General features: G+C 50.0%; 5 protein-coding genes across 11 annotated transcripts; 3 read left to right on the top strand and 2 right to left on the bottom strand.

The window, feature by feature from the left end:
* The first annotated feature begins 3185 nt into the window (after positions 1 to 3185).
* Positions 3186 to 21045, top strand: ano5a (anoctamin 5a). 5 transcript variants are annotated; one of them, XM_086162852.1, is made up of 22 exons: positions 3186 to 3371; positions 5626 to 5690; positions 6155 to 6292; positions 6540 to 6581; positions 9155 to 9262; positions 10220 to 10288; positions 10389 to 10673; positions 10769 to 10888; positions 11019 to 11134; positions 11874 to 12008; positions 13136 to 13241; positions 13322 to 13379; positions 13944 to 14095; positions 15871 to 15945; positions 16115 to 16343; positions 16429 to 16607; positions 16677 to 16774; positions 18347 to 18477; positions 18574 to 18779; positions 18910 to 19103; positions 19809 to 19914; positions 20009 to 21045. In XM_086162852.1, exons 1-22 carry the CDS (start codon positions 3302 to 3304, stop codon positions 20234 to 20236), a joined length of 2910 nt encoding a protein of 969 aa, XP_086018978.1. In that variant the 5' UTR covers positions 3186 to 3301; the 3' UTR covers positions 20237 to 21045. The 5 variants fall into 5 exon arrangements, with proteins under 5 accessions (XP_086018978.1, XP_086018977.1, XP_086018980.1 ...); XM_086162851.1 differs by lacking the exon at positions 15871 to 15945 and adding an exon at positions 14303 to 14383; XM_086162854.1 differs by lacking the exons at positions 6155 to 6292; positions 6540 to 6581 and having other exon boundaries at positions 3187 to 3371.
* A 676-nt stretch (positions 21046 to 21721) lies between these two features.
* Positions 21722 to 29808, top strand: slc17a6a (solute carrier family 17 member 6a). Its single transcript, XM_086162867.1, has 12 exons — positions 21722 to 22468; positions 23630 to 23885; positions 24016 to 24134; positions 25907 to 26021; positions 27162 to 27249; positions 27331 to 27417; positions 27556 to 27698; positions 27788 to 27937; positions 28471 to 28603; positions 28688 to 28798; positions 28888 to 29015; positions 29286 to 29808. The coding sequence occupies exons 1-12, from the start codon at positions 22383 to 22385 to the stop codon at positions 29613 to 29615; spliced, it is 1746 nt and encodes a 581-aa protein (XP_086018993.1). The 5' UTR covers positions 21722 to 22382; the 3' UTR covers positions 29616 to 29808.
* Positions 29809 to 37318: 7510 nt separating this feature from the next.
* Positions 37319 to 38556, bottom strand: fancf (FA complementation group F). The gene has a single exon (XM_086162891.1). The coding sequence runs from the start codon at positions 38524 to 38526 to the stop codon at positions 37543 to 37545; it is 984 nt and encodes a 327-aa protein (XP_086019017.1). The 5' UTR covers positions 38527 to 38556; the 3' UTR covers positions 37319 to 37542.
* Positions 38557 to 41929: 3373 nt separating this feature from the next.
* On the top strand, positions 41930 to 49536 carry gas2a (growth arrest-specific 2a). 2 transcript variants are annotated; one of them, XM_086162887.1, is made up of 8 exons: positions 41930 to 42086; positions 43214 to 43363; positions 44339 to 44496; positions 45875 to 46016; positions 46771 to 46834; positions 46918 to 47107; positions 47221 to 47328; positions 48691 to 49536. In XM_086162887.1, exons 2-8 carry the CDS (start codon positions 43231 to 43233, stop codon positions 48913 to 48915), a joined length of 1020 nt encoding a protein of 339 aa, XP_086019013.1. In that variant the 5' UTR covers positions 41930 to 42086; positions 43214 to 43230; the 3' UTR covers positions 48916 to 49536. The 2 variants fall into 2 exon arrangements, with proteins under 2 accessions (XP_086019013.1, XP_086019014.1); XM_086162888.1 differs by having other exon boundaries at positions 46918 to 47130; positions 48691 to 48850.
* Positions 49537 to 49601: 65 nt separating this feature from the next.
* Positions 49602 to 52954, bottom strand: svip (small VCP interacting protein). 2 transcript variants are annotated; one of them, XM_086162902.1, is made up of 5 exons: positions 52252 to 52954; positions 51300 to 51350; positions 50622 to 50668; positions 50193 to 50306; positions 49984 to 50008 (listed from the first exon to the last, which is right to left on the bottom strand). In XM_086162902.1, exons 1-4 carry the CDS (start codon positions 52312 to 52314, stop codon positions 50225 to 50227), a joined length of 243 nt encoding a protein of 80 aa, XP_086019028.1. In that variant the 5' UTR covers positions 52315 to 52954; the 3' UTR covers positions 49984 to 50008; positions 50193 to 50224. The 2 variants fall into 2 exon arrangements, with proteins under 2 accessions (XP_086019027.1, XP_086019028.1); XM_086162901.1 differs by lacking the exon at positions 50622 to 50668 and having other exon boundaries at positions 49602 to 50008; positions 52252 to 52931.
* Positions 52955 to 55683: the final 2729 nt, after the last annotated feature.

Here is a 55683-nt window from a genome sequence, read left to right as displayed (position 1 = left end):
GCTTGATAATGCTAATTCTATTATTCTGTAGCCGAGTAGTAAGAAGGATCCCTGGGATCAGCGGTGCCCCCTACCATGGGGCACCGTCACTGCGTGCCTCACTTAATGTCCCTTCGCAGTCATTTTATGATTATGAGAAACACGAGAAACACGTTACAGTTGTTGACGAAAAACATTAGACACATCAGCTTAACTATGGAAATTTAGTTCATATATTAAAAGTGTTATTTTAATAGTGACATCCACAGAAACAGCAATACAGTCTCAGTGCATAGCATGCTAGCACAGTTAGCAGAATCATTTGGCAATCCATAGTGGGCTCAGCTGGTTGCCACATCACCCCACGTCTCTTCTTCATTTACAAACAATAATGTGAATTGTTTTCAGCAATTTTGAAAAAAAATAGCTAAAATTGTGAAGCTACATGGAAATTAGCTTTATGGTACAAAAATCACTGAATAAATATAACCATTTAGTTTATTTTTTCATTTGACATTTTTTTCTTTCCGTGATGACAGGTGAGGCCTGGCCTCTCCTGCCTCTACTGACTGCACTTCACTGGATTTAAACCATAAAACACACACACACACATACACACACACACACACATACACACACACACACACACACACACACACACATACACACAAACTCTTCTTGGCACAACTTGTAGAAATGCACATTGATTTATAGGAGAACTGAATATCTTAAGTATTTCCCAAAGAAGGGAGCTTATCATCGACTTATTGGTATATCTCTGTTCCCACCATTCATCAACCTGCGTATTTCAAGAAGCTCCAGCAGGATGTCCACAAATCCCACAACCGGTAAGCGCTTCAGGTTCTGCTCCATGTGTTTTCTCTGTGACTGTTTAAGAACCACGGTGGTCCTGCCTGACTTGTCATTAGCAGTAGCTCTGGTCATTAGCGTCGGAGCCTGAGTGGTCGGTGTAAATAAGCGGCTGTATTTCTGTGCACGGCCGCCACACCCCGCAGAGGAGGATCGTGTAATTACACCAGCAGAGGCCACATGAAAGACCACGGGGAGGCCCGGCACTAAATTTACACAGAGTGAAAATACAGGGGGGCGGATGGGAGGAGCGGGAGAAAGAGTGTGAATGGAAGCAAACCCGAGCAAAAACCTCAAATTAAACAACGGGCACACTGGAGGGGTCGGGGAAACATACTCCAATTTTTTTTTCTCAGAGATTTGAAATGTGAGTCAAGAGGTTTTACCTTGTTGCGTGAAACATTTCAGGCGTAACTTTCATTGCATTTCATGCGCTGGTTAGGTTTGATGACCATCAATGAGAAAGCAAAGCTGATCAGCATCACATCTTGAACACGATGTTAAAAAACCCTATTAAGTAGGTGATTTCTAACCACAATAGTCAGTTTATTGTCACTTTCAGTCATACGTAGAGCATAACATCGATCAAATTCGACCACTGCATTTAAACTACTGTGGATGAAGGAGGCATCTCCTGAGCAGTGTTAGGGGAGCGATAGGGGTTGCTCAGCAACGCTTGGAACACACTTCAGAAATATGTTTGTTTGGTGCATTTTCTACTATTTAATTTGGTAATTTTTAAGGCTAAAATTTGACAAACAACAACGATCACATTTTGACAAAGAACAGCACTTAGTACCGTTTCCACCCTGTGTGGAAACAAACAAACAAACAAAAAAAACCCTCACTAACCCAAGCTTGTGTAACCCAACAGCCCGCTACTGTTCTGTATATTTCCTGTGCATGGTGTATTTGCAGTCCCTATGTCCTCTATTGTAAGTCGCTTTGGATAAAAGCGTCTGCCAAATGCAATGTAATGTAATGTAATGTGTGTATGTAGGTACATATGAGGGGGTCATTTGCTTCAATTTACTCCTCAATGTTGAATCATTGAAATATGAATTTAATGTTACCTGCAGAATTTAAGGGGGTGGCAAAATAGTTTATTGATGGAGTTAGAGTATTGTGTCACGTTATAATTGATAATGACTTGGTGACTGATAGCCATCGGACACCGGCGGACAGCTAGCTCACTGCGTAGCTACCTAGATAGCTAGCTTGTCATTTAGCAACTAACTGTGATAGCATGTCGCATTTTACCTCCCTAAAAGGCTAGCTTGAAACTAGCTACCTCGATAGCTAGCTGTATAGCCAGCTGACGGATGGATGGATGAATAGAAAAATAAATATTTTTAATGAGAACTTCTCTCGATATTATAGTTTCGTTGATATCATTTTTGCTACTTGTTTGGGCACTCCAAATAAAACGGGACTGGATCATTCAAATAAACAATTATGTACCTCCAGTTTTAAGGGGTTGGCAAAATAGTTTATTGATTGGAGTCAGAATATTGATTAATTAGCTTACTTCACAGCATCTCATCCCGTCGTAAGGAAACACTCGAGCATAGACAAGGAGTGAATAATTCAACAACTTTCACTTATATTTCACTCGTCCTGCTTGAATAGCGTATTTTTATTGTTTTTTCATGGAGGTTGTCTATATATGTGCGTATGCGTATAGCTAGTTGATAAGCTAGGTAGATATTTAGGTAGCTGGCTTGGTATATCGCCCGATAGCTAATCGTAAAATCTTATCGTAGCAACTGAACTCAATTTTTCTACTTGAAGACACTTCTCGGATGAGAGGTGAAACTCTTCAATAAGAACTTTAAGAATTTGGGTGGCTGAGAGCCATCAGACACAGGCAGACAGCTAGCTCGCTGTGTAGCAACCTAGCTAGCTAGCTCGCTGTGTATTTAGCTACTAACCGTGATAGCATGTCGCGTTTTAGCTACCTAGAAGGCTAGCTCGAAACTTGCTACCTGGATAGCTAGCTTGAATTTTGCTACTTTTTGGCTAGCTGTATTGCCAGCTCATTAGATGGATCAATGAATAGAAAAATACATATTTAAATGAGAACTTCTCTGATATTATATTTTCGTTGATATGATTTTTGCTACTTGTTTAGTCACTCTACCTAAAAGGGGACCAGCGAAGTATAACTTGGAGGAGAGCTATCCGCCGGGTTCACTCTGAGAGTGACCGGGAGGAATCTCAGCACCGCGGGCTCCGGCTATTGGGCCCCGGAGCGGCGCCACTCCCACCCGACACGGCACCTCCCTGTGGGCAGGAGGGATGTGCCGCCCAGAGCCGGGCAGCGGTCACCGGGGGAGGGGGCGGAGGGTATCGCGGCACCGAGAAAGTCTTGGAGGAGCCGTCGCAGTCAGAGGGAGCGCAGCGGAAGAGTTCGGTCGCCGGGGGAGGACGACGCGACTCTTAGCGGCTCAGCATGCACCGGATAACGGGGAGAACGGGAGCGGACAGCCTGATCGAGATGAGTCCGTCCGACTCTTATAATGGTGAGTAACTACTTCGGCCTCTGTTTGTGTGTGTGTGTGTGTGTGTGTGTGTGTGTGTGTGTGTGTGTGTGTGTGTGTGTGTGTGTGTGTGTGTGTGTGTGTGTGACTCAGCTCCTGCCCTGCATCCATGGCCGTTCACCTGAAGTCAAACGCACCAGATTTTTCAACAAAACAACAAAGTCGGATGAATTATTCCTTGCCCGAGAAGCTCTGAGCTCATCCAGGTCCTCATCCCAGGAGCACAGGGATGTGAGATGTTTAATAAGTGTTTAGTCTTTGTGGAGATGACTGTTCCTACAGGCTTGGTCCATGGAAACTGTGAGTTTACAGTCAGATCCTGACAGCTGGCCTACTCACTGGAAACCACACACTCTCTCTCTCACACACACACACACACACACACACACACACACACACACACACACACTCCGTCCAGCAGCCGTAGACCTTTAGTCCTGCTTTGCTTCTGCCTGAATTTACCTCACCTAGGAGACAGACGACTGCCCTTTGTCCATTTATGGACAGAAACCCTTCTCTGTAGAAACCAGAGAAAAGGTCTGGTTTTATCTGATGCCATTTAAAGTGTTAGAATTAAAGTCAAAGTCCTCACACTGCTCTGTGCGTCTAAGTGCTGGAGAAGAACTACTCAGTAGTTAGTCTTATCTCAGTGCTCCACATTTCACACTCACAGGCTCCTCTTCACTTCCACTCCTGATACCAACAGATCAGCCTGTAGAAATAACATCTTGAAGTTCCCCATCCTGGGAAAAACAACACGCTGGGAGCTTGGAAACACAAAAAAGCCAGGGACTTGGGACATCCCTTGGATGTCTTGTGGATGCTCGCATCGCACCCCTCTAGATTTTAGTTTTAGTATAGAATTGCAAATAGAAAAAAAGCATCAGATCTACAGCTTCCTGCTACAGGAAGGCAGAAAAAACCTACATTCTGTCAGAATGAAAACTGTAGCTGTTTGGTTTCAGATGTACCGGTCGGGAGACTGTTCTTGTCATTTGACCACAAAGAAAAAACGATCGGTGTGTCACTGACAAAGAGGAAATGTGCCCTCGCTGTCTCTGCGTGGGGCGGCTTGCGATGAGACAGAGACAAATGCGGCCTTGTGGCGCCCGTGCTGCGATCAGCTGCTCGCCCTCTCCAACAAAGCCTCCAACTGTGGAGGCGACCCTCCCCGGCCAAGGAGCCGAGGAGCCGAGGCTCGGCGCTCCAGCAGAAACAGGCGCTTTTGCGAGTCGCGGGTGGAATTTAGTGTGGAATACAATGCAGCAGATTGGCTCAAAGTCAGCGCCCTGAGTTTGCTAACCGACATTTAAGGGAGGTTAGGAATCCAAGGCTGATGTATCGTTACCCTGACATAATAAGAGCTATAAAGAGTGCCTCTGTGTTTTCTGAGAATCTACATTTGATTATACTGCTCTACATTTGCAGTGACGGATGAAATCTCTCCACCCTCGCCTTCAATGCGCTGGCAGCGACACGATTTTCCTGGAAATGAAATCGGCCTTTATGCAGAACAGTGCTTTACATTATTACTGCGTGGCTCTGTTTGCCTGGCGCAGCGGAGGCTTCTTGAGAAAAGCCGGGATTGAATCTGAGAAAATGCGGCGGAGCGCCACAGACCTGGGTTCCAGAGCTGGGTGGATTTCAGATCCTTAAGACTCGTTCTTGTAATAATAGACAGGGTTTACGTTTCATAAGGTTCCACTGCTTGTTTCAGGTCAGCGTGAGCACGCTTTCTGGGTTCAGCCTGGTCTAAATATAACCCCAGACCGTCAATTAGACTGGTTCTATTTAAAAACATGGCCCAGAGAAGCTGAAACAGCTTTTGACTTGTTTTTCACCCGGAAGACACAGACAATACTCAGCGATTTTCTTGTCGGGACATTTGCCTGTGTAAATCCACCGTGCCGACCCTTCCTGTGGTGGAGGAGCCCTGGCAGCACCCTCACCGAAATCCCGTTAAGTCATGCTCTCTGGCTCATGGGAGGGGAGGGGGTGTCCAAGTGGTGCACAAATATAGACCACAACAGCAGCCGGCGTAGCACGTCTCTTCTCTTTTGGCAGCTGTTCTCACAACACAAAAGTAAATTGCACCGCCAACAAACTCCCCCCCCCGACCGAAAAACCTCTCCAGGGTATCTCTTTGTTCTCTCACTATATTGCAACCGTTGCAACCTAAGGTTCATTTTTTTTATTCTTCAAACCCTCTTTGTTGTCCTGTGCTTCTCCCTGCCAGATGATATCAATGGGTACCACCAGCACACGTCGGCAAGCGCAGGAACCCTCCACGGCCAATCGGAGGTAAGGAGCAACAGCACAATATCAGCAGGGCTGGAAAAAAAGTGGATTATACACGTTGCCGTACATCTACCTCGCCTTCCAGATACATGTCGGTGTGTTTTATCATCTTCGGTAGAAGGAACAGCATTTCCATAATCAAGTAAAGTTTAGTGACGGTGCTGAGGACATTAGCAAAGTTAGCTGATCTCTGGATGCAGACAGAAAGGAAATGTCGCCTTTTTGCATAAAGAGCACAAAGAGCCTTGCTTTGCTTTTGTGACGAACTTTCAGGAATAATAATTTCACAGCAGTCATTGGTTGTTTATGGTTTTGTGGGTTTGTATCACTGGTAATTTGAATTTATCCAAGACAGAAATGAAGCTTGAAGTCTGAGCAACGTTCTCCAACGGAACCCTGCTCCTTCTTGTCAGTTTGTTCACAGTTAACCCCGATCCCTCTTGTCCCCCTCCCTCGCTGAATTCAAGTCTGTCCTCCGGCCCAAAGTGTGTGTTGACTCTTGTGAGTCTCTCAATGCCAGCCAGGCTTCGCTGGCCACGTCTGACCACAGTGACAGTCCTCAGTTTGAGACTCAACCTTTGGAGCGAATCGGTGCTCTGACGGGGGTAAGACACCGGTCCAGGGCTCGCTGTGTATGTGTGTGTGTGTGTGTGTGTGTGCGCGTGAACCCCACCTGAACCCCCCCAGCTCAGTTTAACCTGGGCAAGATCTGCGTCTCGCACACGTGACGCTTGTCATGCAGTGCTTTTTTTTTTTTTTTTTTTTTTTTTGAAGCATGGATCTATATAGTATGGAGCGCTGTGATACTCGAGGCTCCCCGTGACCTCACTCTCTACCCCGGTTTTTCCACAGTTCTCGAGAAAGCGGGGGCTATTCCTGAAGTTTCGTGCGAGGGTATGGCATGGTAAAACAGGCTTTTGTGATGTGATGCAACTCCCCGCGGAGTATGTCTGCCGCCTGATTGCCTTTCTGTTTTCTGACATGGGGGATGTGTGCCCAGGGCCGGACAGTGAGAGGATGCAGCTTTGTGCATTATGTTGAAAATCAATACACTCCTCTTAGCGCTGAACTAAGGATAGGTATTGCGGCTCGTTCTTTGCGCAAGGGCTAATGGGAACACGCCGGCATGAACTTCCAGCTGATGCATCGTAAGAGTCCATTAGAAATGGAAAAAGCTCTTTCCCTTTTCTCACCTGTGATGACCGTTCGCTCGGCTGACGAGCAGGAACAAACAAGCTGGTGTCAGGGCGTGATTAGAGAAAGGGCTCACCTGCGTGTGCACACATACACACCTGCTGGCGGTTTGCATGTGTGTTTGCACACACACGTTTGGGAATCAGGATAGTTTAATTACCCACAGTTTAACCTGCTCTGCCTGTCTTTTGCCATTCCCCATGTCTCATTCAACATCTAGTTTAGGTTAACTTTGCATGGTTTAAGAAATCCACACAAACCCCACACATGATAATAACAGAGCGCAGGGGAGGGGCAGAAAGTATTTGAGTCTGTCCTGTATTTTAGGTAAAGTGACAGCAAACGTTCTGTAGAACACGAGGGGAGGGCAAGGGGGAGGAAAAAAAAGCAAAGCCATGGGAATACAAAATGAAGCCTGGTGGACCTGTCAGATGGGCCGCGAACGTAAAAACCTCACTTGACATTATAGTTTATTTGCGACGTCACGGGACGTCAACATCTGAAGAGCGGGCGTGGAGATGTGGACAGCTGCCGAACGTGTAGCATGAAACGCAGTTTTCAAGGTTCTCTTCAGAAATAGAAAGGCTTTGAAAGTAATATTCGCGCCAAACCCCTCCTTCATTAAGATGAGAGACATCGCCCGGTGGTTAGGGCTTAGCGGTATACGTATACAGCCGTCGCAGCTCCGCTGAGCGAAGGCGGGCCAGGCGCGTCCAGTGAGCGCTCCATATGGACCATCTGTAATTACAGCAAATTAGAGAGTTTCTGCACAGAGACAGCAGCCACCGTGGCCATGGTCAGCCCGGGCTGATGTCTGAGGGGGGGGTTCATACGGGAACGTACATAATTTGCGGATAAGAAAACACGAGAAGGTTAAACCCGGGCACACGTGATGGTTTGCGAGAGAACCGTGTTTGTTTTAAGCTTGGCCTCCTGGCTCTGCTCCACACAGGAGCGCTCCGAACGCCCTCGGGCTGTGTGACGGAGGTTGATTTCCCGGGCCTCTCCTCCACCGGCTCGTCAGACGCGTTCGCCGTGTCGAGTCGAGTGGCTTTTTAATCCGAGCCTGTCTTCCTGAGGAGAGGACCGTGATGCCCACCCAGCCCGCCTCTCTGTGGGTTTTTGCTGTGCTCTTATTAGTTTGGCGAGCTCGCCGCCAACGGCTGCACAACCTCCTCTGCTGATGTCATCTTTCAGCAGACTCCTGGTTCCGCTCCCGCCTCCTTCCTCTGCCGGCTGGCTGTCTGAGCGAGTGAGGGCTTGTCCTGCGTGGTGCCGGTGGGACAGGCGGAGGGGAAGGGGGGTCTGCATGGAGCTGCTCGGGGCTGCAACAGCGTAGGACAAGAAGCTGTGAACTCAGGGTGAGGCGGTGCTCCCCGGACACAGGCAGATTTCATCAGACGGCCGGCCTTCCTGATGATGAGGGAGTGGGCCATGGAGGTAAATTGCTCTCCGCCCAGCGCGGTGGCTGAGACGGGTCGCCGTGCAGGACGCTCGAGTTCTCTGCAGTCCTGACCTGCAGTGGTGGCGGCGGCGGCGGCGGCGGTGGGGATGTGCGGCGTTGACATCGGGACGGAGCCCGGGGTTATTTTTAGCTCCCAGAACAGCTGAAGTCGGCACACGGCTCCGTCTCTCATTGAAGCCCGTGCATCCCCGGTGCAGCCCGTACACAAGGCCTGCAGCACCGGTCCTTAAAGAAGGAGCCGCTGTGTCGATATTTACTATTTATTATTGAACTCTAACTGTGTTTATTACCTAGGTAACGCTATGGGAACATTAACATGTAAGTCATGGTCTTGTGATAATGTGGTAGCGTGGACTCCTGTATCTTCTCACTGCAAAACACACTCCTGGCCTGAAATACCAGCAGGAAACTACTCAAAACAATGACAAGACTGGGATTTCTTTGATCATTTCTGATGAGAGGAAATACATTATTTGCATGACGAGTCAGTATTCTTACCCGCTTACGTGTGAGTTTGGACTAACCGGGTTTTCAATAGTCCAGGGTTTTTTTTTTCTCCCTTCTAAAAGGCCCAGGCCTGGACGCAGCTTAGATTAGATTTTGCCGCTATACTGCCCATCCTGTGTGAAACCTGAGCAGCATGTAATAGCTCTAGGGCTGGGTTTGTGTTTGGAGTGGAAACAAGACCTGACAACTGATGTGATGTGATGTGCTCGCTGCGGCCCATCTGCTGTTTTTCAAAGCGTCCAAGCGCCGATCCCTCACGCAGGCCCGTTCCTAACGTCGCCGCCGCTCTGTCTCCCGCCAGATCGACAAAAAGCAGCAGAGCAAAGACTCCGTGTTCTTCCGTGACGGGGTGCGGCGGATCGACTTTGTCCTGTCTTACACCGACGACAAAGATGGCGAGAAGAAGCAGGTAAGGTGTTTGAATCGCAGAGTCGGACCGAATGTCTTGAAATCTGAAAATACCACACTGGAGGAAAGAAAGGGCGACTGTTCTTGGATTATGTAGTGAAAAATGGCTCTTACAGGAAAGCCATTCTCCCCCCGAGGTCAGTGGGAATGGCTGCATTCCCTAAATACCACAGATCTGTTCTGAGGTTTGACCTGCAGGTGACTGTTGTTCATAGACTGCACAGATAATCCTCTTTTGGATTTTTCTGAGAAGGTCACTTCTCGCCAACGTCCGCCCACAACTCCAGCGGGTTCATTCAGCTTCTGCAGTATGAGGGCTCGACCCCGGTCGCCCGCCCACTCTAGTGGGCCGTCAGTCTTCACACCCGGCCGTTATAAACGCAAGGGTATGTGGCAGGTGGCCGCGGCTGTTCTTCCACAATGGAGTGTGTGTGAGTTTGTTAACATGTGTGTGTCACTCAGGAAGCGCAGATTTTCCCGGATGTTACTCACGTCTGGTGAGATACAGTGATGAGTCATGACAAAAGAGACCCTGGAGGAAATACAATCTCATCAGTGGAATATGAAAAAGGTTCAAATGTAACATTTTATAAAGTGCATTCATCAATTATTAAAAGTGCTTTTATTGTTACTTTAATAAAATATTTCATTGATCATAAACGGATTATTTTTTCAATGTAAATTCATTTAAAATATTTATGCCAGTCTGTGGCCACAAGAGGGCCGCAGAGAACCCATTCAGGCGACTTCCTGTGGTATTCAATCCGTCCATGACCTTCTCATTTTGGTACGTAAATCCCCCCGACTCACCTGACGTCCCTCTGGATACTTAAGGATCTTTCACGCTGCTCAGGTGGCAGGAGTGAATGTTGTCATTGTTTCACAGCGGCGGCACAGGGGGAGGGAACCGGCGTGACACAGAAGATGCACATTGGTTTTTTTTTTTCTTCCTCTGAAGGAGAGGAGGAAGGTATATGAGGCCAATCTGGAGAGCGTGGGTCTGGAGCTGGAGACAGAAGATAAAGCAGTAAGACCTCCTCCCCTTCAATCACAGATTTGATTGTCGCACAGTGAGGTGTTGGTGTTTCTTTTTTCTAAAAATGCTTCTTCCGCCTCTGGACCGCCAGGAGTCGGATGATGGGAAAACTTATTTCGTGAAGATCCACGCGCCGTGGGAAGTGCTGGCCACGTACGCGGACGTGCTGAAGATCAAGGTCCCGTTCAAAGCCAACGACATCCCCGAGCACAGCGAGATGCCCATGAACTGGCTCTCCACCCCGTTCCGGCTGCCGGACCACGTCATGCACCCGGAGCCGGACTACTTCACCGCCCCCTTCAGCAAGAGCAAATCCGACTTCTTCCTCATCGACGACAGGGACACCTTCTTCCCCCCGTCCACACGCAACAGGATCGTAAGGACGGCGCCTGTTTTACGTCCGTTGCGAAACGGTTGGACTGTGGTGCTCTAGCGAGCAGAGTAACCCCTGTGTGTGTCTTCTTGCCAAAGGTCTTCTACATCCTCTCCCGTTGTTCCTATATCGGCGACTCGTGCGGGGACAAAGACAAGAAGGGCATCAAAAGGCTCCTCAACAACGGCACCTACTCCGCTGCCTTCCCGCTGCACGACGTAAGCTTCGTTTGATGCCGTCTCTGCCAGATAGATATCGATACTGAAGGGAACTCTAGTATCCAGTAGCAGAAAACGAAGCAGCGCACTAAAAATATTTAAAAAAAGATGTGTTTTTGTGCGCACGCAGTGTAGGTATTGGACAAGATCGAGGGATGCCAACTGCGAAAGCGAGCGCTACAATCTGTACAAGTACTGGGCCGGATTCTTGTGTTTCTTCAAGGAGCAGCCCCTCAACCTGATAAGGTAATCCCTGGGAGGGGGAGTCCCTCACCTCTGGACAAGAAGCTTCCTGGTTCTGAACTTATGGGGAAATTCTTTCTCTTCTGATTCTTCACATTTTCTTTCCGTAGCTCCAAAAACAGCCAGCAGGTTTATTGAGGACTCTGAATTGACTACTGTAATTTCCGGACTATTGAGCGCTCCTGAATATAAGCCGCCCCGGCTACAAATAGCTAAATAAGTCTATGTCTATAAGCCGCACGTGTCCACGTTGTAGCATGATAAATTTACATTTTTTTTAACCTTTAATTAAATACATAGGGGTAACATCCACAAATACGTACTGGAAATGCTTTTTTCCGAACAGGGCCAGTCACACGGCTGATGAAAAAGATTGATAATAAATAGCAAGGAAAAGTGCATGCGTTTTCTATCCCAGCTTTTTCCTGCTCCAGCTATCGCTATCTCGGGCGTCCTCTTGTGCACGAAAACCGTTGAAGTCGTCTTCTTCGGTGTCAGAATTGAACGTCCTCAGAATTTCTCGCTCATTTCATCGGTCCGATGTGACGAGGCTAAATGTTTTGGGGGCATGAAGCTTGTTAGCCCAGAAAATACATAAAGTAGCAGCGTTGTTGTTTAAGCCGCAGTGTTCTAAGTGTGGAAAAAAAAAAAAGTAGTAGCTTATAGTCTGGAAATGACGGTAGTTGGATGTCGGTCTAGATTATGAATGGATGAATAATAATCGTGTCATCCCCTTCAACAGGAAGTACTACGGGGAGAAGATAGGTATTTATTTTGCATGGCTGGGGTTCTACACTGAGATGCTGCTGTTTGCCGCAGTCGTCGGGACACTTTGTTTCATCTACGGATTCCTGACCTACGACAACAACGAGTGGAGGTGAGATTCAGAGAGTCCTCAACTGTAATCACCTCAGTGACCACAGTAAGATGGGAGTTCAGAGTCCTTATGTCTGATTCAAAAGTCATTAAATTACACCACAACAGCCCCAAAGCACTCCGGTGTACATGTGGTGCCCATTTATCTGCAGGATGTAATGATTCTAAAGCAAATACTGAGCTAGCATGATCAGGGTCTAAATCTGTCCATGCACACAACCGCTGTCAAAGTCCTGCTGGCTTTGTGGACAATTTACTCAACTGTCCACTTTACCCAACAAGTCGCCATGGACAACATAGAGGTGGAAGCCGCCACAGCGTTCCAAGAATAATGAACATGGACAATCAGATGGGTTGAAGCAAAATATCTTCTTCCTACACTGTTTTGCCGTGTGAAAAATGTTCCTATGCGAGCCCTTGATACCCCTCTGGTGTAGCAGGCCAGAAGACCTTGGACCTCTTCGTCACTCCATTTCTTGCTGCTTCTCTCCATTTTGTCGCAAATAAAATGGCGCTCTGCATTCAGCGTGAAGTAAAGTGTACCCTCACTTTTTGCGGCTCACGTTGAGTCGTGTTGGAGAAGCCATCTCCTCCGAGAATGCGTGCCAGCAAAGGAGATATCGTATCATACTTATTTTATGAAATGAATTTTAGTTTAATTTTGCTATTTTTTTACCGTATTTTTTTTTTCTTAGGCTGGAATATGGGTATTTCATCACAAAAAAATGTTTCAGATACTGCAAAAAAAGCGCTAAAGAACGATAAATCACAAAAACCAAAAAAAAAAAAAAAAAAAAGATCCGCAAAGTAGCGATGGCGTGAAAGCCGGACCGTGAAGTAGCGAGGTTCCACTGTATCTGGTAATGGGCTTATGAGTTCCACCAATTACCTTTGAGTTCCTATGGAACCTTGATTCAGATTCGGCACTAAAATCATTCTATTAGCCGGAGGTCCACGGCCCTTGGTTCCTCTGCTATCCCAATGCACCAATGAACTTGTCTTGCTGCTGAGAAGTTTCCGGGATCTACAGAAAGTTCCTAGACTGTGAAAGCGGCTTTAGTTTGCTGTGGTAGGAGCCGCTGCAGCTTGGTCCATCCCGTCACGATGTTCATCTCTTTGTTGTTCCAGTAAGGAAATCTGCAACGAGGAAATCGGCGGCAAAATCGTCATGTGTCCGCTCTGCGACAAGAAGTGCGGCTACTGGAAGCTCAGCACGACGTGCAACTTTTCTTGGGTGAGCGTCCTTTCTGCGGGTCAAGAGTTGTTATTTTTAGAATCCCGCTTATTTTCCCGTATTTCTCTTTCTGTGAGCAGTCCCATCTGTTCGACAACGTGGGGACGGTGTTTTTCGCCATATTCATGGGGATCTGGGGTGAGTCACATCCTCCCTCTGCTGCCACCCGGCCGGGTTTCATCCACCTCGTACTTGCGGGTTTTCAGGGAAAACGTCTTGGTTCTCAGCGTAACGAGAAAACACTGTAAAATTGGTTGCTTTGAGAACGATAAGGAATGACCTGGAAATACCTGAGAGTAGACATTCAAACAACGTCAATGTGCAGGTAATGACTTGAACATTGGCTCAGAATTACAAAAAGAGCGCACAGTGGAACCTGAACTTCCGAGTGCATCAACTTAGGAGTTTTCGGAGATCCGAGGATCTAATTAGGAGCAAGGGGGACAAGCGTTTGGCACCGCCATATTATTGTTTTATACATCATTTATTTATAAAGTGCATTTTTATTAGCGGCACATTTTATTGATACACGAGCACTGCATATTTACAAATATCAGGAAACCAAACGTTGAAGATGTCAAGTTGGAAGTGCTTATCTGAGCGTGGTGCATCAGCAGGTGGACAGCAGAAGGCTAAATGTCCACCTCTTAAAGCAAAGCCGCCAAGCCAACTCGTCTCATAGATGTTGTCGCTTTCGTGCAGTGACGCTGTTCCTGGAGCTGTGGAAACGGCGGCAGGCCCGTCTGGAGTACGAGTGGGACCTGGTGGACTTCGAGGAGGAGCAGCAGCAGCTGCAGCTCCGCCCGGAGTACGAGACCAAGTGCACCAACCGCAGGATGAACCGTGTCACTCAGGTGACTGCGCGCTCGCGGAGAACGTTTTAACGACCCAGATGGTTCTGCTCTGCCGCACATGTAGTGGGATCGGGGAGGATTGTGGATCACCGAGGGGAAGTTCTCCTCTTTGATGATTTTAAAGATCTGGGCTTGGGGTAATGACAGGGCCGCACTGGACCCACGCAAACCCGACCGGCTGCTGTAACACGTCCCACCCATCCGTAGGAGCCGGAGTGGGTTCTTAACAGGACAGCCACAGATCTCTTGGGGAAAGTGTTGTTGTGCTGGGCCACGGTCATCCTCTGGGTAAGAGCTGGTCCGGCGTGGGGCCGTCTGCGTGAATAACACCCTCCCTGCAGAGACTCTTGAGGCGGGCAGTTTCCTCTCGGACTGCTCGGTCTTCTTTTTGCAGGCGCGTGGTCTCGATCCATGCTCTCCTGACGCCGTCTGCTCAGTGAAAGATACAGTGGTCCCTCGTTGATCGCGGGGGTCAGGTTCCAGAATCAGCCATCAACAAAAATCCACCGCCGTATTTTTATTCTATCATCTATGCATAATATTATGCATTTAAATTGATGAAAAGACAGGAGGCGGCGCTGGAGGTGGCAGAGATGAAGATGTTGAGGTTTTCTTTGGAAGGATCAGGAAAGAGTCCATCAGAGGGACAGCACATGTTAGATGTTTTGGAGAGAAGGTCAGAGAAGCCAGACTGAGATGGTTGGATCATGGACAAAGGAGGGATAGTGAATATATTGTTAAACACATGCTGGAATTGGACCAAAGAGAAGACTTATGGACATAGCGAGAAAGGTTATGAAGTTAGTCGGTGTGAGCGAGCAGGATCCAGAGAATAGGGTTAGACGGAGAGGGTTGATTTGCTGTGGCGACCCATGAAGGGAAAAGCTGAAAGGAAAAGAAGAATTTGTCACAGGGGTGCCGGACATGTATGACCCAGACAACGTGATGACTGAGAGGGTTTGGACATGAACGTTCCTGTGTTCATGGCTAAAAGGTTGGGTCGAAGGTTGCTGAAGGTGAAGCTGCCCGGCAAGAGGTCTAGAGAAAGACCAATGAGGAAAATTTATGGACGTAATGAAAGAGGATATGAAGTTGGTTGGTGTGAGAGAGGAGGATAGAAAGAATAGGGTTAGCTAGAGACGGTTAATTCACTGAAGGGGAAAGCCCAAAGGAGCAGAAGAAGTTATATACATATTTTAAAACTTCATGACCCTCCACACAATTGTAAACACTTCCTACCCTCTTAAACATACTTCATTTTAACAACATATAAAACTCAAATGAAGCTACAACAACTAGCTGTGCAGTATCGATGACGATGTCGAATGTACTGCACGGCTAGGAAGAGTGTTCCAGCACCTCTGAAGGTGGTGTAGCATCTTCTCCCTAGGCATAACTTTTACAACCCGTCAGGCCTCGCTCGATCGTATTTGCAAACGAAGCGTGTTGGGGTCGCATTCTTCGGCAAGCCGCTAAAGGTCTTTGGTGGCTCACAGGAGATGCAGAGCGACGGTCGCTGACGAATCAGAGGTTCAGGTCGCTTGCCACCTTAGAAAATGCTTATTTTACCACAAACATAAGGGAAATGCTAAACATATAAAAATATATGGCGAGCGAGCGCTGTATATCACATTACAGGTCAGGTGATGGCGGCAGCCTGCAGAACGGAGGCCGGCGGTGGCAAGAGGAAACCGAAAGCCCCGTGGAGCTTCTTCTCGGGGTGTAACAAACGTTTACTGACTCCTTTGTCCCTGCTTTGCTTGCTTACAACATAGGAAATGGAGCCTTACTTACCCATAACCAGCAAGTGTGCACGTACGTGTCTGTCCGGAGCCACTGTCCTGTTTTCGGTGAGCATAGACTTTTATTTCGAAGGGCACGCCTGTCTTTACGCTTCCGCCGCTTCGTCATCCCCGCCACCCCCGCCGCCGCTCGCGTGGTGTCGAGTTTTTGTGAGCGGCGATAGGGTTTTATTCTGCAGGTGTCTCTCACCTCGCTGTCCTCTCTCGGCTCTGAAAGATCTCCCTCATCATCGCCTGCATCATCGGCGTGATCGTGTACCGCCTGGCGGTGTACGCGGCCTTCGCCAGCATCATGAAGGACAGCCCCACCGCCCAGCTGGAGGTGGTGGGCCCGTACATCACGCCGCAGCTGGCCACCTCCGTCACCGCCTCCTGCATCAACTTCATCATCATCATGATCCTCAACCTCATGTACGAGCGGGTGGCCGTCTGGATCACCGACATGGGTGAGGCCGCGTTCGCCCGCCTTCCATCGCCGAGGCCGTTTTCTAACTAACCTCTCATCCGAACGCCGCCCGTTCCTCTCGGCAGAGATCCCGAAGACCCACCTGGAGTACGAGAACAAGCTGACGGTGAAGATGTTCCTCTTCCAGTTCGTCAACTACTACTCCTCCTGCTTCTACGTGGCCTTCTTCAAGGGCAAATTCGTCGGCCGCCCAGGGCAATACACCTACATGTTCGGGGAAGGGAGCAAACTGAGGAACGAAGAGGTACCAGAGCCGGAGATGTGACTCTGTTGACGGTGACGGTCCGAGCCTGACCTTCCCTCTGCCCGGCAGTGTGACCCCGGGGGCTGCCTGATCGAGCTCACCACCCAGCTGGTGATCGTGATGACCGGCAAACAGGTGTGGGGAAACATCCAGGAGGCGCTGGTGCCGTGAGTATCTCAACGCCGCGCCGTTTGGTGGAGGTTTTAACCTCGGATGACTTCCTGCACAGGCTGGTCTTCTCTAAGAGGCTCGGTGAGCCCCATTCTCTCTCTATCCCCACCAAGCTCCATGTTCTCCTTCGCTACATCCATATATCTTCTCACCGATCTTCCTCTAGACCTCCTGTCTGGCCGGTCCAACCTCAGCGTGCTTCTACCCGTATGTTCACCATCGCTCCTCTGTCCATGACTGATCCAAAACATCTACCTCGTGCTGTCCCTCTGGTGGACTCATTCCTGATCCTCTCCATCCTGAATGCCACTGTCTCCGACCCCTACAGCACCTCCGGTCTCACCACCACCTTCCGCACCTTTCATTCTGGTTGATTCCCCCCCCGACACTTTTCTCCACCCATTCCCAACCTTCTTGAACCCATTTCTCCACCTCTTTTCCAAATTCTCCATGGCTCTGGACTGTAGATCCCAAGCGCTTAACATCCTCCGCCTCCTTTATCTCCGAATAGAAAGCAGAATTTATCGGTCGCAAAAAGAAACGAATAGAGACGTGGCCGGTTCCTCCCCTGCAACTGACCATCTCTGGCCTTCTCACACTGATGTTTCTCTTTCCCTTCCCATGTAGATATACATGAATTCTCTCCAGAATGCTCCACATATGGAGTTGTTTGTTCAGACGAAAGGAGCGAAGACTAAACATGCGCCTCTCACGTGGTTCTCGTGGCCTCCTTCAGGGTCGGCTCCAGGCGCGTGCAAAACGCTGGATAAGCTATCAGAATTGTCTCACCATCGGGACACGCTGTCCGACGAGTGTAACACGGTCGGGGCAGAGGAACCAGCGTGACAGAGAAAACCCACACACTGACCCCAGATCTGATTAGAAGCAGGATGAGCGTTTGACACCATTATGGCCGCCTCTGTCCTTGAGGTGACGTTTAAAGACCGTTAGACTTGCCGCCGCCACTAGCTCGTCCAGAGATAATCATCAGAGCGTCGTCTGTGACAAGGCGGGAGATGTTTACGGGGATTTGGAGGAGGCGTCGTGAGTGTCATCAAAGCATTTAGCATAGCATTGTAGAGTGGAGCCTGTAAGTTAAGGATAAAGCAGCAGATGAATGAGAGCCCGTCTCCTTTTCATCCCATCTTCGAAACACGTAACAAAACCGGGGCTGTGACAGATTGAAAGCGTTTCCGTTCATTGCAATGGAGAAATTTAACGTGCTATATAAGCAAATTGATTTACGAGCTCAGCTCCTAAGTCAGGTTTATCCTGCACACGCGGCCTCTGAAGGCTGCAGCCTGTCCTCCAGCAGAGCGCCTCTCACCACGTTACATCGAGCTTCTGGAAACATCAGTTTCTCGCTGAGGATCGGCGCCGTCCGACACGGAGGAACTGACCTGGGTTCCATCTCCTGTTTAGGTTTGCTTAGAAAAACAAAACCCGTCCAGGCGCGGAGCTTTAAATCGCCGGCGCTGAAAGCATTCGACAAAATCCACGTTTCTGTCGTCGCTTCATAAAATCACCGCGCTTGAAAATAAAAAGTCCTCCTTTACTGCGTCTCCCAGGTGGCTGATGAACTGGTGGGGGAGCCGGAGAGCACGGAGCCACCCGGAGAGCCTGTACAGCCGCTGGGAGCAGGACCACGACCTGCAGGCCTTCGGACCGCTGGGCCTCTTCTACGAGTACCTGGAAATGGGTAAGAAAAATGTGAAACATGGAGATGACCGCTCCTGATCGAGGAGGTAGGTAGATCCTCCAGGCGGCCCACCGTCCCCTTCTACTCGCCCCCCAGTGATCCAGTTTGGATTCATCACGCTGTTCGTCGCCTCCTTCCCGCTGGCGCCGCTGCTGGCGCTCATCAACAACATCATCGAGGTGAGGGTGGACGCCTGGAAGCTCACCACGCAGTTCAGGCGGCCCGTGGCGGCCAAGGCCCACAGCATCGGAGCCTGGGAGGAGATCCTCAGCGGCATCGCCATCCTCTCCGTGGTTACCAACGTGAGTGGCGACGGCCGGCGGGGCGCGACCCAAAAGCAGTGTGACCCGACTCTTCGCTGGACCTGCTCCGAAAATCCACCGGTAAAGCTCCCGCTCGAGGGTTTATCTCCGATACTTCTCTCGCTCACAGGCCTTCATCGTGGCCTTCACCTCCGACATGATCCCTCGCCTGGTCTACATGTACGGCTACCAGCCCAACATGACCATGGAGGGCTACATCAACAACAGCCTGTCCGTCTTCAACATCTCCGAGTTCCCCCTGGCCAACCAGCCCGAGGACGGCGAGAACCCCTCCTGGTTCAACAGCTCCATCACAACCTGCAGGTGTGTGTATGTGTGTGTGTGTGTGTGTTCAGAAGATAAGATAAACCTTATTGTTCCCCATAGGGGAAATTCTTTTGTCAGAGCAGCGTAACGTTATAATATCAATAAATAGAGAAAAGACATCCACAATTGATAGACAGCAGAGTGAACAACAACAACATCAAGGATAAGAATGGACAACGAAATGGAAATAAAAACAGCAAGGCTGGAAATAGAAGACCGCAATGACAGCAACAAGGATAGGAACATGAACGGAGTGACAGTAGCGATGACAAAAATAAACAAAAAAAAAACATGATGCGAATGGATTGAGACCAACGAGGATAAAATAGACAATCGAGTGATCGTGCAAAATTAGTGGTAAACACGTCAAATAACAGTCTAGCTGACATGCCAGGACTCTGAATGGACCACAGGACACCTGCTGGAAGCAAAATCCACATCTCTGGTTGTTCAAAACTCACATTTCCTACAAAAGCAGCTTCCAAACAGGGATTCGACCGGCTGCAGTTCCCGTTTCGGCCACTAGATGTCGCCCTAACCCACCAGTCAGAAAGTACCGAGCTGATCTCCACATGCACTTCACTCAGTTATTCATGCGTTTTCAAACATTACGTGCGAAAACATCAATTTATAAACCCATTGGTGGTTTTATTTGTATCGGGTAGCTCCTTTCTGAGCTCCAATCCCGTGTGTTGTTCCCAGGTATCGTGATTACCGCTACCCTCCGGGCCACGAGAGGCAGTACATGCACACCATGCAGTTCTGGCACATCCTGGCCGCCAAGCTGGCCTTCGTCATCGTCATGGAGGTAACGGGACAGGCTTCCTAGCCTCGCATCTTCTCTCCGTCTGTCGTTTTAGAAGAACTGAGCATGTTCTCCCATGTTCTCCGACCTCCCAAAGCACGTGGTGTTTCTGGTCAAGTTCTTCATGGCGTGGATGATTCCGGACGTCCCCTCCGAAGTCAGAGCCCGGGTGAAGAGGGAGCGCTACCTGGTCCAGGAGTACCTGCACAACTACGAGGTGGAGAAGCTCAAAGTCCAGCTGTCCCACCTCAACGACGAGTGCACGTGCACGCCCACCATCTACCCGTCGCTGCCTACGCGCGAGGTGCTGTCCGAGTGCCTCTAGCCCCGCCCCCCGCCCGTGGACGACGACGGCGGCGGTCGCCCGGAGCTCCTCTCGGAGCTCTTCCCGGTCCTCAGTTCTCACCCCGCCGCCGCTCCACGCTCAAAAACGCGAACACTTGAATTCCCGTTTCCCGCTTCTCATTGCATCCCCGTGCAAGCGACCCAAGTCGTGGGGAAAATCGAATTTTACTGTCGGGGTTTGTGGGGGAGACTATTAGGCAGCTCCTCCTCCTCACATCCCCTCTGTTTTAAGTGCCAGTAGAAGAAAACCAAAGATCGATGGTTCAGTAATGATTAATCTGAAAAGTGTAAGGTCGTCCCGTGAGGAGGTTCTCTGAAGGTCATATGAAGGTTCTGGTTTTAATTCACTGCTGTTCCTGTTACCGTCAATGTGAGCTACGATGCCTTCTCGACGTGCCTCTGTTTACCAACGCCCCGGAGCCGTTCTTCTTCTTTTACCGTCTATTTTGCACACAGCACTTAACGGAGCGGCCTCCTGGCGGTCCGATCCGGGTCCGCTCCTCCGGTTCCGCCGTTTCTCCTCATGCCAACCTCAGTAAAAGTCAGACCTGTAGCGACAATCTCGGGTTAGTTCTGCTCGGCAGACGCCCAGGTAGTCCCATTACTTTAATTTAAAACAAAAATACGCGAAAAAGAAGCCGAAGATGAAGTTCCCTCCTGTGTTTTACGTTGTACTGTCTCCTCGGATTTGTCTTTTTTTTTTTTTTTTATGACTTCTTCTCACCTGCGTGTTGTTTTTTAACTCCATGTATCCGATCGCTAAGAATAAAGAACAGCAGAAGTCCTGCAGATGTTGGACCTCTTTTTTCGGATTTCAAACAAAAATAAAATCCTGTGGAGGTGGAGGTGTTGATGGTCCCTCGAGTGGCTTTGCTTGTTGGCACCGCGAAGAGGCGTGGACCTCCAGGGAACTCCAGGTTGGTAGGAGAAGATCTCCAGAAGTGTGAAACCTAGGCATATAAACAGAACCAGCTCCACCTCAAGATAAAGCCTCCTTCTGCCTGGACATCCAGGAGGGTCTCCTGGAGCTACAGCTCATGGGTGGACGTCCTTCCACGCTCCTCGACCTTCTCGCCCTGTGGTTCCACCTGCAGCTCCGGACCCCACTCCTCTCCCCAGAGCGCATGCGCGAACTCCTCTGCTTTTTCGGAATGTGGGGGGTGGGGGTGGGGGGACGCCGCCGTGCGCGGGAAACACGGGTTGTGCACGCCGCCGTGCGTTCGCGGTGTTTTCGGCCATAACAAAAATGTTCATCCCGTGGTTTTCCCACCTCCTTTATCTCCCACATCTCTCCACGGAAGATGGAGGGAGATGTGCACACGCAACACCGCGTGCACGCCGTCCCTCCACGCCCCCTCCCGTCCCTCCGCCGCCATTTTTTTTATCACACATAAATATCATGCATGTCGGATCCCCCCCCCCTCCCACCTGCAAAGTTTCAGCTCTGCGCAAGTGCGGATGGGAGGGGCGCGGCGTGCGTGTGCGTGTGCATGCAGTGGTGTGTGTGTGTGTGTGTGTGTGTGTGAGGGGTCGCTTTGTCCCTGTTGCATGAAGTATCTCCAAGTGGTCGGAGCTCATCTTGGAACCCTTGTCTTATCTAGAAGTGTGTGTGTGGAGTGTGTGTGTGTGTGTGTGTGTGTGTGTGTGCGGGGGTGGAGTGTGTGTGTGGAGAGGCTGACAGGTGGACTCGCTGTCCACGGTGCTGAAAGCTCCTCGGGTTCCTCCACGGAGCTTCTCACCTCAGCCGGCTGGAGCTCCACCTTCTCCATTCAGAATTCCCTTTTTGTGTGTGTGTGTGTGTGTGTGTGTGTGTGTGTGTCCCTCCTCCTCCTCCCCAAAAAAATGGCTCAGCGTGGATTTCCATCGCGCACGGATTTATCCACGGCTGCTCATTCACGCTGACGCCCACCCACCCACCCACCCACCCCATCTCTCCTTCTCCAGCTCATCTTTTTTTTTCTCCAGGACATCGAGACGTGTTCCGGCTCCGGAGCGGAGCGACCGTTCGGATGAATCCGGGACAAGATGCACTTTAACGCCGCCGCCGACCCCCTGCCGTAGACCCCCTCCTCCACACCTGGATATAGCTTTTTTCTGATAATTTTATCAATAATCGTAATCGAGACATGGAGTCCGGGCAGGAGAAGCCCCCCCTCCCTGCAAAGGAGGGACTGAAGCAGATGGCAGGAAAGGCCCTCGGTACTCTGTACAGGTAAGACCCCCTTTATTATTATTATTATTAATAATAATAATAATATTATATGAATAATACCCAGCTATTCGTGGAGTGGTTGGCCGCACATCACGCAGGGAGTGGGGATTGTGAAACGGACACCGGATGAAGAGTCGAATATTTAAGGATCACATATTTCCCGTGAGGACGGACAACCCTCACACACACACACACACACACACGCACACACACACACACACGCACGCACACACTGGCAGCTGTGGGCGTTTTTAATAATTAATGAAACAGAACGAGTCGTGACACAAGGTCGGTGTGTGTGTGTGTGTGTGTGTGTGTGTGTGTGTGTGTGTGTGTGTGTGTGTGTGTGTGTGTGTGTGGTGGGGGGTGTCACTGCGGGTATCCCGTGTATCGGCGCTCCTCCAGGATCGATACATTGAGAATCAATCGATTTCCGATGTATTTATATTTTTAACGGCGTCACGACGGGATCGGATTGATCCGGGAGCTGATTGTAAATTAAAAATAAAATAATAATCATTTGATTTTCCTTTCCGATGTTTGATATTTTCGATCAAGCGGAATCGATTATCCATCCGGGGTTTGGAATAAAATCTTATTTAAAACAAAAGAAAATAAATACACGGCGAAAACGTCGCGTGTTTTTTTTTTTTTTAATAATTCTCGCGATGTTTTTCACGGACATTCGTTCGGGATCGTCGAGATTCCGTGGGCATTGAGGGATAATCCGTGGGAACGGGGAATTATCCGTGGGAATGAGAAGCGCGGGAGGCCTGCGGACCCGGGCCTCCGGTGTGAGGAACCCACATCCGGGTTCACCTCCACGCGTTTCCCGCGGATTCGATCGACTGAGTCTATAATTCGAAATAAAACGAAATAATAACAATAATGCTGATAATCGGGATGGACTGGAGCGGTGCGGGGTCCGGTGCGGGGGACGGCGCCGCAATGCGGTATGAAGGTCACACTCGTGCGTGGGGGGGAGGGGGGGGAGAAAAAAAATGGAGGATGACATTAAAAATAAATTAAAAATTAAAAAAGATAAAGGTGGTGCGTTCACGGACAGGTGAGTCTCTCAGGTGAGAACACACACCTTTTTTTTTTTCCTTCTCCTCCCGTGCGTGTGTGATCTTCTCCAACCTTCTCCATGTCCTCCTCCAGGCGTCTGGAGCGGCGGCAGCAGACCGGGGAGGCCATCGAGCTGACGGAAGACGGCCGTCCACGCACGGAGCGTGACCGCACCGCGCCGCTGTGTGACTGTGCGTGTCTGGGCCTCCCACGCCGTTACGTCATCGCCGTGCTCAGCGGCCTCGGTTTCTGCATCAGTTTCGGCATCCGGTGCAACCTGGGCGTGGCCATCGTGAGCATGGTCAATAACAGCACCGTGCACCAGGACGGCAAGATCATCATCAAGGAGGTGTGTCCCCACGCGTGGAAAAAACACGCACATTTAAAAAAAAAAAAAAAAAAAAAGATCTTGTGACGCCACTTCCCACCACGCCCCTCCCCTTCCTCTTCTTCTTCCGGTTTCCCGTGGGGGGGGATAGAAAGCAAAGTTCAACTGGGACCCCGAGACCGTGGGGATGATCCACGGATCCTTCTTCTGGGGTTACATCGTCACGCAGATTCCCGGTGGCTACATCTCGTCACGGCTGGCGGCAAACAGGTAAACGGAAGTGGTTTATTTTTAATTGAAAATATAATTACAATTTTAAGGATTTTAATTTGGAATAATGGATTGAAATAAGCTGTGGAAATTTCTTTGGTTTGTTTGTTTTGGAGTGGGTTTGGGGTGTGTGGAGTGGGATTTGGCTGAGGCCCACGGGCGTGCCTCCTCATGTTAATGAGCTCCCACGGGAGGCCCGTGTCTAATCCTGTCTGTTCGGACCCCCCCCAGGCCCCCCCCCCACTCCATGTGTGAAACACGGCCGTGGATAATGAATGTAACGTGATTTCGAAATAAAAAAAAAAGCTGTAACGCGTTTTGTTCCACACGATTGTCTCAGACGCGCGGGAATAATTCAGAAGTAAATCCACGCAGCTACTTCCGGTCTTCGAGTGAGGAGGTTTTTTTTTTTTTTTTTTAGGGGGGGGGGAATAAATAAGAATAAATTGAGATTAAAAACAGGAGACAAAAGGTTTTCTTTTGTGGTGCTCCGGACACACACACACACACACACCTCCTCTTTCAAACACACACCTCCTCCTCCTCCTCCCTGGCGACTGACCGACCGCCTGGTGTGCGAGTGTGTTTGCACACACACACACATACACACACATCATCCAATTAGGACTGATTTATGTGCACATTACTCCTGAGCTCGGTGAGGAATTTCTCCCATCGCGGGGAAGAAATTGTGTTTGGTAGATCTGGATGCAATTATACCTGTGTAATAACAACCTGGAAGCGTTAATACCTGTGTAATAACAACCCGGTAGCGTAAATACCTGTGTAATAACAACCTGAAAGCATTTATACTTGTGTAATAACAACCCGGAAGCGTTAATACATGTGTAATAATGAACATGATGCCTTTATACTTGTGTAATAACAAGCTGGAATTGTTAGTGCCTGTGTTTTAAGGATCCATATGCATCGTGGCATGTGTTATAGCATTCAATATTCAGGATTTTATTCTCACAATGCAAGGAAATTCAATCGTGGTGCGCTCCCTGCACTCCAGACAGATGGCAATAGAGACAATAACTGACAGCAACGTTAGATAATACCACAACACACAACGGGATTCATTGAAGTAAGTCGTAAATACGAAGTAATAATGAAAAATAAATTGTCACTATTATAAATAAAGCGAGGGTTGTGCAGTGTGTGCGATCAGTGGGGTTTGTAGTGAGTCTGAAAAAAAGCCTGTTTGTGAGTCTCTGTTCGGTTCCAGCTGCATTCATACCTGTGTTATTACAACACGGATGAGTTAATACCCGTGTTATTACAACATAGGTGATTTATACCTGTGTTATTACAACCCTGATGCATTATGCCTGTGTAATAACAAACAGGTGAATTAACATCCATTTAATCGCAATTCCGTTGCACCGATACCTGTTTTATTCTGAAGCCGTTGCATTAATCAATGTGTAATAACAATCTAGATGCATTAATGACTGCGTAATAACAATCCAAGTGGATTAATAATTGTGTTATAACAATGTGGGATGCATTAATGACTCTGTAATAACAATCTGGGTGCGTTAATAACTTTGTAATAACTATCCAGATTATTTCTTTATCCCTGTGTAATAACACTCTGGGTGTGTTAATATCTGAGTAATAACAATATAAATGCATTAATACCTGTGTAATAACCATCCGGGTGCATTAATAACTGTGTAATAACAATCCAGATGCATTAATAACCGTGTAATAACATCACCGTGCGTTAATAGCTGTGCAATAATGCAGTTCTGCTCTCCATCCAGGGTGTTTGGTGCCGCCATCGTGCTGACGTCCACACTGAACATGTTCATCCCGTCGGCGGCCCGCGTGCACTACGGCTGCGTCATCTTTGTGAGGATCCTGCAGGGGCTGGTGGAGGTACTGACGCACAGTGTGCACGCCGGACCCTGACCTCTGAAAGGGGGGGGGGGCGGATTAATTAAAACACACACACACACACACACACACACACACACACCCTTCTTGTTTGAACTGACCCCCATTTCTGCACCGCTGTGCTGCATTCAGGTGTCAGCTGAAACCGTCCGACAGCGGAGCATCGCCCGTCGGTTCACCTTGATTCAGAAAGGGGTTTAGAAAGAAAAGCTATTTAAACACACACACACACACACATACACATGCACACACACACTTTATGTGCCCCCCTCCTACAGCCCCATGGAAAGAGAAGGGGTGAAAGCGAGAGAGAGAGAGAGAGAGAGAGAGAGGTGGAGGAGAAACGCTATTATCAGACTGAAGGTCATATTCTTTTCATATTTTTGTTTGGCTGTTTTATTCAATAGGTGCTCGTGACCATGAGTGGTATGTGTGTGTGTGTGCGTGTGTGTGTGTGTAGAGGAGTGATAGATTGAGGTAGGAAGGGAAAGGGTGAGGCGGAGAAACAGATTGATAGAGAGATTACGAAAGGTTGACAGAGAGAGAGAAAGAGGGTAAGATGGTGACGGAGAGAGAGAGAGGTGGTGAAAGAGTGAGATGAAAGAGAGTGAGAGGTCGGGAGGAAGAGAGGATGGAAAAGGTGTGAAAGAGAGGGAGTGACAGCGAGAGAAAGAGAAAGAAAGAGAGAGAGAGAGGCTGGGAAAGGGAATGAAATCTCTTTTTTCTCCTCTTCCTCTTCTACCTTTTCCTCCCCTTCTTCCTCCCCCTCTTCTGGCTTCTCCATCTTCTCCCCCTCCTCCTCTTCCTGCCCGCCAACAATTTGTGTCCATCACTAGTGGATTGTTTGTCACTTAGTCTCTAATGAAGATTTAATAGGAACAATTCTGCTGTTGTTTTTTTTTTTTTTTTTTTTGTCCGAGTCGGAGTCAGTTTGTACCGATCCCACCTCCGCCATTAGTCTCCATTAAAACCAGCAACCAGGTGTCACGTCCTTCTGTTTGTGATTAACTGATATTAGCCTCCACCTCCACCTCCGTCCCTGACACCCAGGAGGACCTCTGGGTCGTGGACTTTCCTCCGTGAAGCCTCCCAGAGTGTGACCTGCTCTCTTCGCCCCTGCAGGGAGTGACTTACCCGGCCTGCCACGGGATTTGGAGCAAATGGGCGCCGCCGCTGGAGAGGAGTCGCCTGGCAACCATCTCCTTCTGCGGTAAGGGAGTCCCCGGTTAGAAACGTATCTCCTCGGCGGAGAGCCTCGGCTCATCGGTGGAAAATCCGCCCCCCTTTGCAGGCTCCTACGCCGGAGCGGTGATCGCCATGCCCCTGGCCGGGATCCTGGTCCAGTACACAGGGTGGTCCTCTGTTTTCTACGTCTACGGTGAGTTGCCTTAGTTGTCCACCTCCGAGCAGAGGGGAACTCCGGACGTTCTTGCGGTTTGTTGCGCGCAGCCGCGTCTCCGGACTTCGGATGTCTCCCGAATGTTCTGAGCGACGTTCCTTCGATGACCCCCCGCAGGTTCCTTCGGCCTGGTCTGGTACGTATTCTGGATCTTCGTTTCCTACGAGAGCCCGGCGGAGCACCCGACCATCACCGAGGAGGAGCGCCGCTACATCGAGGAGAGCATCGGGGAGAGCGCCCAGCTGATGGGCGCCATGGAGGTGAGTTCCGGTTCCCGTCCGGTTCGGCGGAACTCGACCCGGACGCATCCCGATGACCGTCGTCCATCTTCTCCACGTCTCCCGAGCAGAAATACAAGACCCCCTGGAGGAAGTTCTTCTCCTCCATGCCCGTCTATGCAATTATCGTGGCAAACTTCTGCCGGAGCTGGACCTTCTACCTGCTGCTCATCAGCCAGCCCGCCTACTTCGAGGAGGTGTTTGGGTTTGAGATAAGCAAGGTGAGTCCTCGCCCGTCCCAGCGCCTTCTTCTGCAAACAACTGGAGAACCTAAAGAATGGGTGAAGCATATTTCGCTTCAGGCGTCCTCCTGAAATTGACGGTCGTCCATTTGTTCCGACGGAGAGGCGCCTTTGTTAAACGACCTGCCGGCTAAATTGTTCTTCTCGAACCTACAACCACCTCCGCCCCCACATTTTAATCAGCAGGGGAAGCAGCGGCGTGACATCGGCCCGGACCCTCGCTCTCCAACCCCGTACATCATCCGAACAGCAGATACCCGTGGAGCTCAGGAGTGTAATCTTGTTTCTCCAGCGGGGGGAGGGGTCGGATGGAGGAGGCGGAGGCGAGGAATCAAGCGTGTGAATAATTCAGGCTGGACTGGTGGCTGGTGACAGCAGAGCAGGATGCTTTTCTGCTACTTGATGTACAAGTCGGTGCCGCTTTGGAGCCCCTGTGCAGACATGGGCTGGGCGGGAGTTTGTTCTGAGACCCCCCCTTGGTGATGACCTGGGTGTTTGATGGATCTCCCCAGGTTGGAATCCTGTCGGCGCTCCCTCACCTGGTCATGACCATCATCGTGCCGTTGGGCGGCCAGTTGGCCGACTACCTGCGCACTCACAACATCATGTCGACCACCATGGTGCGGAAGATCATGAACTGCGGAGGTGAGGCGGGCGTGGCGTTCCGTCCAGACGGAGTGCGACGGGAGCTTCTCTGACCTTCTCGAACCTTGTCCTGTTGGCTTTCAGGGTTCGGCATGGAGGCCACGCTCCTCCTGGTGGTCGGCTACTCCCACAGCAAGGGCATGGCCATCTCTTTCCTGGTGCTGGCGGTGGGCTTCAGTGGCTTTGCAATATCAGGCGAGTCTCCGCCCTCCGCGGGGGTTCTGGAGAAAAACCGGATGAAGCCCGCAGAAGGTGAACGTTTGGCTCCTTTTCTTCGTCCGCAGGTTTCAATGTCAACCACTTGGACATCGCCCCTCGCTACGCCAGCATCCTCATGGGCATCTCCAACGGAGTGGGCACACTGTCAGGAATGGTCTGCCCCTTGATCGTGGGAGCCATGACCAAGAACAAGGTGAGTCTTCTCCAGCTCATGACGGGACCATTCTGGAAGGGTGAACTTTGGAGGAGTTTCTCAGGCGGGCCGCAGTCCAGATTCCTCTCAAACAACGGAAGGGGTTGGGGCAAGGGGAGTTCCTGCCTCTTAAGCAAGGGGGCGACATGGTGACACCTTGGGACTTTGGTTGATTGTGAGGAATCTGATGGGCTTCCTGTGAGGCTCCCGACCAGGGCGGCGGTGGTGGTGAAGGTCTGAAGTGTCCTGTAAGTGACGTTGTCCCCCCAGACTCGGGAGGAGTGGCAGTACGTCTTCCTCATTGCCTCCCTGGTCCACTACGGCGGCGTGGTGTTTTACGGGCTCTTCGCCTCCGGGGAGAAGCAGCCGTGGGCCGACCCCGAGGACACCAGCGAGGAGAAGTGCGGCTTCATCGACGAGGACGAGCTGGCCGAGGAGACCGGCGACATCACACAGGGCTACGGCGCCACCGGCGGCCCCGCCAAGAGCTACGGCGCCACCGCCCAACTGAATGGCGGTTGGGTGCAGGACTGGGACAAGACAGAGGAGTACGTCCAGGAGCCGGCGGGGAGGATGTACGCAGAGCGGGGCTACTCCTAGAGCGGTGGCGGTGGCGGTGGCGGCGGCGGCGGTGGCGGCGGCGCGTCGGGCTGCTAGCTGCCCCTCCTTACAGATTGCACAAAGAAACAAGCATTAACATTAGATAGATGTCCTAGCAATCCATCACTAGATCCAACCCCCAGTATAGAGATATAGTTAATTGCAATGCAGAACAATCCTCGTTAACCCCTCCCCCTCTTTCCGCCCCAGCCCCCCACGACTGCAGGGCTCCCCCTCCGGACCCCCTCCCACCCTCCCCACCCCCTCATAGTGGATAGGCAGCCGAACCTTGTGTTTTTACTTGAACAAGCCTAACCAGAGGGCTGCAGTCGACCATCACGTGGTGTGTGTGTCCCCCGCTCTGATTGCACTGAAACCACTGCAAGTATTCCAAGACAACCCCCCAACTTCCCCATGCCCTCTTACCCCAAAAATGTGTTTTACGTACTGTACATACCCGTATACTGTTTCTGTGAGACTATCGTGGATTTGGGTCGTTGATCTGTGTCGACTACATTTAATATGAAAGGCCATATTTTCATGGACAGAACCTTTTCAGGGAGACGTCTGCTCGCAAAAAAAAAAAAAAAAAAAAAAAAAGAGGCTCCGCCCCCTCCGCTCCCCTCGCCAACCCCGCAGGAGGCCTCTAGCACACCGCCTTACCCCTGCAGGGTGGGCTGACATTGGACCATTGGACTTTTAGTGTGTGTGTTCGTTTGCATGAATTTGCTCCGATCAATGTTCAGAAGCCCCGCCCCCTTCCCCAAATGTCCCACAAGTACCCCTCCCCATTGCCCCCCCCCACCCCCACCCCCCCACTGCTGCTTTATTGAACTCCTGCCGCCCCTCAATAAGATGCGGGAGTGACTTGTACTCTTTCCGGAGACGTCGTTTTATCGGTGTGCGATGCAATAATCCCGCCCCTTCCGACATTCCCCGCCCCCTTCCGCCATGCCCCGCCCCCTTCTGTTTCGTAACGTGACGACTGGCGTGCCGTATCTAAGCTGTAACCGTTCCTACGAGTCGTGTGATCAAACGTTGAAAAGTGTGTGTTCTTTGTTTTATTTCCACGGCCGCCGTGGCCCCGCCCCCCTCCATGGTGGCCCCGCCCACTCCCTCGGTGTTTTCCCCTCCCGCTCCCACAGAAAAAAACAAAACGAAAAACTTTGATATCGTCGCGTCTGATTGGACGACGTCCATTGATTGATTTGCTCTTCCACTTGATTTCCTTTTTTCTCGTTTTGCTCTATGAAACCTGCAAGGATGTTTTAAAAAATAACATATATATATATATATAAATATATATATATATAAATATATATGAATATATTGAAGAATGTTTAAAGATGACCAAAAGATGTTGCTGCGGCGACGTGCCGGAAGTCAATGTAAACAGATCAATGTGATTTTATGGCTAATATTGTGTTTGATGATGAAAGTGCTAAAAAACAAAAAACGCTCTTATGGTTTTCTATAAAAGAAAGAAAAAATATATAAACAGAAATCCTGGTCTGTCTTCTTTCACTCCAACTGCTTTCCTGTCCTCCTGGAGACCTTCTCGAACCTCAGCATCCTTCCACCCAGATCTTCTCCATCCCTCCTCTGTCCATGTCCATACCAACCTTTATCTCCAGAACATCTAACACTGCAAAAGAGGAACCTCCACAGCTTCATCTCTGCCTCCTGTCTTCTCCTCAGCATCTCCAAACCCAAGAGACACCTTTCCCTTCGTTCTGACACCTGTTTCTCCTCGTCTTCTCCACCGTCTCCAATGTTCGGGACTGTTGACCCAGATTCCTCCACCTTCTTTGGCCTTCATGCCTCCCCTTTCCAGAGCATACCTCCGCCTCTAGATGTTCCTCCACCCGCTCCCAGCTCTCACTACACATCACAATATCATCTACAAATGTCATTAATCATGTTGGTTCCTACCTAACCTCCTCCGTCCGTCTGGTCGCCACCATCGGGAACTAGAAGGGTCTCAGAGTGGATCACTAATGATGGCACCTCTCAACATACATGTCCTGCACCGCCCTAGCACGCTCTTCCATTGCAGACATCCTCCTCTAAGCTCAGTTACGGCTCTAAAGAGGTCCTGATTGCTTTAAAAGTGAAAAGTTGATGAGCTCCTTCTCCCACCGTCTTCCTCATTGGTAAATCAATGGCTGGTGTCCCCGAGGGGGGGGGTGGACCTTGTTGCTTGGTAATTGGTATTCGAAGAAGGAGGGAGGAGATCAGATATGTTATTTTAGGAGCTAACACTCTGGCGAAGGTGTGCTAGCTTCCTCCGCATGATCTTTGGCCCTTCGGTGTAGGACAGGTATTCAAAAGCTTGTCCTCCTCGGAAGTAGGCGTCCAGATGCGGCGCTCCGGTTGAACCTCCTTGCCTCCGAGATCAATACCGTCGCTCCCATAATGCACCGCGGCTTTGAAGCCGAAGGGGAGAAGAAGGAGCAGAGCTCCAACCTGAACCCGCGGAATTTTCCGGGCTCGGGCGGATCGATTCCCTGCAAACGGCTCATTTACATTTTGATAAAACAGCAGATTCGCTGGCTGGGGGTTAGCGTGGATGCTAACGCCTGCAGACCAAACCGTGTCATTTTGAAGAAACGTCAAGAAAGCCACCAGACAGACACGTGATGCTACATGACCTTTGACCTCCTGCACCTTTGACCTGGATTTTTAATTTCTTTAATGAAAACATCCACATGTGCGTGTCCTCACTTAATCCACGGCGCCCCCTGCAGCCTGGACGCCGCGCCGACGTCCCGGCCTCCTGCACATGATGGACAGCAGGATTCAATTATGGACGCCTCGATCACAGGTAGCAGCTCCAGGTGAGGTTCTACAGCTGTAACCTGCCTCGGCTGTAACCATGGCGATGGATCCCCCTCCTTCTCCGGGCACGTGCTCACTCTACGGAAAACCCAATTGTGCCGCCAGTCGCGTGGAACGTGTTTCCCGCCCCCCGCCGCCCGACCGGGGCGGTCACGGCTGCTGCGCCGGTGACGCGCTTGTTAGGGATGCACGCTAATTGGACAAGGGGCGGAGCTTCTCCTGTCACTCACAAATAGAGACGCTCCTCATTCTCCTGGCAGCCATGTGTGTGTGTGTGTGTGTGTGTGAGGCATCAATCATGGCATCTGCTGGTGGAGACATGAGGAAGGGGGGTGTAAAGGGGGGTGCAGGTGCAGTTCGGCTCCTGGGGGACTGTAATAGGATGAGGCCTGGCCAGAATGAGTGTTTGATGACGGGGTCGCACTCGTCCCGCGGGACTCCGCCTGCATGCAATTATCCTCCGCGACCCCCCCCTCCATCTCCCCGCGACACCCCCTTGCACCATCATCAATTTACTAATAATCCAAGATCAAGTCGCCGGCTGTAATTATAGCCCGATATTTCACATAATTACTGCTTTATGACGCCCCGAACACAGCTCTCCAACGCCTCGGGGCAATTTAATTTCCACACACACACACACACCTCCACACCGCTATTAATAAATCTGCGACTGCTGCCCCCCTCCCCGAGCCCCCGAGTCAATCCATCTCGCATGTAATAACGCTTTTATGACCAACCGCTCCATATTTGGTGATGCTCAGGAGAAACAGGAAGTAGAAAAAAAAAAAAACTTTTGGTGAAATGCAAATGGCGTACATCGGCGGAGAGGACGAGACGAGAGGGAGGGGAAATAGCTCCATCCCGCCGCCTCCTGGTCCAGATGATCCATCAGGATTTGCTTCCACGCTGAAGCTTCATACCCTCCTCTCCTCCTCCCACGCAGACAAAGAACCCCAGGCTCTGATTAGATTTTTACACGATAAACCGCCCAGGGAGGGGTGGAAGGGGCGGGAGGGGGGTTTGTCTGTATTTCCGCCACCGAGGAGGGGTTTCTGCAGGTCAGCACAGTCTGAGAGAGCGGTTTTTATTTATTTTTATGCAAGTGTCCCGGCGGGTGGATGTGGGAATCACGTGTCCCTTACAAGCCGCCGCCCCGCCTTTGTTTTCACACTTGGCTCAGCCAATCAGAACGAGCGGTCGCTGCTGTTTTCACACGCCGCCCGCATTTTCCACCACCGTCCCGAGGCGACAAAACCAAATGAAAGCGCCGCCGTGCCCCCCCCCCCCCCCCCCACCCAGAGGAGTTGGGTAAATATTCTTTTTTTGTGAACGTTCTGTTAGATATGCACTGCTCCAAAAAATAAAGGGAATACTAAAATAACACATCCTAGATCTGAATGAATGAAATATTCTTGTCATATGTCATATGTAATGTCATTAAATTAAGTCCAAATGAATCAGTGTTGCTTCCCAAGTGGACAGTTTGATTTCACACAAGTGTGATTGACTTGGAGTTACATTGTTTTATTTGAGTGTTCCATTTATTTTTTTGAGCGATATATATTTTTTCTTTTTCTGTGCCTCAAGACTGCTTCGGCACTATTTTGGTATTTTTTATTTTGTGTGTTAAAATGGTTTCACACACCTGTTGAAAGAGCAGGGACTTTGATTAGCACACACACACACAAAAACGCATACACTGGGCTCACGCTTTTTTTATTATTAACAAATATAAATACACAACAAATCTGTTTAGCCAGGGTAAACCCAAAATATACATATATACAAAAATAAAAAAAACACAAAGACTATACCCGCAACTACTTACTTTCTATGCACATAGAGGGACACAAATATTTCCAAAATAAATTTTGTTCTTCCTGCCTTCAGGTGCTGAAGTTCATTTATAATGGTGCTGTATTGAAGTAAAGTTGACCCCGCGCTTGTCCGGCAATGCTAGCATGCTATTTGGTTCAGAAATGATCTAAAACCGGCATGAATGTATTGTGTGAGAGTTCGAATGTAGAATGTCAATGGTGAATTAGGCTCTATTTGATGAACGTTTTTGCATTTTTTTTTTAATTTGCATATTTGGCCCGATGCAGAGGTGAGGAAACTACCGTGCTTTTGTCCTCCTCATTGTGCTCCTCTGATTGTGTGACAGCAACTGAAGCGAGCTGGACGGGTGTAAAAAAAAAAAAAAAAAAGTGCAGAACCCAGTTCCTCCTTGGTGTTCACCATCTTGCGACACCAGCAGCCCCCCCCCCCCCCCCCTTGACTCATCAGCATCCTCGGACTGGGACACAGGTGTGCCCCACCCCACCTTCCCCCCTCGGGGGGCTCATTGGGAGCCAGGCATCAGCAGCTTAAGGCACGTGCCGAGGGAGGGTTCTACCAGCTCCACCAACCCTCAGAGGACCTCCACACACACACACACACACACACACACACACACACACACACACACACACCGCCCCCCCCCGGCCTATTCACACCACCAGATGGGAGCTGGATTTGAGTGTTAATGAATGCTGCCCCTCAGCAGCTACCGCTAACTGAACCATGGAGGGGGGCGGGGCGGATGCGCGAAAACCTGATGCATCATCCTTCCTACTGTTTCCTGCACGCAAAAAATGAAAATATAAACCGGGTGCGTCTTTGAGACGACATGCGAAAAAATACATTTCCCATCCTGAAGGTCCAGAGGGCTTGGAGCGGGGGTGGGCAAACTTTTTGGCTCAGAGGCCACATTGGCTTTTCAAATTTGACAGACGGGCCTGGTCACCACAAGATACGATACATATAAATAAAAAAAAACGCATTTGTAAGAGGTACATATCAGACTCATCTGACATTTGCTTTGAAAATAAAACCAGCTTGATTTTGAAGGCTCTGGCGTTTTCTTACATTTCATGGACAAACCAGTTTTTCCCTTGTAGCTTCATGTCTAGCTCATTCATGTGTGACAGATTGTTTACAGTAAAGGCTAAATCAATGTTTTTCAACCTTTTTTGAGCCGCGGCACATTTTTTACATTTACAAAATCCTGGCGGACAACACCAACCAAAATGACACAAAAGGACACTCTAAAACAGTACATATAATACATATAGTTAATAATATAGTTTTTAATGTATTCATACTCACTTAGTGAGAAACCTGAGGCTGATTCGATGAACACAAAATGGATATTCCGGCAGTAATGGTAAAAGACACACACGAAGCTCTTGCTCAAGCTTTACAAGCTGGCAGTATTAGTGTTTCTGCCACTGTGTGGGACTTTTAGGATTTAGCTACGAGTTCGGCGACAAGCTAGCTTTGAGGGCTCCCTTGTTTACCTTTGTGGTTTTTCTCAAAAAAATTGCCCATTTCTCATTGTTTGTACATAAGCGTACAATTATAGTCTATCGGCTTGTTTTGAACGGAAAGAGGTGGGGTTCAAGCTTGCTTGGCACCATGGCGCTATTGGATAGCTTCTCACCACACAACAAGCAAGGCGGAGTCAGTGCTGTTGCATCCCCGCTGAAAGACAATCCAAATGAAAGATAGCTTTTGCTGTCTTGCCTCAAGCTCACTGACTTTTTTTTTCTATTGTCCATCTCCATCGCTGTCACTCTCTTGTCTTGCTGCGATCCCAAACTGCCGCTGTCGTGAGTAGCGCAGCACTAACTCTAACATTGACCTCTACATCATCGCATTATAGAACTGACACTCAACGATCACTCACGGCACACTGGTTGAAAATCGCCGGGCTAAATCACAAAGCAAGTAGCTCCAAAAACAAAATAATCTCATATTTGTGCTCCCACATTCATTGATCCAATCATTCAATCATTCACGTCAAGTATGAATTCGGTAACAATCTTTGGCGGGCCGGATTAAAAAGACCAACAGGCCTGTTGTGGCCCGCGGGCCGCAGTTTGCCCACCGCTGGCTTAGAGGGACAGCGGCGGGAGGAGGGAAACCTGGAGCTGATCACAGCTGAGTCTGGGCTCCAGGGCCGGAGCCTAACCCTGGCGGGTCGCCTGTCCAACCATTCACACCAGCAGTCACTTCAGAGTCTTCAGTGGACCTGATGACTGGTTTTGGACTATGAGAGGAAGGCGGAGAACATAGTGACCTGCTGGTCACACCTTCCAGCTGACCTCCCTCTCCTGCAGGAACCTGGTTCTTCTGGATTCCATGAAGTGGCCTGTCAATCACTCAAGTACAATCTCAACCCCCCCCCCTCAGACCACGACCAGGAGCCCGAGGGTTTCACTCGGAACACAAAAAAGGCCCGATTTGAATTAAACAGCGATTCCAATCCCAAATCCAATTAAGCTGGAGGCCCCGCCCCCTCCAGTGTGACACATATGTTGTTGATTGCTGGGAAATAAATTGCTTGTGTAGGCGCCGCCCGGCCGCTGACCCGTGTCTGTCTCCATCGGAGCTGCCTCATGTTCAACCAGCCGTAGCCGTGTTGGTGTTCGCCGCCCACGGAGGAGGAGGAGGTTTGATTGAAGACGCCCCGTCACGCTAATTGATCCCTCGTCGCGTCACACGGACGGAATCCCAATCTCTGGCCTGGACTGCCGGCAGATGGTGGCAGAATGGAAATGACTGCAGGTCCTCGTTCACACTCACACAAAGCCTGTGAGCTTCACCGCCGTGAACCTCCTGAGACTCATTTACACGTTCACAGCTGACCCCGAGCCTGGGGGGCGGGGCTTAACACGGCAGGCTCGCCTGTCAATCACAGGGATCCGACCAATCACACCTGCTGACCTTCTGTACTCAAGGTGGGGAACATGGGGAGAACATACAGAGAACCCAGGCAGGAGAGACCTCAACCACCTCCAGATGCTGACTCCTGAGCAGTGTTCAGAGCGTGAAATCAATACTTTATTATCAATAAATGCTGGAGGAGATGTAGAGGGTGTCAGAAGATCAAACTGTTTCTGGTGAAGAACTTTTTAATGATCCAACTCTTCACAACCTCATCCATTAGGCGGAGGAGATCATCGAGTCCATGGCTGCTCCGTCTGAAGACGACGAACGAGTCTTTGGTTTTCATCTCGGAGGCGCTGGAAACAGCTGATCAGGATCAGGAAGTCCTTTTCTTCACCTTCTGGATGTCTAACAGGATGTCACGCCACACGCTCAGGCCTTGGAGGCCGGGGCCGGAGATCTTCAGAGCAGCAACTTCTCCCTCCACCTCCTCCCTGAAGGAGGGGCGGGCCTGGAAGAGGAGCTGGAGGTGCTCCGCCAGCTTGGAGAAGGTCATGGTCGGGCAGCCTGCAACCCAACCGCGCTGGTCGAGGCTGTACTCCATATCTTTGGCCCACCCCCTCAGGACTGCGCAGTAGACGTCCCCGAAGGCCGGATGTTTTGTGGCCAGGTCTCGGAGAACGTTGGCGGGCAGCGAGGAGCACATGTCCTGCAGGAGGTCTGGTTGTCGCTCCAGCCAGTCCAGGAGGAACGTCTGAGAACGCTCGTCAGAGCTGTCCGCCGTCAGCAGAGCGGCGGCCATGACCTGGCACAGATGTTCCACCTCTGCTCTAGAACCCCGAGGAACATCATCCAGGAAGCTCCGCGCCAGGGAGGTTCCTCTGCTGGGGCTCAACAGCGCCCCCAGCCGCTGTAGCAGCAGCGCCGCCTGCGCATGCGCGGAGGCCGGAAGCTCGCATGCGCATTGGGCGCCCAGGAGCCGGCAGGCCGAACGGAGGCGCACCACGTGATCGTACGCGTCTGTGACGTCATCGCGTACCAGCGCCTGGAGCAGCGACGCAGGCAGCTCCGGGTTACCTAGCAACCCCGCCCGAAGCAGCCGCCGGCACCGGGACAGGTCCGATAGGGAGACCGCGGCGTGGCCGGGGAAGGCGGCGCGCAGGCCGGCGTTGACCGCCTCCAGGGCGCTCCTGGCGGCGGGGTCGTCGCGGAGCCGGCTGGAGACGTGCTCGACGCGCCGCGCCCAGCGGAACGCCCGCGATAGCGTCCGCTCGTCCCACCCCCGCACCGACACGCTCCGCGCCGCCACGGCTAACAGCTCCGCTACTCTGCCGAGGTCCAACAGCGCCGAGTCCATCATACACACACACACACGCCGTTCCCGTTAATACCCGACGTCTCACCGGAAGAAGTGTCCGCACGAGCGAAAAAGTTCGAAGTGTGAAAAGTACCCGGATGCGCGACGGTTGAGGCTGCCGCCGTTGCTGCTGCGCATGCGCAGTCGTTCGCCGGAGCTGTCCCCTTCAAAATAAAAGACGCGGCTGAACTTTTTTATTGACCTTAACGTATAAACAAACAAAACATATGAACAAACAAACATGGCTGCATTCAATCGTACATCAATGATATTTAACAGGCATGAGGGAATATAAAGACACTTATTTTGTATACTGTGGTGTTTTGGCAAGGAAACAATGGCGGCAGGCCTTGATGGGGGGCGGCGAACCTGGAAAGGGAACACATCTTCACCTGTGTGCCGACTTCAAACGATCCAGCGTGACACGCTCCCTATGCCCGCCCAAAACCCAACACGAAACTGTCAGGGCCTGCCTCAAGCACCTGGAACGGCCCATCGTACGGGGGCCGCAGAGGCGAGCGGAGAGGGTCATGCCTAACGGACACGAACTGAGACGACACGAGCTCTGCCAGCACGAAAGACCGCGGGAAACAGTGGTGGCAGAGATTCCCCTGGAACACGTAACAGCTGGCCAAGCACCAGCTTGGTGCGTTTGATCGACTATGATGAGCAGGTGTGTAAAGCCCTGCGAAGGAGGTAGGGGGCCCACCAGGTCGACATGGACATAGCCTGGGCGGAATAGGGAACGGCTCAAGGGGTGCACTAACGTGCTGGTGAACCTCGACGTGCTGGTATGCCCACTTCTTGATATCCCTGCAAACGCCAGGCCGGACAAACCTTGCACACACAAGTTCCACCGACACCCGGACCGCTGGGTGTGAGAAAGAGTGCGCACAGTCGAAAACTCGACGCCGCCAAGCCACGGGAACCACCAGCCGGGAACAGACGTCAGAGAAATGGGCGGCGTCACCAAAGTGGTGTTTTGGTGAGGAAACAATGGCAGAGATGTGGAGGAGTTTAACACTTTAATTAACAATTACAATCAATTAACTGTAAGAGTTAACAAGGGTAGTACCGTGTGAGAAACCATGTATAATTTGAGAAACAAAACAAAACCAAAAAAAAAAGTGACAAGGGGAATATTATGTGGATTTAGCTCGATGGATTGAAGGGAATATTATTCATAAAACTATATTTTTTGGTTTTTGGATTTTTCCACAAGTTTTAAAGATAATTTATGTAATTCAAAATCATTTTTAAAAAAGGTAAAATTGGAAAGACATTTTTGCATTATGTTTTGCTCTGACTTCAGAACCCTAAGGCAGTAAGAACAAATTTTATTTTGGAAAAAATTGTTGAATATTTGTGTGTATGTGTACAGGACTGTCTCCTAAAATTAGAATACTGTGATAAGGTTCTTTATCTTCTGTAATGCAATTACGAAAACAAAAATGTCATACATTCTGTATTCATTTCAAATCAACTGAAATATTGCAAGCCTCTTATTATTTTAATATTGCTGATTATGGCCTACATCTTAAGAAAACTCAAAAATACTACCTCAAAATATTAGAATATCATGAAAAAGTAATTTTTGTTTTTCTAATTGCATTTCAGAAGATAAAGAACTTTATCACAATATACTAATTTTCTGAGACAGCCCTGTATAACTGCATAGAAGTATTTTCGTTATACTCTTTATATTTCTATTTGATTGTTCTATATATATGTATACATTATGTGTTTTCCGTGGCTAAACTGATTTGTTGTGTATATACATTTGTTGATTAAAAAAAAAAGCACGAAGTACCCGAATGGGCAAAAAATTTAACTCGCTAAAAAGGCCAGTGTGCTGCCGCGCATGCGCAGTCGCTCGCCAGAGCTCTCCAGAATAAAAGGCGTGGCTGAACTTGAATATGGACTTGTTAAAATGTTACAATATTCCTGATAAACTACCAATGAAATTAGCCAATTTTACATTAGTTTTAAATTTATACTGATAACTTTTGAGATTTCTGGGGACTACATGAAGAATTTATTGTACATTTATTTTATTATTGTTCGTACTTACAAATATTCTGGTTAAATGTACAAGCTATTATCAAGAGGAGAACTGGATTCTCTCTACAGTTGCAGGATAAGGACATTTTTCCTTCCTACAAAGATCGCAACAAGGAAAAGGACTGTTCCTTTTGTAGAACTTTTTTTGGTTTTGGGAAAATTTCACATTCATAAAAGAAAATGGACAAACAGCAAACCAAATTTCAGTCTTTCTACAGGAAATTGATCAATGCAACAGTGTTATAAATGGACTTCAGAAACCAAAAGCAGTAATTAACAACTTCTTATCCTTGTTGTTATTGTTGTTTTGATTGTCTATTCTGCCCCCCCCCCCCCCATTCTGTTGTCTATTCTTATCCTTGTCGTCATTCACTCTGCTGTCTATTTAGTTGTGGATCTTTGTGATCTTTTAATTGTCTCTCTTATTTATATTCATACTCATATTTATTGATACTGTTATCGTTGTGCTGCTGTGACAAAAGATATTCCCCTATGTGTTTATTGTCATATGTACAGTGTGGAAACAAGTTTCCCTGTACAAAATTCTTACTTTACTGTCCACAGTGCATTTTGATTTGTTTTGGCAATAAATAGATATTCCAAACATTGTTATAAACCTGAACAGTGTTGGCAATGCAAGTAAAACATTGCATGCAGCTTGGTGTGCAACTCGCAATAGGGATCAGTAAATTATATCTTATCTTGTCTTATCTTATTTTATATACACATAGAAAGTATTTCAGTAATTTTCTTTATATGACCTTTTGATTGTCGATTGTTGTATATATATATTTTTGTGTTACCCCTCGCTAAACAGATTTCTTATATATATATATACATATATATGTGCGTGCGTGTGTGTGTGTGTGTGTGTGTGTGTGTGTGTGTGTGTGTGTGTGTGTATTTGTTAATAAAAAGCAAAAACAAACAAGTAAAAGTACCCGGAGGCTCAAACTTCGCATGAGTGTGCCGCCGCGCATGCGCAGCTCTTCCTATCGAACTCGGGACAACTTATGATTGGCTGGCGAGCATCAGCGTAGGTGAGGGTTTCCGATGTGTTTGTTTTTTCTCTTTTTGTGCGTAATTGCGCTCTAACCACCATAATGCGCCCTTAGGCTGATATTAATTCATTTATTATTTACAAATATACACCGTTTTCACGGTGAATATCTTCCACTTCCGCAGGTTGTGTTTTCACGCAACCCGCACCTGGACGCGTCATGGCGGGAGGAGGAGGGAGGAGGAGGAGGAGGAGGTGCTGCTGCCTGCAGAACTTCCCTCCCTTCAGCTCCAGCGTGATGCGAGTGTGTGTGCAGAAAGAAAGAAAGAGAGAGAGAGAGAGAGAGAGAGAGAGAGAGAGAGAGAGAGAGAGAGAGACCGCCGGTCCACGCCGGTCCGCCGAACCCGTGGGTCTTCGTGCGTTGGACAAGCAGCATGAGAACAGGGTCCTGCAGGCCAGTGGACGAGCGGGAGGAAAAGCGTCCACCAGTGGATCCCCCACGGTGAGCACCCACGGAACTCCCATCCGTCGTGGGAGTGGGCGTCTTTACTTCTTCATGATCAGAATCACGACCGGAAGTTAAACGCACGTGATATCAGCTGCTGTTTTGCCAGATGAGTTTGAATTCTGTGAGCTGTGTTTTCTTCACGCCCAAACAAACACACATCCTGCTCTGAGAAGAAGGACCTGCTTGTTGTGGCTTTTTATTTTTTTTCTTTATTTCCAGGTTATTTAGATATTTGTGCTTTTTTTTACTTGTGATCAGCAAGGAGAAGCAGTTTCGCACTTTGGGTCACACACACTGGAGTGTCTTGGCGTGTGCGCATGCGTGTGTGTGTGCAGACATTACGCGGTTTGTGGAAATCCACAGCGTCTGTGTGCATTTGAGGTTCTGGACCTCCACGTAACCTTCTACCAAGCCTGTGGAGACGTCCTGGACCTCCATCCTCGCCGTGTCCTGGAGGCCCTGCCACCATCTCTAGGCCTCCTGCCGTGCACTAACGGCCTAGTCTTGTGCGACCTTGGTGGGACATGGAGATCTTGCGAGGTGTTTGCGGTCCATGCCAGCCCCCGACCTTGAGGCGGCTGGAAAGGTCAGATTCCTGACCTCCTGACCTCCTCTGACAGCTCTATGAAACCATTGTTCCTACCTGACGGCGCGGAGGCTGGACACTATTGTTTCCCGTCTCCACGGGGGTGAGGGAACATCTCAGGGCTGAGAGGATCTTCAGTCAATTCCCAAACATCTCTGCACCTAGATAAAGACCTGGAGGACTGATTTAATGAAGTCCTAATGAGATGAGATGGAGGAGGACATCTTCACGCCCCCTCCCTCAGCTGACCATCACGTTAGATGATGTGGAACAGCAGCTGGAATTGATTTGCGGCTGCGGTGGGCCGCTTCCTGGACAGAGAGCTGAAGAAGCTCTTTGTCTGGTGAACAGACTCCCGCTGTGAGGCTCGGGCAGATGTGTGTGTGTCGAGGGGTCTCCTGGAACCAGCGGTGCACCTCATGTGCGGGACCCGACGTCCGATCCAGAGCTTCTTCTCGCAATATGGACTCCAGCTCTGTCCCGCCGTGCTTCCAAGCATTCCTTCTGATCTGACATCACCTCCCTTCATCTCCAGGGTGTAGCTGGAGAACCATGTGTAGCTCCATGAGCTCCAGGCCCGGCTTGAGGGACGTGCAGCTGTACCACCAGTGGCTGGCCGTCCGGCACGAGGCCAGTCTGCTGCCCATGAAGGAGGACCTGGCCCTGTGGCTCAACAGCAGCCTGGGTGAGCGACCCAGACACACACACACACACACACACACACACACACACACCAATGAACCTAATTGAATAATGGGTGTCATTAAGGGTCCAATGGCGTCAGCAGAGTCTACCTGCGCTGTATTCACTAATCACACTCACGGCTGTCAATCGATTATTTATTATCTATTGTTTTCGCAACGATCAATAGCCCCCCCCTTCTTGATTTTCACTCATTCAGCCCCCCATCCTTCTCTCCTTACCCAATAAAAAGCTGCTTTAACAGGCGGGTTCGCTGAGTCGTCAGACAAAAATGCAGAAATCCGGTAAATGCAGGTTTGCACCCCCCCCCCCAAGCAACTTAATACAAGTGCTGCTATCTACCCCCCACACCCCCCCCACACACACACATTGGCGTCACCTCCAGGACCATCAGAAGATCAGGGTAAAGGGTGCTGATGTGCAAAGCCCAGGAGTGGCTGTGTCATGGTTAAAAAAATGGTGAGTCATGTTTTATTTGTGGGGGGGGGGGCAGACGGCGAGGTACCGAGTGACTTCTTCTCATTGTTTCTCCAGGTCTCAATGTCTTTGTGCGTCTGGGCGCCGTCACATTTGGAAGTCATTAAACGCCAAGACCCCCCCCCCCCCCCAACACACACACACACACACACACACACACACAACCAACGCCCCCCATAAGAAAAAAAACCTCTCCAGTTTCTTTCCACAGACGCCCCCCCTTCAACATGACCTCACTGAGAAAGAATGGTCCTCTGGAAATTCATGTGCCCCCCCCCCCCCAGGTCCACCCCCGCCAACCAAGGTGCCCCCGTAATGTGAAAGCCCCCCCCTCACACACACACACTGAAAATCCCCGTCTATGACGGGTTTAGAGGTTTGGCAGCAGGTAGACTTCTCCAGATCTGGAGATTGCATTTAATTCCAGTGTGTGTGTGTGTGTGTGTGTGTGTGTTGACGCCCCCACTACCACCACCACCAGGGCTGGAGATCACGGCGGAGAGCTTCATGGACCGCCTAGACAACGGCTCCGTCCTCTGTCAGCTGGCCGAGACCCTGCAAGAGAAGTTCAGGCGCAGACGTGAAGGTCCTGGAGGTCCTGGAGGAGGGGGGGCGGCGGGCCGGCCCGGGAGCCCAGAGGTAAGTGGGCGGAGCTTTGGACCCCCTAACCACACACACACACACACACACACACAGTGAAAGAGATTATTTAATCCAGATGAGTTGGAGATGCTTCTTCACTCCTCCAGGAGGGTGGTGTAGATGTTTGAACCTCCTGATCCCAGCGTGACGTGTGGAAAGAAACACCAGGAGGTCATCCGGCGAGGACGGGTGGGGGGGGAATAGAGGAGCCCATTGATGGCGAGGCCGAGCGCTGAAATGTCCGGAGGCCCTGAAGGCGTCTGACGAGCAGGAGACTGAAGATGGTTGTTCACGGCACGGGGCTGATCACAAAATAAATCACTGCCGCCTGTAATGCCCCAGATTATAATCCCTAAAATCATAGTCCTTCAGATTATAATCCCTCTGGTTATAATCCCTCTGTTGATTAAACTGTAGGTTAGGATCCCCCAGGTGGTTTATGTCAGATTATAATCCCCCTAGTCACAATCCACCAGATTATAATCCCCCAGGTCATCGTCATTTGGATTAGAATCACACAGGTTATAATCCTTCTGTTTATTACCGGTAAAAAGTAAATTACAATCCCTTTGGTTATAATCCCTCAAGTCTTTTCCCTTCAGATTATAATCCCTCTGTTTATAAAATTGTAGGTTATATTTATAATCCCTTAGGTCCTCTTCCTTCAAACTATAATCCCTCAGGTCATAGTCCTTTGGATTAAAATCCCTCAGGTTATAATCCATCTATTTATTAAACTGTAGGTTACAATCTCTCAGGTATAACCCCCAGGTCACCCCTTCGGATTAAAATCCCCCAGGTTACAATCTCTCAAATCCTATATAGATTATAATCCGTCTGGCTATAAAAAAAGACATAGGTTACAGTCACAGCCTGTAAACAATTCCTTCAGATTATATTCATTCATATTAAAATCCCTCAAATTCTAATCTTACAGATTATGATCTTTCAGGTTCTAATCCCTCAGGTGTGGGCTATGGCGTAAGATCATTGTTTGAGCTCCTGAGCTGAGACTAGATGGTTCCCTGGAGGCCCTGAAGAAATGGGTGTTCATAATAATCCCTTTTCCTTCTCGAATTTGATTTTTTTTCCTTTGCAACAACGCGTTAAAGCGTCAGTCCAATCGCAGGTCCAGGCCGAGAAGGTTCCTCCAGGAATGTGAAGGCTCTCAGAGGCTGCAGAGGAGGGGTGGGGGGGTTATAAGGACCTCCTTCGTGTTTCCAGCATGAGATCATCGCACCTTCTCAGACGCACGGAAACAGACCTCCGCCAGCTCCATCAATCTCCTGCTCCAAAGCGAGAGGAGGTTCCTCGGGGTTTTTGCTGGAACACCTGCGGTCCTGAAGGAGGTGAAGGTTTGTCCTCTCCCACGCAGGTTCTCCCCCAGCGGAGGATCCCCTGCAGGCGGAGCGCTCCTTCCGGCTCCTTCTTTGCCCGCGACAACACCGCCAACTTCCTGTCCTGGTGCCGGGAGGTCGGCGTCGGCGAGACGTGCCTGTTTGAGTCGGAGGGCTTAGGTGAGGCTCCATCTCCAACCCCTGCCGCGCTTTGGTCCGTCTTCTCTGGATTTAATGCTAATTAGTGCTAACCGCTGGAAGCCCCACCTCCAGCGAGAAGGTCCCTGGTTCCATTTCCCTTGGTTCTCCAGGTTCTCCTGCCTGGGTGTTCTCCACACCTTCTCCTACCTGGGGTCCCTCCAAGTTCTGCCAAGTTTCTTCCCATGTTCTCCCCCCTGTGTTCTCCCCAGGTTCCCCGCTTGTATTCTCCTCCGCGTTCTCCTGCCTATGTTCTCTCCAAGTTCACCTGCCTGCCTTATCCTCCAAGTTCTCCTGCCTGGGTTCTCCTCCAAGGTTCTCCTTCCTACGCTCTCTCCACGTTCTCCTGCATGCGTTATCCTTCAGGTTCCCCTCGTTGGCTTTGCTCCATGTTCCCCTGCCTGTCCGGCTTTCTCTGTATGTTCTCCCCAGGTTCTCCATCCTCCTCCCGCAGTCCCTGAAGTAACCTGATACCTAGAACCATCCATCTTCTCTCGTTTCAAGGGTTTCCCAGGAACATACAGGCCTGGGTCACGTGCACACTGCCGTGCAAGGCGCTGTGCACAGCGCCTTGCAGGTCATCTCGTGATGTCACGAGTCAAACAAGGAGCATCTTTGTTCCACCATCTGCATGTGTGTTTGTGTGTGTGTGTGCTGTGTTAGCCTGCTGGCATTACACCTTGTTAGCATGTAGCATTAGCGTTAGCGCAACTAAACCTGCCTCTGGTCCCCTCAGTCCTCCACAAGCAGCCGCGGGAAGTGTGCCTGTGCCTTCTGGAGCTGGGCCGCATTGCCTCGCGGTAGGCGTCCGACTCCCCCCTCGAATTCCCCCTTGGACTCCCCCCGCCGTCCCACCTGACGCTGCTGTGCACCCCCTGTGCAGGTATGACGTGGAGCCTCCTGGCCTGGTGAAGCTGGAGAAGGAGATCGAGCAGGAGGAGTTGGCGCCCCCGGCCTCACCTTCACCACCGCCGTCCACCACCTCGTCATTGTCATCCTCCTCACCTCCTCCCGCCTCCCCGACCGCCGCCAAACCCCCCAAGAGAGACGCCGGCCGGCAGCTGGACGATGCCGTGAGTCGCCGTTTCATCTGGAGGTGTCTCTCCGCTCCGCACGTGGCTGTTTTTGTTTTTGAATGAAATTCCCGCTGAGACTGAAGAAGACCGACCGGCGTGGCGTGTTGCAGGTGCGACACATCGCCGCCGACCCCCCCTGCCGCTGCCCGGGCGGCTTCCACGTGGAGCGCCACTCGCAGGGCCGCTATCGCGTCGGCGAGAAGATGCTCTTCATACGGGTGAGTACCAGAAGAAAGACGTTCATTGTGCCTCGCCGTTCCGGCGGCGGGACTTCATCGCATCTGACGGTCAGGTGACCCCCCCCTTGCCAGCTGGTGATCACATGATTAAAAAAGGGGTGGGGTTAGAGGTGTAGCCTCCTTGGTTACTAGGCAACCTGGATTGGCACCACCCTGAGAGCTGCTCAGGGTCGCCCCCTGCTGGCGGCGGAATCCGGCTTCACCGCGGCAAAGCCATTTCCCCCCCTCAGAGTTTGTTTTTCTTTTTTTTCCTCCGCACAAAACAAAACGTCCTCGCAGCCTGGATGCCTTCGGCTCGGTCGCCACGGCGTTGCCAGGCAACCAAGGACAAATTGGTGAGACGCCGCAATTAGAAGATGGCGGACGGCAGAGGAGGGCCGAGGTCACCGCGGGAAGCTCCAGCACCTGATTACCGCGTGCGTTCATGAAACGGCTGCGGAGATACCGCCATTAAAATTCTCAGGATGCTGGAAACGGCAGCAGCGGCGTGGCAACAACCTGCCAAATCCGTTAACAGATGGGGTGTTCGCGGCGGGGGCAGCACCCCGCCCCGGGGCGTCCGAGGGAAAAGTCACCCTGTCGGAGGGGCCCGGCTGGAGGACGGCAAGATTGAATCCGTCGCCGGGTTCCAAACCCTGGGGAGGCGCCGGAGATTGAAACCCCCTCCAAGATTGATTCTTCAAATAGGCTTATAAATGTTGCATGTTATGGGGGGGTGGAGGGCTAATAGACTCCGCTAACCCTTTCATCCCCGGCGCTAACGAGCTGCCGAGGTGCGTTCAAGGCTCACGCCGCCCGAGGTGACCGCCGTAGTTTTCTTTTGTATTCTGCGTTGCCATGGCGCTCAACCTCAGAGGATGCAGGTGGGAGGGCGACGCGCTTCAGCCTCATTAAAACGGCGGTCATGGAGACGTCCGGTGACCTGAGGTGGGCGGGGCCAGGAGGACGTGAAGAACGCTTCACTTACAGTTTCTGCTTCTTTCAGCGGTTCGTTAATTCCAGAGCTAATCGCTGGAAGCCCGAGCTAGAAGGTCCATGCTTCTATCTTCTGTCTTCCATCTTCTCCTACCTGGGTTCCCTCGCAAATTCTGCCGAGGTTCTTCCTTTGTGATCTCTCTGGGAACTCAAGGTTCTCCTGCCTGAGCTCTCTCCTGGTTCTCCCCAGGTTTTATTTTGTTCTAGTTCTTGGAAGAACTTGGAATAAAAGGCTGTTCCTTCTAACCTCCTGGACGTTCTCCCCCCTGCAAACTCCTGCTTCTTATTTGCGGGTTATCTTGATGATGGTTGGGGCTCCTGGAGGACCCGGCTGACCTTCTCCGCCCGCCGTCCTCTCCTTTGCAGATGCTGCACAACAAGCACGTGATGGTGCGCGTGGGCGGCGGCTGGGAGACCTTCGAGAGCTACCTGCTGAAACACGACCCGTGCCGGGCGCTGCAGGCCCCCCGCATCGAGGCCAAGACCTCCCCGGTCCACGGGAAAGCTCCGAGCATCAGGGACCTGACGCCAGGCGGGTACATGGTGGTGTCCGCCAGCGCCGCCGCCGCGGGCTACCGAAGTAAGAAATAGAAGCAGGAGCTGGTAAGGTCACGGCAGGGAGCGGAACGATAAGCGTGGTCAGGGGCCTCCTTAAGCCTCCTGAGAAGTTTTTTTCTTTCCCTCCAGAACTTGAGTATTTCCACGTATTTTAACCAGTGCCTTCTCGAGGCTTGTAACGCTGGAATTATCTGACGTGCTTCCGCTCTTGAAGTCTCAAAAAGTCTTGGTGGAACTGCAGAATGGACCTCCTCCCTCCAAAGGAGCCAGTAACCCTTTACCTCTTTGGCCTTTCAGAGGTCGTGCCATCAGCTTTATTTACCTTCATGGCTGAATCGCTCTTGACTAACAGAAATTATTTTTTGTACTCCGTTCCTTAATTGGACTTTAAACCTTTTATCGGACAGATCCCTCTGTGACGTCAGCAGGCTCGTTGCTGCAGCTCTGCTGCCACCTAGTGGCCGCAGAGGGAAGTGGCGCCTTGCACTCCCCCAGGCGCTGACGTTTGTTTATAAATGTTAACATTTCAATAAAATACCGCAGCTTGTAACCCTGACCTTGAGATAAGTCCTTAAATATTTAACGTGTGAGTAGCCAGACCTCCTGTGGACCTCCTACAGATGGTTCTTGGGAGAGAAAACATTTGCGCGTCTGCTTTCCTTGTTTAAAACTGCGTTGTCACACACACACACACACACACACACACACACACAGTTGGGTCCGGGTTAGCAGAAAAGCCGTTTATTGTGGCAAATATGAGCTCCAAAAGGCCGGGAGCACCGGCACAGCGCGTCTTAAATAAAGCGGATCCTAGCGAAGCCTTCGAGGGTTCTTGCACTTCCTGCGTCCGCCATTTTGATAGCACACAATGTCAGCAAGTGCCAAAACAAACTGCACAATGTGTATGTGTGTGTTCATGTGTCCGTGCAACTTTCTCTCAGGCAGGGCTTCCGCGCATCCCATAATAATCTAACGGCTTGTGTGCGGGCTGTTTGTCGCTAAGAGGCTGTGGAACGGGCAAAGAGGACACTTAAATAAAGGGCTGGTGCCAGCGGCTGCTGGAGGTCATCCTGCAGCCGTCTTGGGTGTCGGCTCTGGGGTCAGGTGACCTTCAGCCCACCTGCCACTGGAGAAGGAGGAGAAGGTCAGAATCATCTCTTCATCATAATCATTACATTCTTTGTCAGAGGTGTGACACCTGAACTCAGCACTGCCCCTGGTGTCCGGGAGGAGGAACTGCGTCCTCGCCAGACGTTCATGGGGACTGACTAAGGTTTCATTGTCAGGGAAGGTCTTGCTGGGAAACTAACCTTCAAGCCGCCGCCACCTGACGCTGAGGTGGTCATTTCCTGTTTCTCCATCTCCTCTTGTTTCTTCCTTTTCCTTTCGACTGCTTCTGGATTTTTGACACCCCTGTATGCTGTCTGGAAATGGAGAGGCAGGTCAGGCGGCGTCGTGCACAGACCTCACAAAACATGCACGAGAAGACGGGCACTGGAGACAAACCGCTTGCAGCCGGACGCGACAAAGCACGGAGGGGGTTCACCGCATTGCAACGGGCGTGGGGTGGGTGGGGGGCTAGGGTTCAGGGCAGGGGTGTGTGTGTGAGTGTGTGAGGGTGAGCGTGGGTGGTGAATCATCAAGCTGAGGAGGTTGTCATTCCGTGGAGGGGGAAGGTGAGTGGGGTGTGGGTGGGGGTTTGAATCCCTGCCCGGCCGTCCCGGTCCGCTTGCACTTACCTAGCCGCAACTTTAGCATGTCTCTTACGGAGGTGCACGTGGCTCCTCTGCACAACGAGAAGTTACTCACCACGGGGTCTGGTGCTCACACTTTTCATCACAACAACCCTCCACAAACCACTAACCCTCCCCTCCACTGACGTCAAACTCAGCTGCGTTCCACTCTCCATCACCACTGGGAGCCTGTGTCGCTCTCAAGCCTCCACGGATGATCTGCGGCTGGTGACGGAGCGCGCACGTATGAAATCACCAAATGTTCTGCGGGTCCGTTCCCCTTTACGGGCCGAGTCACGAGTAACCCCCCCCCCCCCCCTCCCTCCCCCGGGTCTTGTGGTTGACCTTTTTAAACAAGGAAGGGAAAACAAAAATCCATCATGGAGGCCGGAGAGAGGAGCGGTGTTTATCTTCAGTGGAGGAAAGTGTCAACACACAGGGCTGCAGGATATTTATAGGAATATAAATGACTGTTGACTCGCATCAAGTGCCCGTCTGCGGCAGAAACCCAAACCGACACAACTAACCAGCTGCATCTGACGGGCCAACCTACTAACTAACCAGCTTTAACTGATTGGTCATCCTACTAACTAACCAGCTTTACCTGATTTGTAGACCCACTAACTAACCAGCTGGGGTTCATCTAGCAGGAGTGTTCTACCTGAGAAACAAAGCAGCACAAACCTCTTTCTGTCTTTTCTCGGCGGCCTCAGCCAGCTGCCTCCTCCGGGTGTCCTGCAGGAAACACACACAGACATACAGGGATGTGTAAACTTATCATTAATATTCTCATGTCTTGCAAATGTATTTTATCGTCAAAATCAGGTCTGACAACAGCTTATAATTATCATAAATATTTTAGTAGTATTATAATGAATGTAGTCTATAATAATAAATATTACAGATGTAGCTTATAAACCAAATATTATCGTAATGGCTGTAGCTTATAATCATAACTATTATTGTAACGACTGTAGGGTCTCATAAAAAAATATTATTGTCATGCTGTAGCTTCTATTAAAATGTTTTAAGGCCTGTACTTTATATTCATAAGTAGTATTAATGTAACGGCTGTAGCTTATCATAAATATTATTATAACAGTTGTAGCTTATAATCATAAAAATTATTATTATTGTAACAGCTGTAGCTTATAATAAATAATATTATTGTCATGCTGTATCTTACAGTAAAAAAAAATGTAAGGCCTGTACTTTATTATCATAAATTGTATTACTGCAATGGCGGTAGGTCACAATAAAAAAAAATATTGTCATGCTGTATCTTACCAAAAAAAAATTAAGGCCTGTGGTTTAGAATCAAAGATTGTTATAATCACAGCTGTAGCTTATACTCATAAAATTATTATTGAAATGGCTGTAACTTACTATAAACTATTATTGTAACAGCTGCAGTTTATTTTCATACTTAATGTAATGACTGTAGCTTATTATTATGGTAAATATTATTATTGTAACGGCTGTAGCTTACAATAGTGAATATAATTATGATTGCAACGGCTGGAACTTCTTCTTATGAGCATTGTAACGGGTGTATAATCTTCTTACTGTCAATATTGTTATTTTTAATGTGCCGGTTGTAACTTCATATTGCCGACTGTGGCTGGACGTTACGTACCGGATCCGGAGTGACCACGACGTCGTCGACCGCTCCGCCAAGGCACGGGAGGCACATTCCCATTCTGGAATTTTATCCAGAAAAGTTTTTTTGGCGTGTTTTTTGGAGTTTTATAAGGAAAGAGGGAAAAAAGGCAACGCGGTCAGAGCCCTGGTTCTGGCTGCTCGCTAGCTGCTCCGACGGGCGGGTCCGGTGGCGACATAAGCGGCGGCTTCGACTCCCCTCGTCGGGCATAACGCTCCCGTTAGCTTGTTAGCTTCGGTACCGTTAGCTTCTGCTAGCTACGGTGACGTTAGCATTCTAGCTAGGCGCTACAAGCTGCACTGCTAAGCCCGGTTTCTACCCTACGGCAGGCCGATTTGTCACTTCTCCGCGCACCTTTTGTTTAGAAACTTCGACATTTAAGGAGCGAAAGCGTCGAATTTCATCCGAAATATATTTTTTTCTGCCCCGCTCTGCTCTGGAGGGGACCCGGCTGGCTTGCACGACCGATCCGGGGTGCGTTCAAGAGCGGAATCTGCACGACGTGTTTCTGTTTGTTTGAACGCGATTTGCTGTTTATTTTAATTCTCAGCGGTAGATTACCAATTCACCCGGTCGGAAGAAAAAAACCATATAATTCCTCTTAGTTCCAATAGGGTTTTTTTGATATACGTTGCAACGATCCCTCGAATCGCCGCGAATAACGCTCCGGTGTTGTCCGAGCGTAGCGATTGTGAATGCAGCTCGGTGGTCACACGTCCTACGCCCACCTTGTGACAGCCAGCACAACAGCGACACCTAGTGGCGAAAGGTGTCACTGCAAGTGGTCACCATGGCGACGCTCCTACAATCCCTTGATTCTGATAGTTGCTCGTTGACCCGTGTTCGACCCACTCATCCGGGTGGAATACATTTTATATTCACTTTAAGATTAAATCAATTTTCAAGTACAACCCCGTGTTTTAAATGCCATGCCCTAAATAACTAGTGATCCACGCTGGGGGGGGGGGACCTCATGTCGCCCTTTCACTCTCTGATGGATGGATGAGTGTCTCACCTCTGCACGCTGAAACTCCACCCTTCCCATCCCCTCCACGCCTACTGGGCTGCTCCGTGGTGACGAGGCGGCCGTACAGTGTGAATGGCAGGACCACGGGCTGGCACAGCCGTACGTCTGGTCGGAGGGGTGCACTTGGGATGGAGGTCAGAACGTCTGCTGCAGGATCCTCAGGTAGGACGACACACTTTGGGCGAGCGGGAGGAGGGGCGGCCCCGAACTTCAAATTCTACAGCGGGTGTTAAAGTTTGTCGCTAATCGCTCACTGGCCAATCAGTCTGAACCTCCCATTATGTCAGATTGGGATATGACCTTTTTTAAAGTTGATAAACAATCGATGCATTTTCTAGTAATCTCGCCAATAATCGCGAGCTGTCTTTCAACTGACGATCAGTAGCTGGGGTGAAGCGGCGGGTGTCCATCCTCTGGGACCAAGACTTATCAGAAGTTTGAACCCAATGGATTGCTTCCATCCGTGCAGGAGGAACCTTTGCGATGGTTTATTCATGAGGGCATTTATGGAAGGCAATGAATGATTTAAGCAGCTCTGTTTTGGTCACACCTGGAGGAGCTGGCCTGACATTAACCCCACTAATAAAAGCAGGGGAAAAAAAAACTAATTTTGCCGCAGAATTAACAGTTTCACAATCGAGTGTGTTAAACTTCTGTCTCTCTGGGCGGCGTTCCTGCTCTCTCTGACCACAGACCTAAATAATCCCACTGGTCGCCATTGTGTTGCATTAAGCAGATCACACCGGGATATTAGCTGACACACACACACACACACACGGGAGCAGTGATGGAAAACCCTCCGTCCGAATGCCCTTTATATTCAATTAAGGAGTTGCTGCGGGTCCACCTGCACTCAGGCTAAAACCGGCCTCGGCTCCAAACTGCTGACCAGGGGCTCGCCGGCGGCGGCGGCATCCCGCTCTGGCCACAGTGGTGAAGATTGACTCTCGCAAGGTTAATGGAGCTACCCCTCAATATCTGATCTCTGCTCAGCGCAGCTTAGTGACCCCTCTCTCAGGATGCATTTAGTTTAAATAAATAATCAGCGAGGCAGGAAGTTTAGCACAGGAAGAAGCCGCTGATCAATCGATCGCCGCTGTGTCTCCCAGATCTTCACAACGCCCCACTTAGACAGCGCCGCCCTAATGGACACAAGTGGAGGAACTGTGAGCTTTTATCACCAACCCTCCCTTCAGTGTAAAAGAGGTTTTCTTTTGTTATTGTTATTGATATTGTTATTGACGCTATTGAAAAAATAAAAACGAGGAACTGAAAATTCAGTGGCTCAACAGTGTGCATCTGTTTTATGCACCATGCTAGAGGAGATACCCACTAAATCAGCATCCTAACTTGGACCCTGCCAGTTCAGAGGAGCATCTCCTACAGCATGCATGTAGACCAACCCTGATCCTCACGTCCCCGCCATCCTCACTCTGTCCTGCAGGGCAGCGTCTTCGGGGAAGATGTGCCTTCCAGCCTCTTCTGGGCAGACGGGCCCCCCCGGACCTGGCCGTTAGCCACTCGGCATCCTGGAGCTCCTCGCTTACCATCTCTGAGAGCGACGCCGGTGAGTCTGCGTGATGTCGTGATATCTCAACATTTACTGGGGTGAAACGGGTCCAAATGGCTCTTTGAGTGGTAAAAGTTGCGGACCACTGCGCTAGGAGGACTAATCGGACTAACTATGCTTGAATGTTTGTCTCATACTTGAATGTGTTGTTAAAAAAGCATGTATGTTTTTCAAAATCAAAATCTAGGACTCCTTTAAATCTACGTTGTTTTACAAGCGCAATGCATACTAGGTTTGATGATGTAAACGGACTGCTTGTGTTAACATTGGCTTTCGGTTAGCATTAGCTTTAGCCCAGTACGGTATACACGATAATAATGTCACGTTGTGCTGGGTGCAATTTCCAGTCCGGGGGGGGTGATGCTAAGCTACACAGCTTTGCAGTGGACAGCTGGAGAAGGAAGGAGTGGGAAATTGCTTGTGGACAACACAATTTTTTAAGTTGCCATTGTGTTCTCATCGCTTCTCTCTGGATGCTAAGCTAAGCTGCCGAAAGAGCACCAAAGCCAAACACCGTGCCTACAGTTTTCCTCGGGAAACAAGCAAAGCCGACTGGAGGAAAAGCCCCGGAAAGGAGATGCATGACGTTCTCCTGCGGAAGAAGCATCTGCTGACAATGAGTGGCCAGCGGCATAATCCTGGAGGCGCTTTCTCTGCTAGCAGAGCAGCGCAGTTGCCACACTCAGCCAGTTCGTCTTCATTTCGAAGCTCACTTGGACTTCTGTCTTCAGCATTCTCCACCGTGCTCTCTGGTCCAAACGGGAAGGCTCGCACAGACGTGTTTGTGAATTGTAAAACAGGCCAGAGGTCA

The sequence above is a fragment of the Fistularia commersonii genome, chromosome 17, assembly GCF_037954325.1.
Source record: "Fistularia commersonii isolate RoL2024-O1a breed Wild chromosome 17, RoL_Fcom_v1.0, whole genome shotgun sequence".
Taxonomy (NCBI): domain Eukaryota; kingdom Metazoa; phylum Chordata; class Actinopteri; order Syngnathiformes; family Fistulariidae; genus Fistularia; species Fistularia commersonii.
This window is presented reverse-complemented; position numbering and strand designations above follow the sequence as displayed.

Coding starts and splice junctions, on each gene's coding strand:
- fancf (XM_086162891.1), bottom strand. CDS start 38,526: ATGATGGACTCGGCGCTGTTGGACCTCGGCAGAGTAGCGGAGCTGTTA.
- svip (XM_086162902.1), bottom strand. CDS start 52,314: ATGGGAATGTGCCTCCCGTGCCTTGGCGGAGCGGTCGACGACGTCGTG. Junction 51,351..52,251: donor TCGTGGTCACTCCGGATCCG/GTACGTAACGTC, acceptor TGTTTCCTGCAG/GACACCCGGAGGAGGCAGCT. Junction 50,669..51,299: donor CCGAGAAAAGACAGAAAGAG/GTTTGTGCTGCT, acceptor CTCGTTGTGCAG/AGGAGCCACGTGCACCTCCG.
- gas2a (XM_086162887.1), top strand. CDS start 43,231: ATGTGTAGCTCCATGAGCTCCAGGCCCGGCTTGAGGGACGTGCAGCTG. Junction 46,017..46,770: donor GTTTGAGTCGGAGGGCTTAG/GTGAGGCTCCAT, acceptor TGGTCCCCTCAG/TCCTCCACAAGCAGCCGCGG. Junction 47,329..48,690: donor AGAAGATGCTCTTCATACGG/GTGAGTACCAGA, acceptor TCTCCTTTGCAG/ATGCTGCACAACAAGCACGT.
- slc17a6a (XM_086162867.1), top strand. CDS start 22,383: ATGGAGTCCGGGCAGGAGAAGCCCCCCCTCCCTGCAAAGGAGGGACTG. Junction 27,699..27,787: donor AGCTGATGGGCGCCATGGAG/GTGAGTTCCGGT, acceptor TCTCCCGAGCAG/AAATACAAGACCCCCTGGAG. Junction 29,016..29,285: donor GAGCCATGACCAAGAACAAG/GTGAGTCTTCTC, acceptor TTGTCCCCCCAG/ACTCGGGAGGAGTGGCAGTA.
- ano5a (XM_086162851.1), top strand. CDS start 3,302: ATGCACCGGATAACGGGGAGAACGGGAGCGGACAGCCTGATCGAGATG. Junction 3,372..5,625: donor TCCGTCCGACTCTTATAATG/GTGAGTAACTAC, acceptor TCTCCCTGCCAG/ATGATATCAATGGGTACCAC. Junction 14,096..14,302: donor GGATGAACCGTGTCACTCAG/GTGACTGCGCGC, acceptor ACCCATCCGTAG/GAGCCGGAGTGGGTTCTTAA.